The following is a 72,089-nucleotide window of genomic DNA, read 5'->3' as shown; positions in this document are numbered from 1 at the left end:
GATTGAACTCAATTGATGCTAGGACACCCTTAGGGATTGATAAAATAGACATAAGGTAGATGAGAATAGAAGCTAGCATTGATTTGATCATAAGAATATGACCTGCAAGTGAGAGCCAAGTATTCTTCCAGGAAGAGATTTTGGAGAAAATTGAAGTAATTGAGCCCCAATAGCTACTTTTGTTTCTACCTAAAAATATAGGAATCCCTATATATTTGCAAGGGAGGGAGTCCAATTTGAACCCAAGGAAGTTGGACAATTTCAAGGAAAGGAAAGGGGAGTAGTTCAGACATAATATCTTTAATTTGGAAGCGTTTACACTCTAACCCAAAGCAACACAATATACTTCAATGGATTTCTTTATAGTCTTTTCCTCTCACAAGGATGCGTCACTAAAGAGCAAGGTGTCATCCACAAAGAGTATATGAGTAACAAGAATTTTCATGTTGTGCAATTTTATTGCTTGGCATAGACCTTTATTAGGGAGGGATGAAATGGATCAACTTAATGCTTCAACCATAATGATAAAAAAGAAGGGAGACAGGGGATCTCCCTAGAAAGAGAAGAGGGGAAAAAGATGCAAGGAATAACATTCACAGGTATAGAGAATTTGGTCTAGTGGAGATACAAGAAATGATCAATTTCGCCCAAAGTTTGGAAAGCCAAATTTCAATAAGGCTTGAACCAAAAATTCCAATCTTACTCTATCATATGCCTTCATCATGTTGTTATATAGAGCCTAATCAAACTTAGACGTTATATTTTCCCCTTTTATCATTGCAATTTCCCCCCAAATTATTTAATGGGGGTTTGGGGGCAGTGCCCCCAAGATGGGGTCTAGAGAATTTTGTAACCAACATAAATCTTGATCAAAGGCTAAGGGTTAGGGTCTTTTGTAGTGAATTTTGTAGCATTTGTAGCGGTATTGAGTTGTAAGGGAATTGTTGTTTGTAATCAGTTTGATTTACTGGATAATAATATTGGTGGAGCATTGTAAATTGTACACCCTTAATTGGGTGGTAAATTCCACACTTAGGTTAGCACTCACATTAGTGTGTTTGCATCTTGCATTTCAATTTATCTTTAAGCATTTAATTCATTAATTTAACTAAACCTAATGTCTTCTTTTATCACTCTATACATCATAAAATTGGCCCCTTTACCCAAAGTGTGCCCCTTTTTATTTTATTATTTTAATTAATTAATTCATCAAAAGCCCTAATTATGTCCTATTTCGACATTCAAGGTCTGATTTTGCATATCTTAATACCTTGAATCATTGCATCCTTCTGGAATTGACTTTAGAATCATGATATCTTGCTTTCTCAAAAATTTGGGAAAAGTTTGGTCGGACCAAGAGGCGGCCACTTGGTCCCGAATTTTTCTCCCAAAATTTTGGGAGCATATTTTGGCGGTATTTTAATGTTTAAATTCAGATAATTGTGAAATTATATTGATTCTACATCGGCCTATTATCAAAAACAAAGTTAGGGTTTCATACATATAGCTTTTCTTTTCCTCATTTGAAGGATCCATCTACAAGCAATTGAAGGAGCCTTTTATGAAGTGAAAGTATAGGTTATATGGAGTCGACAATCAATAAATCAAACATTTATCAAGTCTTAATCAACCGTTGTCATCGTCAATTGAAGCTTTAGGGATATTGAAGAATAATAGGATATCACTGACTGTTGATTGGCTTGTACCTCTCACTTGGGGTTTGATATGGTTTCATGTTATTTTCATGTCTCTATGTGAGTTTCATAACAATGATTTTCATATCCACATTCATGCCTCAGATCCATTATTGCATTTGTGATTTGAAGCATTTACATTTACATTTACATTTACAATCATTTAGGTTTTATTCTCCAACTGTAGGGTAGAACTCTATATTTATTTCCTTATTCATTTAGGATCTTTCATACACACAAGGTTCTAGTGCAAACACTTTTTCAATACATTATTGGCAATTTGTGGAGGTGGAAATCACCAAAACAAGGGGTTTGACTAAGGCAAAACCCTATATAGCCACAACACAATTTCTCTTCTTTTGGTATGTAATTTGTAGATTCAGGGCTAGAAAGGACAAAGGAGACCAAGACAAGGTGAATTTCCTTTTGAAAATATTCTTAAGACACCTCAGGACCATGGCGCTACAGAGGGACCATGACACCCACTAAGGACCATGACATTGCATCTTGGTCCCAACATTTTTTCCTGAAATTTCTATACTCTAAACCTCTTTTACTTTTCAAAATATTTGTTTGTGGCTCTTTTTGGTTTCTGTAACACTTTGTTTTCATCATTTCATTTCAATACATTTAGTATTCATAATTTCCAAAACTAATTCAAGTTACACAATTTCAACTCAAACAAAAGGAGAAATAGGACCTCAATCAACATTCAACCCTCTTTCTAATAGAATTGAGGTTGTATCTATTTAAATTTCATCCTCATTTTAATGTATTGGCTAATTTTGTGAATTGGTGGTCTTAACCTACTTGGTGTAACCCTAGTTCCAAATTACATGATTACATTTTGGTGAACCCGACTCCTTACACCTTTAATTTTGATTTATGTTCTCAAATCTGAGTGTTTATGCAATTTAAACTTCAAGTTTTCATTTACAAATTTGATTTCCTTGCAAAATTTTAAAAATTTAGAGGCTAATTTCACTAAAACCCCAATTTTTAAATTCAAACTTGAACTTGTGAATTGCCTAATTTGGGTTAATTATTTCAGATTTGATTGGTGAAAGCATCATAAAAATTGAACATTGTTTTCAATTTTGCATTTGTTAACATTTGAAAATGGAAAAATGTTGTCATAATGCATTCATTTCATAGATGTGGCAATGGGTTAACCTCCTTTGTTTCAATTGACCCCTCTCCTAAAGATCCTCTTATCCATGAGGACATTTTAGTGCAAAAAAGAGTTGTTAACAATTCCTTCAAAACTCTCCCATATTCTAAGGATAAAGATTTGAATAATGATGTTAATATTTCTCCTAAAATGTGCCTCTCCCATGAAACTATCTTAGAAGAAGAGGATGATATCATAAACACCTTTCTTAATGTTACCTTACCTTCCATACATGATATTTCTCTTAGACAAAAATATTGATGGATATTGATTTATTTTCTACCAAATTTAGTCTTACCAATGGGGGCATATTAGTGCAACAAGAGGTTATGAACACTTCTTTTAAATATCTCCTTCCTAAGTATGAATCTTTCAAGAATGAGGCTCATTTTCCTCCTAAAAAGTACTTTCCCCATGAGTATTACTTTTTGCAAGAAGATGGTATTGTCACTACTTTTTAGTGATATAATTTCTACTAGAGATGAAGCATTAATGAGTTATATTTTTCCCTTTCCTAAATCTTATCTTAACCATAAAGATACTTTGGAAAAAGAATATGAAATTATAAGTAATTTCCTTAGTTCTCTCTCTCCTAAATATCCTCTTAAAGACATTTTGAGGTAAGAGGATGATTGAAACAACACATGTATTAATGCTCTCTCTTCTAAGGATGAAGCATTAATAAATAGTGTCTTTCCCTCTCCCAAAATTGGCCTTAACAATAGGCACATCATGGTGTAAAAAGACATTTTTGATACCTCTCTCAATGATCTCCCTTTTTGGGATAAACCTTTGGAGAATGATTTTGATTACACTTTTACTATGTACCTTCCTCATAAGAGTACCTTGGTCAAAGAAGATAACATTATGATAATAGAGGGTGATATGATTGAAAATTCCCTTAATAACAACTCACCTTCTATTAATTTCAATAAACTTTCCTCAAAGGATGAAGAATTAATACATAATGCTCTCCCCTCTACCAAATTTGGCTCTACTCATGAGGATACCCTAGTCTAAGAAAATATTGTTAATATCTATTTCAAAGATATCCCTCCCAAGGATGAAGATTTGAAGAATAATATTTATCCTTCTCCTAGAGAATCTCTACCCTATGTGGATCATTTCACGATAAAGGATAATATGATGGCTAAATTTCCTAGAGAGACTATACCCTCTTTCAATAACTTTACCTCTAGGGATGAAACATTAATGCCTACTTCTAGTTTATCTCCCAAAATTGATCCTATCCCATATAATATTTTGGTGCAAGGAGAGACTATCAACACTTCTTTCAATAATCTTTATCATACAAATGATGTTGATCCAAGTCTTCTAAAAATCATAAGTTTACCTTGGAGCAAGAGAATGATCTTGGGTCACAAAGGTTTGATATTGTTAATAACCTTAACTATGCGGACATCCCTTTCATTCAATCCAAATAAAGTCGTATTCACAAAGAAATGTTTAAGTTTGAACCACTTGATGATTTTAGCTCTATTAGACCTTCCTCGCATGTTCCCAAACCATCTTCAATCAATATGATACATGTGAATGGTATTGAAACATATAATAAACCCCTCTTCATGCCTCAAGGTGCTAGTCCTTTTTCAAATTCTCAACCTCTTAAGAAACCTCTCTTGGTGGTTCAAGGCAATTATAGTGATGATTCCTTTTGCACTCCTAAAAAAGAAGTTATTACTATGCAAGGAGGTTACCCTACTAAGAGCCCTTATGAGTATTCTAAACAAATCATGCAAGAGAGTGACAATTAAGTTTCTCACACATATAATATGCGAAACAATAGGCAACCTAATCATCCTCTGATTATTCCTTATTCACTTCCTACCTCTCAGCCTATTCTTTTACAAGCACATCGTATATCACAAACTATGGGTAAAGAGTATGACCTTATTGAACAACTTAAAGCTACTCTTGCCAAGATATATCTTTGGGATTTAATTTAAACTTCATCCACATATCATGGTGTGTATGGTGAAAATGGATACAATAATAACAATATTGAAAGGCTAAATGAATTCAACCACCAAACCCTAGCCTAACAACAACAAAGATCCACCATAACATATGAAGATTACCTAAGACAATGCAAATAACTCAAAATCACAAAGATTATACCATCACATGTCCAATAGGGTTTTGATCTCCATTCTTCCTATCTCCATTGATCTTGCTTGATATATTTGCTCTCAGATTTTTATATGCACAAGAGCTCAACAAAGAACGGAATGTGGTTGCAAGTAGGATCGTAGTGTAGCGAAGTCCTCCAAAATTGTTGATTAGGCTGAGTGATTAGGGTTTGATAATGAAGAAGGCATCTCCTTAAATAGAAGACACAATATGAAATGGAGGGATAAGATTGAGAGGTGTAAGAGGAGGTCGGCTATGATTAGAGGGTAGGTAAAAGAAATAATAAAATAATGAAAGGGGTAGGTAGTGTATGAATTAAGAGATGAATGACATGTGTCATAGGTGGAAAAGGTTAATGAATTAATTAAATAAATAAATATTTATTTAATTAATAGAAGAAGTAGGATAATTAAATAAATAAGATATTTATTTAATTTAGGAAAATGATAATTTAAATAAATAAATGTATTTATTTAAATGAGAAATAAGGCTAGAAGAAGATAAATGAATTAATTAAATAAATAAAGATTTATTTAATTAATAGAAGAATTAGGCTTAGATAATTAAATAAATAAAATATTTATTTAATTAGACATGACAATTTTAGGTGTCTACATTTTGCCCCTCTTTGAGACAATGCGGCTTGTCGCGTTGTTTCAAAGAAGATAAGATGAACTGATACAGAGTTGCCCCAGAATGGGAATGATATGCCCCCTCGAGAGATTGGATGAAAATGTCTGAAAAGATTGCAGACAATCTCTCGATAAGAAAGAGAGGCTAGAATGGACTGACCGGATAAAGTGACAAAGTCACAGGATAAAGAAGACTGACTCGGGAAACGAAGGCTAGGGGTAGTCTATAAGATAGACCACGGGGGAAAATACATCCTCATTGTCATCTACACATTCACAAGAGCATAGTGCAGAGCGAAAATAAAGCAGCAACAGTCAGCAGCGATGGCTTTTGTTCACAGATTCGACCGTGTTCACCGATTCTAGAGGCCACGGAGGCAGGAGAGCCGGTGAGTACCACAAAACCTCCTCGTACTTTGATGCATTTATTGTTGTCATTAATGCATACCAGGTAATGTAATAAATGCACGTTTATGTCATGTAAGCGCATTTGCATTTGAAAAGTATGAATTTGCATCTTCTAGGTCAAATCGGCAGTTCTGTGATGAACATACGCTGTCGATTGGATAAGCTGTTGAGAGGATACACTCAAGCAGGTCCTCTAGGAAGACTAGGATAGATCAAGGCACTTTGTGATGAATAGTGAGTACCAAGATAGAGTACTTTGTGATGAACAGGGAGTACTGAAATATGAGCAGCACTTTGTGATGAACAGGGAGTGCAAATGTGAGTAACACTTTGTGATGAACAGGGAATGTCACACACGTAGTACTTTGTGATGAACAGTGAGTGCCACTAGGATAAATAGCAACACTTTGTGATGAACAGTGAGTGTCACTAGGGTAGATAGCCATATGCATTTAGATAGCGAGTAGCATTTTGTAATAAACAGTGAATGCCACTATAACTGACATGATTGAGTTGCTTGACTGCAGGAGTATTTGCCGATGCTAGAGTCAGGGGAGAGATTCCCGTTGACCCAGAGGTTGCGACCTGAGTTGACACTTGAGGACCGAGCTGCCATCGAGGAGATGGGCTTGAGACATGTACTATATGTGCCTGAGTTTCGGGCAAACATGGGTTTGCTGACTGTGCTGGTTGAGAGATGGCACTCTGAGACGTGCACGTTTCATCTGTCGATGGGTGAGATGATAGTCACCCTGGAGGATGTATATAGGATTATGCGAATACCGATTGATGGGGAGTTGATTCCGTACGATCGAGATGGTGACAGAGAGGCCCTGAGATGAGTGTTCTAGGATCCAAGACTGGAGATGAGGGTGGGACACGTGGCATGGGGTACCATGACATGGATAGGATTAGCACTACCAATAGTGTTGGTAGGAGTGATCAGTGAGTTCCTCTGTATATGATGAGATGTTCTTATGTGATGCTTATGATATGGATGCAAATATGTATATGATGCAATGCAATATTTTGTTTTTTTTGTATTTTATATGTGTATGCATGATGCAAATGTGAATGTAAGTAATGCAGATGAATATGATAATGCAAATGTAAATTGTGCTAACAGGTGTTGTGTGCAGGATGTGATGCAGTTGTGATATCTATATGTATGTATGAGATGCTTATATGTGGTAATGTAGGTACAGCTACATGAAATGCAAATGTTTTTGGTATGTCATTATACTCAGTCATGTGATAGTAGGCTACGCGGACTCGAGAAGGATGATGGAAGTCAATCAAGAAAGGGGGGATGAAAGACAAAAGATATGAAAGTGAAAGAGCTTCTTGTGAATTATCATCATTGAGCTTTATTATGGCAAAATAGGTTATGACAATCGAGGCATATGTTTGACCCAGAAAGTCATTGTACCTGTTTGCATGGAGATAAGACAGTCACAAACAAGGAATGCCCCAGTTCATACTAGACTCACAGTGTCCTCATATCCTTGGACAAGTCATAGCATTACTAAGAGACAGTCCACAGACAGCAAATGCAAATAGGTGACGATACCCCATCCTCGCCTTTCTAGTCAAAGACATCCTGGAGATAGAATCTCTAGTCAAAGACATCCTGGAAAAGCTAAAAGACATGTCACCAAAAGATAAAATCAAAAGAAAACCAAGACTCGACACCAACATCCACTGTAGTCCTCAAGTTTAGTGTCTCTTGTCACTTGTATAAGTTTTATTTGATTGTGGTCACAATGTTCACTTTCACAAAAAGGATAGATAGCACTGAACCATATGTTGTCTGAGTCTGTTGAAAGATTTGATTTTGTTGAAGCCCATTGTTGCTGCTGTGTCTCATTTGAAACTGACTGAATCCATGAAACTAATACTTTATTGCGGAGAAGATGAAACTTTATTGCGGATCTGTGATGCAAATGTTGCTTTATTGTGGATTGTGTGCGGACAGACTGAAGGAAGCTGGAAGAAACTGTACTCCTTGAAACATGTGATGTTCTCATTTCCACACCCATCACTAGACGTAGGATTTGCCTTAACCACAGATAGGATCTGATTTATTATGGATGGAAAGGGATGTGAAAAGGGAGGTTTATTATGAATGGCTAACCAATCTTGGGTAGATCAATAACAAGCCATGATGGGACTGGGTAAGTTTATTATGAATGAATAGGATGTGAGTGTGTGCAAAGTGAAAGGATGAAAGTGAATCCTGAAGGAGGGAGGAGCAATGTCTCTACGCATGGCGCTGGTGACCCAGTTTTCACCATGGTACTTGCCCAGGGCGCCACCAAAGTGGTTTTCACCGTTGGACGAAATTATTTCTCTTTACTTTTTTCGATTTTTTCAATGTTTTTTGTGTCACAAGGCGCCTATTTGCCAGGTTTTCACCAAGTAACGATTTTTTTTTTTAATAATTTTTTTGTATTTTTGAATTTTTTGAGTTTTTTTTTTTTGTATTTTTTGAATTTTTTGATTTTTTTGTATTTTTGAATTAGGATATTCTAAAGAGCTATGTGTAAAACCTGCGAAGGTGCATGCTGTTAATAGGATCCTCCAAAGGTTCACCTTCTGTAGTTGAGAGCCGATATGCCCCAGATCCATATGCTACTGTAATGATGTAAGGACCAAGCCAATTTGTTTCGAACTTGCCCCTTTTCTCTCTGTCTTGCTGATTTTTAGGGTTTTCCTTGAGAACCAAGTCACCTACCTCAAATGTATGGGGCTTTACCTTGTGATTGTAGTTGCATTGTTCCTTGACTGAATGATGTGTAGCTTGATTGAATGTCTTCCTCGATGAAGGAATTGAGATAGAATTACTAGTGTGTGGACTACACAGGCCCGTATGCGTGTCACCTGAAGAAGTTTGGGCATCCCTGATAACAAAGTCCTTTGAGTAAGCTCCATTAAAGGTCCATGATGTATCGCTAGAAGGTAAAGGATGTGTGGAACATGTGGATGATTGATGAAGGCTTATGATTGTGAAAAGAAGTGAAAGTAGGATAGCATGATGGAGACTTAGGATCAACAAGTGTGCTTTTTGACTTGAAATTTTAGAACTTTTGCCCCCAGTTATTTTGATATTAGGGGAGATCAACTCTTGCTCTTTTTGCTTCATAGGATTTTTATCCTTGACCTTGTTTTTTGCAGAGTCCAATAGCTTTTGATTTTGATTTGGACTGAAGGACTTTTCTTTATTATTGACTTTTAGATTTTTCTTTTCAAAGCTTGATTTTTGATCCCCAATGAGTAAGGGCTTTTGTAATTCTTATTGATCCAAGTCTGGGAGAGGAGTGGAAATGGAATGAGTGGATGAAATGGTAAGGCTATGTGAGTTCTCAAGTGGGCTGGCGATACACTCAATAGATTCTTTGTTGGAACCACTCTTAGGACTATTGATATCAAGAGATGCTTGCACCACTAGAGGAGATTTGCATTCAGACTTAGTAGCCACAACACTAGGTGGTTCACACCCAATTCCTTGCAAATTGTTTGTAGATTCTTCATGTCGACTGCATGTCTTAGGAGATAGTGGGAGTTGATCAACATGAAAGATATACTCACCACATCCCAGATCTTTAATCTTGAATTTTTCTTTGAGCTCTGCTTGCTTTGATGTAGAAGGTTTCAAGGATTCTGGATCCACATATGCTGATGAAGGAATAGATTCTCTATTGACTGGGATTATTATTTCTGATCGAGGTTGCAGATTGTTGCAATATATGAATGGATTTGGATCTACTTTGACAGTCACTTCAACTCCATTGTGAGGAAACTTGATACATCGATGATATGTAGATGGGACTGCACTCATTTCATGAATCCATGGACGTCCTAGCAATATGTTGTATGTGAGATCCAGGTCTAGGACTTGACAAACCACATCCTTTGTAACTGGTCCAACTCTGAGAGGTAAGGTGACTGTGCCTTTGGATGAACGCTCTTCATCATCATATGCCTTGATGGTAATTTTGTTTGTAGAATTCACAGCTTTGTCGGAATATCCCAATTGTTTAATAGTGCTCAATGTACAAATGTTTAGACCTGCTCCTCCATCTATCAGGACTCGTTTTATTCGATGTTTGTGTATGAAGGCTTCAATGTGTAGTGGTGCATTATGTGGCTGACTTACATATGCGTCATCGGCTTCTGTGAAAGTAAGGGAGTGTGGAACGGAAAGGTATCCCACCATGGCTTGAAACTGGTCCACATTCAGATCAGTAGGAACAATAGTATCTCTCAAGATTTTATCAAGAATGGCTTTATGTGCGGGAGATATGCGTAATAGTTCAAGGATTGAAATGAGCGCGGGTGTCTTCCCTAACTGTTCTACAAGGTCATACTCAGGTTTGGTTGATGAAGGATTGGTATTCTTAGTGGAGGCACCTGGCAACGTGATCTTACCTCGACGGGTTGTAACATGACATTCAGGGGTATGTTCGGAAGAAGATCCAACACCTCTTAGGACAATCTTGGGTCTCTGAGGAGGATTCTCAGGATTTTTGTTCTTGATGGTAATAGTAGAGATATGATTGTCTGTCGAGATGTGATTGATAGTTGAGTCATAGTTGTAAGGTGCTCTAGTATAGTTGGCTTGATCATCTGTGACTTTGGCTTTTCCTTTGTCATGCTTTGGGAATGGTTCCTTAAACATCTCATGTTCTTGATTGGATGAGTGTCCCTCAATCTCAATGTCACCTCTATCAATGAGATCTTGCACAATGTTCTTCAGTCGATGGCAATTTCCTGTCTTATGACCCTTGCTCTTATGAAATTCGCAATACTCATCATCATTCCACCAATTTGGTTTGACCTTTGGTTCATATGGAGGAAAATCTGGAACTGTGATCACTTTGTTTACCACAAGCTTTTTGAATACTGATTCAAGTGGTTCTCCCAATGGAGTGTACTTCCTTCATGGTCTAGAAGTTGTTTGAGTGTTCACCTGATTGTTGGTAGAAATTGATCCAGAAAAGATGAACTTGGGTCTCACTATGTTGGCATCAACAACACCATCATTAACTATGTTCTTGTTCTTGTTCCAAAATTTTGGTTTGTCCTTTCCTTTAAAGTCCTCTTTGTTTTCTTTGAATATCTTAATGACTCCTTGTTCAATTAAGACTCTTTTTGTTGCTAGGCCCTTTTCAATAACATCCTTGAATGTAGACAAACAAGCTTTCCTGAGATCATAGCCAATAGCCTTATTAACGTTTTGAGTGAACATTTCTACCATTTGTTTCTGTGGGATTTCGCAAGAGCATCTGCTAGCTAAATTTCTCCATCTTTGTAAAAATGTTGCGAAAGACTCTCCTTCCTTTTGTTTCGTATTGCACAAGGTAGTAACTGAGACATCTATTTCTATATTGTAAGAGAAATGCTGAATGAATGCCTCTGCTAAGTCGCCCCATGACTTAATACCAGGAGGTAATTGAGAAAACCATTCCATAGCTTGATCGCCTAAGCTTTGTGGAAACAACCTCATCAAGTATGTTTCTTCTGCCGCTACCTCAATGCAAGCTGTGAAGAATTGTCTTATGTGTGCCTTGGGGTCTCCTTTCCCTCTATACTTGTCAAATTTTGGCGTCACAAAGTGTGCAGGAAATGGAGGCATTGGAATGCTCTTATTGAAGGGATAAGGACATATATCTCTCATAGTGTATGTTGGTTTTGATGTACTCATGTCCTCCATTTTCTTTTGTAAATCTCTTATTTGTTGCTCCAAATTATTTTTGGGAGGAGATTGATTTCTTGTAGCATACCCCATGTTTGAAACACCCATTTGAGGAGGAGCTTGTTGCATGTATGGATGATATTGATCGTAGACATGTCCATATGGAGGTCTATATTGATGCGGCATATAGGGAGCACTTGGCATAGCTTCATGTTGAGGAACCCCATATCTATTTTGTGCATATATACCATATTCAATAGGCATTTCATTTTCCATTGTGTTGCCCCCAATTTTGACATGAGGTCTCCTTGTGTCAAAATTTTGGGGATGCCTTTGAGTATCTACTTGTTTTGATTGATCCATACCTTGAGCATGCGATTGAGCATATCTGTCTGCATAAGGCTTCCATGATGGTCTTCGAAGGTAAGTATCATATGTTTGAGCTTGTGTATGTGGGATCTTTGGTTTTTGAAGCAAAACTGATGGTGACTCAGGCATCATATTCGGTCCTCTATTTCCTCCACTATTTGGTCTCCTTTGATCCATGTTGGATTGAGTTTGTTGTGAGGGTCAACTTTCCATAAGTTGAGACATGTCAAAGTCATGAGGTATTTTAACTCCACTTTGTGCCATCATGTGTAAAAAGTACTGTCGATCTCTCCTCATTATCTCTTCAACCAATCTATTGAAATGAGGATTCATTATGGAGTCTTCTATGTCTGCTGATAGTATTGAAGAGTTGTCCACATTGTCATTGTGTGTAGTATTGTTGTTTATAGTGTTTGCGCTTTCCCCATTTGGATTGTTTCTATAAACATCCATGTTTGGTAATGTAGTGTGCTCAGGATTGAAGAATAAATCATTGTCATACTCATAAGAACTCATGTTTGTGGATTCGTGAGCTTCTTTAGCTATTCTCCTAGATTTTTGAAGGCGTGTTTCAACCATGAACTAGGTATTTGACCAAGATGTGAGAGACTAGATGAAAAATGGAAAAAGTATGGAAGACCAAGAGTTGTATGGAGTGTAAATGAATCTGAGGTGTACTTGCAATGTCCAAAGTGTAAGACCAAGTATGTAAGTAGTAGAGTAGGTGTGACTTCCAAAGAGATGATCGTTTCTCTTGATGAGGTAAGCTGACCTTGACCCTAAGTAAGACCAAATGAGACCCAAAGGTAAAAAACCTTGATGAGGGACCACTTAGCAAAGTGTATTTGTATGTAGTGTGTTGACAAAGTATGATGAGGACAAGCAAGTGACCTTTTGACTCAAGTTTAGACAATTGTGAATGTAAAATGAGATGTGAAGCAATGATGGACTATGTGAGACCCAAGGACAGGTTGAATGCTAGATGAAACCTGAAGAAACAACCTAGGAAGCTCAAGTATTCTGAAACTGATTTCTTTTGTTTGCTGGACTGTGAAATTTTTCCAATTTGTGAAGTTTTTGGTTGTGACCAAATCTGAATGTTTGACTATTTTTCGTGACAAGAGGACACAATGTTGATGAGGACTCAATGTTTGCAAGTGTTTAGACTGACAATGACTCCAAGAAAAGTGTGTTGTTTGATGTAAAATTGTTTTGCATACACTTGAAGACACAAAAGACACAATGTTTTACTGTTTGGTCTTGATTGTTTGAATGTTTAACATAAGTCAAGCACAATTCTTATGGCTGGCCAAGACAATAGTTGTTGATCCCACATGGGGTTTTACCCCCGAGGCTACGCTATTCAGAACGGATACTTAGATGCTTGAGCTCACTGGCTCCACCCTCGGCACTCACTTCTCGGGTCAGCCAAGCATCAGTCTCCATGAAAACTCCCCATGGTGAACTTTGTATCTCTACTAAGAACCGTATGTGTGTGGGCCGCTACCAGAGGTCCGACCTCCTGCCCCAACAACTAGAAGGATTTGGGCTTCTAAAACAAAAAGGTGCTAGTAAGGGCATCCGCTCGTGTGGCCATACATGCAGCACTTTCAGCTCTGTAAATACAGAAGGCTCCCAGCCGGTAGGGGTTACGCCCTACAAATGATCAAATAAATTTGATCAAACGGGTTTATGGGGAGACATAGTGTCGGTATGAACTAATCAACACACGTTATCCATAGTTTTCACCATGAATACATTTGATTATAGTGGTTCGGAAGAGGTGGGTTTTCCTCGCTACCACTTGGGTCGTTCTCTTCTCACTAGTAGTCCTAATGACCACACGGGAAGACAGGCCCTCTAAAGATTGAACAAAAAGAGCCTATTGCTCAAGACACAAAAGACAATGATTCAATTTTAGTGCACCAATTGAAGTGTTTGCTAGTCTATGAAAACAAGGCACACAATAAAAATCCAAAAACCCTTGCCAAGGATCTACAACAAATATTTATTAGTAGTTTGGATTGTTTGAAATAATCACCCCTTCCTGCAAGCACACAAGTTAGGTAAATTTTAGATCCAAAAGAGCTTGTGAAATAGGGGCCTTCAATAATGCATTTTGTTGACCAATTAAAAGATCTGATTCATCATAAAAAAGGATCACCTGTAAAATTTCAAGAGATTTCCAGAAATGTAAGAAAATCCAAAAAATTTGCTAATTTGCTCCAAAAATTAATTTTTTTATGAAAAATCATAAAAAATTCATATAAAATGCAAAATCGATCCAAAAAATCTGAAATTTTTACTGGAGAGTCTTGATGGTCTTCCAAACTTGCACAAAAAATTTTCTGCAACAAATCCAAGCAGTTTGTGAGATATGAGTAAAATAATGTAAAACCCTAATTTTCAAAGATTTGATTTTTGAAGAATAATTTTGCATCAAATTTAAAATAAAAAATAATAGATCCTGTGTATAATTCTGAGAGATTTCCAAAAATGTAAGAAAATCCAAAAAAATTGCTAATTTTCTCTCAAAATTAATTTTTTATGAAAAATCCTAAAAAATTAATATAAAATGCAAAATCGATCAAAAAAATCTGAAATTTTTACTGAATCTTTCTGATAATTTTCCTGACTTGCAAAAAAAAATTTATGTCAAAATTCGAGTCCTTTTGTGAGATCTGATCAAAATAAGGAAAAACCCTAATTTTTGAAGATCCGATTTTTAGGGAAATATTTTGCATCAAAATTAAAATCACAAAGAACAGATCCTATGTATAATTATGAGAAATTTCCAAAAATATAAGAAAATCCAAAAAATTCTCTCATTTGCTCTCAAGATTAATTTTTTATGAAAAATCATAAAACATTCATAGAAAATGAAAATGTGCTCCAAAAATTCTGAATTTTGGCTTGAGAGCTCCTGATACTTTCCTAGCCGTTTGTGAGATATGATCGAATCTCTCCAAGATCTTGATTTTGTGTCCAAAACCCTAGCTGCACAAGGTTATTCTCCAAATTGTTTTACAAAATAGCAATATAGGGTTAGAAAAATCTGCAAAAAAAACATAGATCTAAGAAAAATCCATGTCCCACCGGGCGTGCCAAAATGTGTATGGTGAAAATGGATACAATAATAAAAATATTGAAAGGCTAAATGAATTCAACCACCAAACCCTAGCCTAACAACAACAAAGATCCACCATAACATATGAAGATTACCTAAGACAATGCAAATAACTCAAAATCACAAAGATTATACCATCACATGTCCAATAGGGTTTTGATCTCCATTCTTCCTATCTCCATTGATCTTGCTTGATATATTTGCTCTCAGATTTTTATATGCACAAGAGCTCAACAAAGAACGGAATGTGGTTGCAAGTAGGATCGTAGTGTAGCGAAGTCCTCCAAAATTGTTGATTAGGCTGAGTGATTAGGGTTTGATAATGAAGAAGGCATCTCCTTAAATAGAAGACACAATATGAAATGGAGGGATAAGATTGAGAGGTGTAAGAGGAGGTCGGCTATGATTAGAGGGTAGGTAAAAGAAATAATAAAATAATGAAAGGGGTAGGTAGTGTATGAATTAAGAGATGAATGACATGTGTCATAGGTGGAAAAGGTTAATGAATTAATTAAATAAATAAATATTTATTTAATTAATAGAAGAAGTAGGATAATTAAATAAATAAGATATTTATTTAATTTAGGAAAATGATAATTTAAATAAATAAATGTATTTATTTAAATGAGAAATAAGGCTAGAAGAAGATAAATGAATTAATTAAATAAATAAAGATTTATTTAATTAATAGAAGAATTAGGCTTAGATAATTAAATAAATAAAATATTTATTTAATTAGACATGACAATTTTAGGTGTCTACACATGGAATGTTAAAAGTTTTTTTAAATAACTTAGATATCCCACTAACAATGACACCTAATAATATTTCTTGTTTGATTGATCCTATAAATGAATCTAAAGCTCAAATTTGCATTCAAACAAGATGGGTTGTCATCACATGAGATCCAACATCAATATTGTCCACTTATGATTGTTGATCTTATCAATGGTAATTCTATAAGAAGAACCCTTTTTGACAAAGGCTCTAGCCTTAATGTTTGTAGCATTAAATTATTGCATAAAATCAAGGTGGATACATCTGTTATTAAACCAAATCTTCCTATTTATGGCTTTGATAATGTTGCTAGATCTTCTTTAGGTACTATAACATTTCCTATTATGGTGAGATCTGTTATTTTACCTACACCTATTCATGTCATGTGTGATGATCTTAATTATAATATTCTATTGGGATGACCTTGGCTTCAATACATGCACGTTGTCCCTTCTACTTTCATAGGAAACTTAAGCTCATCTACAACAATAAGATGTATACTTTGTTTGTTGATACCAATTTACAAGATCTATTGTAAAACTCGTCTTCTTGTTAAAATACTTCCAATTCTTCTAAAAATACTCCTACATCTTCAAGTAGGCTTATTTCCTTGAGTACTCCTGATTCTTCTTCCACTCATACTGAATCACCATCTTCTCCTGAAGATACTTTCTGACCATAAAAATTGCTCTTGGAAGAAGATTGGGGATCCTTGGTCTTTAAACCTACCTTTGTAGGGGAATACAAAGTCCCTCAAAGAGAACCTAAGACTAAAAATGAAGGTAATATGGTGGAAGCTAAAAAGCAACCCACTTTGTCTAAAGAAGTTAGTAACAATTTTGTGGCTACTTCTAATTCAAACAATTCTTTGGGATCTTCTTCTTATTCTTCTAATTATGGCATTGAGATCTATGAGGCCCCACCATATCTTTTTGATATGGCATCCATTTATGGTCCAATTTTTCATATTTTAGCTAAGAGTGGATATAATAGAAATGGTTGTGGCACAAATGAAGAAGGGAGCAATGTTCCTTTAGAAAATAACATATGTGGAGCTTCCTTTGGACTTTGATATAATCCTTCAAAGCCCATCAAAGCATCAAAAAACCATCTCTCATTGTGAATGCTATATTTAGTCTACGGATGATTACTTCATCTCAATTGGATCATCATCTACATCTCTCAATACTCATCCCACTCATAAGGAAATTTTGGTGATGGACAAGTCTCTTTATGGATCTCCCCAAGAGATTTCCAATCTCACATATGAGGCTTCATCTTCTATGAATTTTAATATCCTCTCTTCTAGAAATAAGGCCCTAATTAATTATACATGTCCCTCTCCTAAGGTTTCATGTGTGCAAGAGGAGCATGACTTAGTGACCTATTCTCCTACTATAGACTGCTTTCTTGATCAAGACATTTCAATACTAATTATCTTATACTTTTTTTTTCTTGCATTGAGTGTAGATAATTTCACATTTCATATTCAAATTTTTCATCCAATATGTCATATATTCAAATAACAGTATTGGCTATAATGTTGCTCATCATTATGTGACATTGGTAGCTCACTTATTGGGGGATCATTGTCATTAATGATAGTACAATTTCATGTGCAATCATACTTTGGAAGCAACATAATAGCCATTTTTTGTCTCATCTCTTGTCTCTATGTAACCTCTATGTATGGGGGCAAGAATCATTTCAAACATCTCTCCTTATTAAGATTAAACTTTCCATTTTGTGAAGTAATGTCTTATATAAGGATTGGTTATTGATTGTAGAGGTGTATATTCATATTGGGAATTCCCTCTCTCATATTGGAACAAGTATCCCTAATGAGGATCTTATGTACACATCCTTAAATAGGACCTCTTCCTTGGTCGTGGAAGTCTTTAATCATTTATCAAATTCATTTCTTCATTGAGTGGTGTCTATTATAAGGAGCCCTTATATGTTGTGAACGTGATATCCCTGATGAGGATCTCTTTCCTTCTTTTATAACAATTTTTATTTTATAAATTATCCCTCTTTGATGTCCTTGCCTCTATGCTTGGAGGGAAAGGGTGATATTTAATCCTATATTATTTTCTCCAATGATTCACCTTTCCTTTGCGGAGTTACATTTTTTGATTGATTTCATCTCTTGCATAGAATATGTGTATACCTTATTTAGGACCTATTCTCTATTTTTAATGATACATCTTTCATGAACAATGTCTCCTTAGTGAAAGTGTGTAATATTTTGCTAAGAATCCTCTTTTCCTAAATATTCGAGAATGTGTGTATTATTTTCTTCCCTCTATTCCTTTTAAAGATCTTATCTTTATCAAAGATCCCCTCTATTCTTGAAGGTGGATGTCTTTGGATAATGATATTTTCCTCCCATTCACAATTTAAAAGGTGATTATACATTTTTCCACTTAATCTTTCATCTTGTGTTAGAGAGCTACAATCCTCACACTCTTGGTTGTGCTGGAATTGTGGTTTAGTTCTATTTCTTACCAAATATTCCATGATGCACTTCGATCTTGTATCAAGATTTGTTGTGAGCATTTGTCATCAATTTTCCTTCACAATTCGATGTGGTAAACATGATACCCTATTTCAAATCACTAATTAGCAAGTCAAAACAAGGGGGCCATATAGCTACCCTCAAAACTCATCATTTCCTTGGTAAGAATTTAGGTGATTTTGTGATTTTATCTAACAATGTGGCTTTCTAGGATGCGGTTCCTAACAATCTACTATAGATACCACTTGGCGCTTTGTTAAACACCTTATGGATATATCTTTTTTAATGAATGTTTAATTTTTTGTATCTAAGCTTGTATATGCACATGTGTCATATGACCACTAAAGTGGGGGCTAAATGTAGCATCGTAAATCGTACACCCTTAATTAGGTGGTATAATTCCATGCTTAGTTAGCACCTGCCTTAGTATGTTTTCATCTTACATTTTAATTTTTCTTTAAGAATTTAATTTATTAATTTAATTAATCTAAAGTCTTCTTTTATCACTCCACACATCATAAAATTTTACCCTTTACCCTAAGTGTGCCCCTTTTTAATTTATTCTTTCAATTAATTAATTCATCAAAAGACCTAATTATGTCCTATTTTGACCTTTAATGCTTGATTTCGCATATCTAAACACCTTGAATCATCACATCCTTCTAGAATTGACTTTAGAGGTGACCTCTTGGTCCCGAATTTCCAGAGAATTTTTTGGCAGTATTTTAATATTTAAATCCAAATAATTATAAAATTATATTAATTCTAGGTTAGCCTATGATCAAAAACAAAGTTATGGTTTCATACATATAGCCTTTCCTTTCCTCATTTGAAGGATCCATCTACAATAACTTGAAAAATCCTTTTATGAAGTGAAATTATGTGTTATATGGAGTCTAAAAAATCAAGCATTCATCAAGAATTTATCAAGTCTTCATCAACCATTTTATCATCAATTGAAGCTTTGGAGATATTAAAGAATAATAGGAGATCACTGACTATTGATTGGCTTGTACCTCTCCCTTAGGGTTTTCTATGGTTTCATGTTATTTTCATGTCTCTATGTGAGTTTCATTACAATCATTTTTAGACTTGCATTCATGATTTAGATCCATTATTGCATTTATGATTTGAAGCATTTACATTTACATTTACACTCATTTGGGGTTTACTCTCCAAGCATAGGGTAGAACTCTAGATTTACTTCCTTATTCATTTAGGATCTTGAATACACACAAGTTTCTATCACACACACTTTTTCAAGACATTATTAGCTATTTGTGGAGGTGGAAATCACCAAAACAAGGGATTTGACTAAGGCAAAACCCCATATAGCCACAACACAATTTCTCTTCTTTTGGTATGTAAGTTGTAAATTTGGGGTTGGAAAGGATAGCTCAAAGACCGAGACAAGGTGAACTATCTTTTTTAGAGATTTTGAAACCACCTCGGGACCATGACGCTATAGAGGAACCATCGCACCTACTGAGGACCATGGTGATGCATCCTGGTCTTGACAATTTTTCCCAAACTTTAAGGTGCAAACTCTAATCCTCTTTTACTGCTCAAAATATTTTCTTGTGGCTCTGTTTGGTTTCTACAACACTTTGTTTTCATTATTTCATTCCAATAGATTTACTATTCACAATTTGCAAACCTAATTCAAGTTACACAATTTCAACTCAAACAAAAGGGGAAATAGGACCTCAATAAGCGTTCAACCCTCTTCCTAATAGAATTGAGGTTGGATATATTGAATTTTCATCCTCCTTTTAATGTACTGGTTAATTTGGCTAATTGGTGGTCTTAACCTATTTGGTGTGACCCTATTTCCAAATTACACCATTACTCTTTGTTTGGTAGATGTAGCCCAAGTTTGGGTGAACCATGTTAACAATTGTCTCATCTCTATTATTATTTATGTGTTCTTCATTCTTCTATTTAACCTTTATTTGCATTTAATTAATATTTTTTGCATTCAATTCCTAACACATCATATCAATTTTGAGGAGCTTCACTTGTGACTTCTCTTGATTAATTGAATGGAGGATTTCATGACCACTAAGAGAACCTTCATAAGTTTATTTCCTTGTAACAAAGCCTTCTTGTTCTTCTAAAATAAAGTTTGGAAATAAATTTACTAATCTTAATGGGATGGGCTTAGTGAATATCTTATATACTATGTTGCAGAGAGAAATGGGCCTGAATTTAGAAAAGGAGGTTGGGGAAGAAGATTTTAGAATAAGGAGAACGAGTGTGGTATTGAACTTTTTGAGAATATTACTATTGCATCTTGGTTCGTCTAACGCAAGCCATAGATCTCTTCCAACAAAGTGCTAATATTTCTGCAAAATCATAGTTGTGACCCTGTCAGGCCCTGGAGCTTTATCCACTTATATTGAGAACAACACCTTCTTCACTTGTTCTAAGGAGAAACTTTTGAGCAGGTCAAGATTGTCTTGTTGAGAGATAATGTTGAGAATGAAAGAAATAATTTCCTATGAATCTAATGGGAGATTAGGAGATGAGGTCAAAAAAAGGTTAGAGAAGAACTTAATAGCCTCTTGCTAAATCTTGTCAGATTCAAGCAAAACCTAGCCTAAGGAATCCTTAATCTAAAAATAGAATTATAATATTTCCTTATGGTTGCGGAGGAGTAGAAGAATTTGGTATTCCTATCACCTTCCCTGAGCAAAACCTCTCTCAAATTTTGCCTCCAATAAATCTCTTCTCACTTGAGCACTTTTTCTAATTGAGATGAAGGTCCTTTTGCTTCTTGTACAACACTTCATCTATGCCATTGGAAATAATTAAATTATTAATATCATTGAGTTGATCTTAAATCTCTAATTTAGAAGCAAATGTATTTTTAAAACCCCAAGAAATATACAATTTGATTTCCCTCTTTGTATGTTGGCGTTTATTGAATAGCTGAAACATTCTAGATCCTCAAACAAAAGGAGCATTTCGCTACCACTCCCACATGAGGGAGATAAAAGACAAGTCCCTGAACCACATATGTTGAAATCTAAAAGAAGATCTAGACCTAAGAGGGGCCTCGAGACAAATGAAGATTCCAAAAGCACTACAAAATGATTCGACCTGAAAAGTGCAAGCATGGAAGTTGAACAAGGGCCAAGCTTTGACACCCAATTCAAATTAGAGAAAAATTTGTCTAATCTCTCTGTAATATGAAAAAAGTTTCTTCTTCTATTTATTTTCATTGACTCTTATATTTGATTTATAATTTTATTATGTTTTCCATATATTGATATGTTTCTATATAACCTATATCCTTGAAAGCATCAGGTGCCATCAAATCTTAGGTTATTGTTGGACTATGTCATAACACACAATAAAGTTTTGTGCATGTGTCAAACTATATGTGGTACATATGACATGAGATTTAACAAATATTTTTTGTGTTTCACTATAAAGAAGATAATAAAAAGAAAGGTTAATAAGATAAGATAAGGAAAAATTTAAAGAGGACAATGTGAATGACACATTAGTATATAACATACTGTAAAAAGTGATAATAGGCAACATAAAATGAATAGAGATATACCAAAAATGCATGAGTCCATTAAAGACTGCACAAAGGCTTAAATGAACAACTATAATTAAATATTTCAATGATAATGATACACGAATTCATGAAGAACATAAAATAGATACTTCAATTTTAGATGATGAGTTGACAATTAAAATGGATAAGTTTCTTATGGCATTAATGGGAGCGGGGAGTAAGAATTTTTTTTATATTCTTTATTAACAAAGAAAGTTGAGTCCTAAAGATGTACTATATTGGATTGATTATCTAGAGAAATAATTTAAATGAAATACATGTTTTCTATAACATGTATGTGTTATAAATTCAAAAAGAGCAAATTTCGTGTTTTCAAGACATATATAATAAAAACTTATTATAATATTTTTATATCATGTTTAGGATTTTAATATAAACCAAGCTATAACACTTGTGCATTATGCTATTTTTTGTTTTAAAATGGGGTTTGACTACTTTTAGCCCCTCATCTTAGTAAGTTTAGATAATATAACATTTAATTATTGTTGACCCAGTTTGTTGTTGTGTCAAAAGACCGATCTATCAACACCCGATACAAACTGTAGAGATATGGATCCCATGGGAGGCAGTTAGTCCCTTGTCATGAATCCTGAGGGGAGTGCTAACAATTTTGCCAACAATCTCCCCCTCAGCATTACCCGAGGGGATTTTAACCCATGACCCAATGCTCTATTACCATTTGTTGGCCCAGTTTGTTGTCATGTCAAAAGAACAATCTATCAACGCCTGATACAAACTATAGAGATATGGATCCCACGTGAGGCAATTAGTCCCTTGTCACAAATCTTGAGGGGAGCACTGACGATTTTTCCAACAATTATATCTATTTCTTGATAGATTAGAAATAAAATATAGAATATTTTTAATAAAAGCATATCTATAATAAAATATAAGATACAAGTTATAGTGGTTAAAATTGCATAATTACAGATATTTCATTTCTTTTTTGTGTCTATTTTGGTAAATTTGTCCCTAATGTAATGGATAGTATAAAGGTAACATGTTTTAGTGTAAAATTTGCTAAATAACATAAATTTAATTTGGTTTCATTTACAAATCCTTTATATTGGTTGTAATTTTTAGTTAATTCACTTCTTTGCATGTGTCAAATTAGTGAGATGTGGAAATAATCTAAGTCAATTCCACAAAATACAAAAATAACCCTTAAACTTTTAAAATTTAAATTTAAATTTGGACACTCAATGATTCCCTCTAAGTAGAAAATACATGTTAAATTAATTTTATAAAGTGTTAACCAATATGTTAGGATGTTGTATTTAAGGAAAAATAATAATTTACTCAATTTCCTTTGAACATCCAAATAAGAGCTTGCATCCACATTCTATCATCACAAAGAGGGCCTACCATAGATCATTGACATTACACCATTATCTTGCATTAGCATTTGAGGTATTACTATATACTTGCCTATTGTATATGATGTTTTTTATGTAGGTTTGGACTAAATGAAAACATTATTTATGTCAAAAATTCCTCAATAATTTCTACAAAAATTACGAAGATTTCAAACATAGTAGTAGACATCAAGACAAGTAAATTTCCATTGAGTTTTGTCTAGATCACTCAACACACAATTCAAATTTGCGGTTAGAGATTAAATGCAAAGGTTGGAATTTGATTTAAAGTATCAAAAGAAATATTTGTTAATTATGGTCTCAATTTTCTTACAAATAAAAAGGTCAATCTAAAATATTTGGCATACAAATCTACATAAAATATGAATGTTTTTATATTTTTTAGATATTACTGTAACAACCTCTAATTACTTTCGCAAGTAGTTGATATCAAGAACATGAAATGAAAGCTAATATGTTTTTTCAAGTAAAAGCTAAAGAAAGAGTATTTGTTTCATCAAAGTCACCTTGGAGACAATGTTAGTCTTATGGCTTAGCCACATTTCTTTTTATGAGATATCTAAAAGATTTGAACCTTACTGAAATGTGAATTCATGAAAGATACAATTATATTCGTCATTTATCTTTAAATAATTGAAATACAACCCTTTCATTTTATTTAATTTTCAAATATATAATAATACATTTATGAATCTTAATTTTTATTAAAAAGTATTCATCTTTCATTTTAAACTAATTAAATTATCAAAAAATAATAATATGATATATTATTTTCTTATAAATAACTTAATAATATAACTCAACATCTCTAAAATCATCCATGAACATGAAAAATCAAATTAAACATTGAAATTCATGCATCCCTTTCGTACATTCATTCTTTTATCAATGGATGCATTTTTCAATAAAATAAATAAATCATGAAATCCAATGAACATTAATGATATCACTATTATTGTTTTTAAATTTCTTTTTTTATTTTTTATTTTTTATAATTAAAAAAAAAAAGGTGGAAGTGTCACTTAGTAAGAAAAACTTTGATCCTTGCTCTACAATACATAGAAAGGTTGTGAGACTTAAATCTCTAATATGTCAAAAAATACAATATATGTTATAATGTCCAAAATACGAGTGTCACAAATCAAGGTGAGTCCGAACCAAAACATCAAGAGACCTACACTTATAATACCACACATACCAATTTATATCATTATGAAAAAGACCACTGCATAGCTATATGTAATATTATCCTGTATTCATATCTCCAAATTTTTTCCCTTGAGAATTAGATAAGAATCGAAATCACATTTTGAACCCATCATATTAAGTTCCACCTTGAAACTTCCCATATTTACCAAATGAATAAAGTTTGTAAATGTATCAATAAATGTCCATGCTTGTTCATGTAAATATCTTATCTGTATAACCTTTTTATGTATATCATGTTCGACAATAATACAGAATCACATACAACTACTATTCATGGAGTCCACAGCACGCAAGCATTTTCATGCTGAAATGATTGATAGCTCAGTGGTAAGGCAACAGTTTTGTTCACAAAATAATTTAAAATCTTTTATTGAAAAATAGAGGCTATATTTTCGTTTTCAAACTTTCATCTGTTGTTTTCAAGTCTATATTTTTAGTCAATAATATAGTTTTTAAACATTAATCATCAGAGATCAACATATGTTTTAATTGCGAATTTTTAGCAATCTAAATGTACGTTAAAAATTTAGAAACATGTGCCAGGCATTACTTATTGCTTTGAAATCAGCTGCAATTGTTTATTCGACTAATCATTCCATGCAAGCTTCGTAGAAACTGGACTTTTCCATCATTTCCACAAGTTTTCTAGCTTTTATTGACTTCACGGATGACAATTGGTTCCTTCTAGAAAGTCTTTGAAATGCTGTAAAACCCAAGCAAGTGACATTGACATGGCGGAAACCCTAGAAAGACTCTGCAATACTGAAAACCTAGTCAAGTGAACTTTAAATCGTTTTTTATTTCTAAAGAGCATGTTAATTTCAGAATTTCAGGATAAATAGGTTATACGCTTAAACATGAAGGTACTTTCCAATTTTTTTCCATTGATTTTAGGGCATTTTTAGAACTTTTGAAAGAGATTCTATGTTTCATTCAATTTAACCATCCACAAATGGTGATTGAATTTCTTCTTCAGTACTGTCTGCCTGAAGGCTATTGCAATTATCTAGTCTTGGAATCCCCAATGCCACAATAATGGTAATTTTTTTATTTAAAAGCATCCACCTATGTACTAGATAATTTAACATTATTTTCATGTATTATTGAAGGTTCATGCTGACCATATTGAATAGAAATTATGTTAGATAATAAAAATATCAAAATATTAATTTTATAAATTTAATTCAAATTATATAGAAAGATACTATTCACTTCCCAAAATCTTAATTGCGTATCTATCATAAAAATGTTTCTCTTTTACAAATAATTGTAGATTGTACTTTTAACATTTATAAATCAACCAATCAATCTATTGACTTCAATTACAATTGAGAGTATGTCTCAACAACTCATTTGTTTTTCAAATCTTCCCCTGGACCAAATTGGTATGTTCATATACTGTAGGCCAAATTAATGGTGGCTTGTGGCCCTCTATTTTGCTTGTTACAAATCAAATTGTAATCTTTAGCCCTAGCAATTATAATTCTTATTGGTCCAATAAATTCATTTCTTGATATGATTATTTGATTCTTTAATTGTGTAATGTTTGAATAAAATATTTAAATGATTTATACATCATAGTTGATTATTTATTTTTATCATTATTCATTAGATTGTGAAGTTTTACAAAGCATAATTTTTTTTCAAGATAAATATGCCAATTATTATTTTTTTGATAAGGATGAGTTATAGAATTATGAGTAATTATTTAACTTTTATAAGTTTAATATTTACTAAGAACATTGAACAATAAATCTATTGAATCATTTACTATTTGTTTTATAAGTATGTCTTTTATTGGAAAAGTGCATTATATAAATATAATAAATTGAAGACAATAATAAAGTCTTTTGTTAATTGGCATCAATTTTCCACAATCTAATTGAAAAGATTGTTTTTAACATTTTTTTTTTTAAAAAAAGGAAGAAGAAAATTACTACTCAATGTCTGACTGTCATAAATATAATGTGGGACAAGAATAAAATAATTATTTACTATTTTTTAGTGTCAATGACATGTTAAATGTTTGACTGATAAAATAAAATATTTCAATAAAATGATTATAGATTACTTTCCAGCATGGTCGTCCACAAGTTGCCGCGCTCCATTTCCACGAATCTTCTGCCCGTTCCTGCCTTTCACTGACTTTAATTCACCTCTTGCAAATGGGATTTTCCTATAAAGACTTTGCAATACTGAAAACCCAGTAAAATTAGCTTTCAATCGGTATTTTTTCTAACCAGCGTGTTTGTTTCAGAGTTTCAGGTTCCAGAGGCTATATACTCAAACATGAAGGTACTCTCCATTTTTTCCCTTTGATTTAAGTGCATTTTGAGGACTTTTGAACGACATTCTATGTTCCATTCAGTTAATTGAACAGCCCATAATTTGGATGAACAGAAAATGGTGCTGAAATTACGTATGGAGGATGAGAAAAGAAAGAAAAAGGCAATAAAGGCCATTGCACGAATAGAAGGTACAAAGTTTTAGTACATAACGGACTGCCAAATAAAAGAGGAGGACATACATGCACTGTGCTTTTCATGTATTAGTGTGTTGTGTTAGTGTGTAGTGTTTTTGGATTTAATTGTATATTATTTATTTGTATCAACTTTTTAAATCAGATTTTGTGATTAATGAAATGTGATTCAAAACATTGATACAAATAAATTTTTAATAGACAATAAATAAATATGCATGTATTTTGCAGGCGTAGATTCAGTTGCAGTGGACATGACGGAGGACAAGATAACTGTAGAGGGGGATGCAGATCCGGTGTGTGTCACAGACAAACTAAGAAAAATTGGATATACAGAATTATTGAGCTTTGGTCCTGCCAAAGAAAAGGAAAATAAGCCGCCTGAAGAAACTAAGCCGCCAGAAGACACCAAGCCCCCTGAAGAAAACCCATCAGCAAACATAGATATTCCTGCCCCACACATTTATTACTGCTATTCCGATTATATCCCGGAAGAAGATACCAACGTCTGCACTATTCTTTGAAGAATCCGAAAGCCAAACATTAGATTAGTTTGGGGATTTGCAGTTTGTCACGAACGTTTTCAAGTACAGCACTTAATGGTTTTAGTTATGTTTTCGAAATTGAAAGTCTGTAAAGATTTCCAGTTCCTCATCATGTGGTTGTAAGCATACTACCGGAAATTAATTGACAACGTAAGAGGCACGGGAAATATTTTCTCAATGCTTTTTGGTTTTCTCATTCATAGTACAGTGTATGGTATTTCCAATTAAATCTCATAAATTTTGATGGATGCGTCTTTTAAATATAAGATCAACTGGTTATTTGTTTCCTAATAGAAAAATTTAATGTAAATGAAATTGTCTTATATATTGTATATCTTTATTTAATATATATTTTAGTTTGTTTTCATATTTTATTTGTGTAAATGATAGTACCTATTGTATATCTTTATTAATAGTTTTAATCTTACTTTTTATATAAATGCATAATATTTAATTTTTGATGAATAAATTATATTTAATTTTCTATTGGATTTAAAAGATAATTATACATAATGAAAAGGAATGGTTCGTATGAAAACATATCCTCAAAGTCTCGATGGGTAAGAGCTTGAAACAAGGATGGGAAAAAAACTCCAAGCAACTAAAGCTATTTGAAGAAGGTAGAATAAATAACCTCAAGCTTTCTCCATACATGTCAACGGAAAAGCCATCAATAGGGTCCCCATTAGTGAGAGTTCCCTCCTCTTAAGGGATGTCCTCCAAGGTAGTTTGATCACAATTAAGGAGATGGTTAGATCTAGGTATAAAATTGTGTCTTAATGCTGCCACTTAGTAGTGTCAAGTCCATGAAAGGAAGCAAAGGGTGATTGAGAGGATTGGGACCATATGAATAAGAGCCTTATCAAATCTAGAAGATTTTCTATGACCTTTTATACTCCCTCGAGGGGAAGAAGGGTTTAGAGGTACCCTAGCTACAATCCAAAGTGCATTACCCTAGTGGTTCAAAAGAGTTTAGAAATGGTGAACTGCATGTGCAACTTTATGAGCTTGACCTAGAATCTACATAAGAATATTGGACTAGATCGTAGCTTTAATATACATAAAAACTATTTGAGTATAGAATACACTAAAAAGGAATTGTTTCTTGGGTGGGTGGCTTCATTCGATTGGCTACTGAATCATAAAGAGGTTAAGAGGTCCAATCTCCCCCATCTCCATTCTACTGAAGGGCATGTCATGCTAGCATTACCAATCAAATGAAAAGGTTTAGTAGATACATTGCAGTTTATAAGGGAGCTACCCAATTCCTATAGTCTAAAATACAAAATTGTATCTTTCTAAGAATTAAAGAGAATTTCTACCCAACAAGAATGTCAATATAGCTATAGTTGAAAGGGAGACAAGTCAATCTCCTAATAATATAATATGCCTTGAGAAAATGGAAGGGTATAAAAGGCCTAAAAAAATTATGGATCCAATTCCAAGCTTCTTGAGCTTTAAGGAAAAACTAGAAGAGGTGTTTAAGATTGTCAATTTTCTTACAAAAATGACAATATTTTTTAGAACCCCAAAAGGGGTTAAATGAGTACTAATAGGAAGACATTGACATAGAATTTACACTAGGAAAAATGATCCAAATTGAGTTGAAAAATAGATTACCAAAAATACTAAATATGTAAACACCACGAGCCAATAGAGAGTTGAAGATAACAAATATAGTTTAGGTGACCAACAATAGGAAGATGAAGAAAAACCCACATATAACATTTATGACACTTGAAGTTGTGAAAGGATGTATTTGGATATCATTTATATTCCTTCCATTATGGCTTAAAAATATCTCACTCAGTCTTTAATAATTAATTTGTTGAGGGATAGTATTAATAACATCTTATAAAATTTCCTTGTCTTGATTAGCAAGCTTAAATTTAATTTTAAATTCTAACAAAGAAATAAATTCTTGGTATCTTAATGAACAAAATTTGGTAGCAATCAATGCCTCTTGTAAAAATTATCAAGGCATGACATGAAGAACTAGAGACCACCATATGGAGTGTTCATTAATATACAAGACAATGTAGAAGTAACCTATTTCCCATAAAAGCTAAGGATTAACAACTTTCCAATATACTTTAGTAACAGTAGTTCTATGGATTTGGATAGACTATATTAGGGTGAAAAGAGTATCAAATTCAAGCCCTTTCCATGCAATGCCTTTGATGATTTTGTAGGCTTGATTTTCTTTTAAGGATTTGATCATCCACTTGGCACATAAAATTACTCTTTGCCCATGAATAAAAATAATTCTTAACCTCTTTGAATCTTGATGGAGAAAAAAATCTACTAAAAATATTAATGAAAATTATAATGCCCATCATCAGAAGCCTAGAGAAAAAAATTTAAGCTACAATCATTTTATTACTAAGAAGATTTTGAGGACACTTAATAGGAAGAATAATAAATATGAAGGGATACCATGATTTTTAAGTAAATTTGAAACTTACAAAGAAAATAAAGAAGCATGGTAATGAAATAATTGATATTTCTCTCAATACAACAATAGCCTGCAAAAGAGTAGAAGGAGAAGCTCAAAAAGAAAAGGGTACACACAAAAGAGAAAATAATATTTATATTCTCTAAAATCTATTTCCAACCATAATTACCTAACCAACCCAACATAAGAATTAAAATATTTCCTAGATCATCAAGTAAATATTTAAAAAAATTATAATAGACATGTTTTGAATTATTTTGAAGACTAGGTAAATCGAGAGATGGCTTGAACCCTTACATAATATTCTACTAGGATAAAACAGGGAGGATCTCATAAGAAGTGAGAAACCAAAACCAAAATGATAAAACTATTTTTTGAAAGAGAGGCTTTTGACTAGAGCATCGAACCACAGGAACATGGTTCCCAACCCTATTAGGTTAACATTTTCAGATCAGAGGGGTTTAGGTAAGAACCCTGAACTAAATTCTAGAATAAACCCCTTAATTTGAGATATGTATAATGTACACTAGTACATCAATAGTTAGTGCTCAACACTATCATTCAAGACCCCTCTAGACTTTGCCATCTAAGGTATGTATATCTAGGATATGCTTGTTTCACTCTTTTTTCCAAGAAGGGTATGGTTACTGTAAACACTTAAAATTGTCCTGTCTAATTAAATAAATATTTTTATTTATTTAATTATTTTAAGCCTAAGTCTTCTATTAATTAAATAAATATTTTATTTATTTAATTGATCCCACTTCCTCTATTAATTAAATAAATCTTTATTTATATAATTAGTTCATTAGCCTTTTCTACCCATGGCACATGTCATTCATCTCTTAATTCCTACACTACCTACCCCCTTTATAATTTTAATCATTTCCTCTACCTACCCTTTAATCCTAGCTGACCATTTGTCTTTACACCTCTTAATCTTATCCCTCCATTTCCTAAAGTTTTTTCTATATAAGAGGATATTCTCTTTCATTATCAACCCTAACTCCCTAATGAATGAGAATTTTAATCAATATTATGCAATCAAGCCTTCTTGCAATCAAGCTATCGACCAAATTTCCATTCTTTATTGAGCTCTTGTGCACACATAAAATCTAAGAGAAAATATGTCAAGAAAGATCAATGGAGATAGGAAGAGATGGAGATTGAAACCCTACTAGACATGTGAATGGTATATTTGATTTGTTTTTGTTGATTAGCATGGTCTGAGCTATCTCCATTGTGTATGGTGGATTTCTTTCATTGTTAGGCTAGTATTTTGTGGTTGATCCATTTTAGTCTTTCAATATTGTTGTTTTCCATTATCCACTTTTCACCATATACAGTGACAGATTTTCTATCAATTGTAGCGCCTAGTAGTATATGTGAATTCAATATTTTAGGCAAGAAAAATATCTAGAACTTTCAATTGGACAACTCTATAAGGGCAAGAGAAAAATTGGAGTTGGCGCACACTAATTTTTATCGCCCTAAAAAAAAAATTTATTAGAAAGAGTTAATATTTAATTGCATTATAAGATATTTATACCATAAGACATGGGTCTAATTTTTGTAGAATAATTATAAAACATTTGAAAAGTTTAAAGTGTTTAAGGTCTAAGTTGAGAAAGAGACTGGACACTTCATTAAAGTACTAAGATCAAATAGAGGGGGAGAGTACACTAACTAGTTTGTGAATTTTTGTAAGCATCATGGTATCAAGAAGGAGTTGACATCAAGCTATACTCCATAAAAAAATGGAAAGAGTAAGAGGAATAATAGGATCATTGTAGCGATAACAAAGAATATGTTTAAATCCAAGGGACTCACAAATAAATATTAGGTTGATGATGTAGCAACAGTAGTTTATTTAAAAATAAAAGTCCCAAAAAGGTTGTACATAAAAAAATTCCACGAGAGGCATTGATAAAATGCAATTAGATGGTTGAGCACATGAGAGTGTTTAGATGTGTACCATATGCACTATGCCAAAGGAGAAGAGGCAAAAAAATTATGATAAGTGTAAGAAGTACATTTTCATGGGCTATAATGTAGAGTCCAAATCATATAGGATGTATAACTTCATCACCAAGAAAATAGTGACTACTAGAGATGTTGAGTTCGTTGAAAATGAGTCATGGGATGGCTTGGTGGACACTTCTTCGAGTATCTTAGTTAGACAACCTCTTGATCATGAAGAAGAAGAGTATGAATATAGGGAAGATAATGCTACAATAGGTATGGAGCCCAATAATCATCTCTAGTGAGCTCTAGATTCACATAGGTAGCCAGACAAATGACTCCAAATATCTTTGTACATAGACAAGTAATTAAATAGATAGTTACAGCTTCATTTGGTTTCAAAGAGCTCTAGGAAACTCCAAACCACTACACAGGCAATGAATACAATGAACAAACAACTCTAAAAATGGTCTGCACAACAAATAAATAGTGATATTTTTTACCCCACTCTCGCCCCCATCATCATCATCTTCAACATCTTCTCCTTCTCTCACCTTTGCAACATTGCTCCCTCTCGAACCCCTTTCTCTACCCCTCCTGCTCCCACACATTTTTTAGTGATTAAATGAGTGTTCAAACCATTGACTACTATGTAGTTATTACAAATACATATTCAATAACATTTATATAATAATCAATCATTTACCTTGTCAACATTGTTCTTTCATTTTGAAGAAATCCTATTTTTTATTTTTTGAATATTATTCAAAAACATGGCTACAATAAAGGTAAAAATACTAAAAGGGTTTTGACTGAGGCCATCCCTTGCAATAACCTACCAAAAATATCTTTTTCTATTGTGTGTAGGTTTCATCTTTAAAAAGAGAAAGTTAACCTAGTTATATCTTTCCTCAAACTTCCTTCCTCTCCTTAAGTTTTTCATTTGAAATAGTTAATTGTGATATCATTTTATCACCCTAAATGTATTAATTCATTTTGATCTCATTATTTATTTTCTGTGTATAAGAACATATTCTAGAATGTACAAAAAATTCTATATTGTTTCTTGGTGAAAGAATAGAATGATGTGAGGATGTCTACATGACACATGACACACTAGTGTCCATAGGAAAGATCTCAATCAAATTATCATAGGCTATTAAGAGCTAGTAATTTATAGTTCTATTACTATCATATTATAATTGATATCCAATGGTTATACATTTTTAATAGTTTATAGTAGAAAATTATGTCCTACTAAAAAATTGTGTTATTATTCAAGTGCTTATTTCATTTGCACTAGAAAAGGATAAATGAATTATTTAAGAATGTATGATTAATTCAAGTTTAGGATATAAGATTTACTATTGAGGAAACATTTTATTCCTCTGTAAACTTTTAATTGTATACAATACACCTAGATCTCATATAAGTTCTAGGATTAGTTGTCATAGATGATTTTCCATAGTTTGTTGAAGAGTCCATTTTTTTGGCTCGATTGATTTTATATATAAGCACTCATATTATCTTATATTCTCTAGATTCCCAATAAATTTTATGTCAAGTGACATATGTCCTCATAAATCTTGTTGGTTTCTTCCCTCATTTTTTCTACATGACTAATCTCTTCACATCCCATATCATCACTTCCTAAATATTTTCATGTGTGATAATATTACTTTTTCCCCTTGTTGTAGGTCTCAACATTGTAGCAAAATATATATATATATTACAATAAATCCTACAAAATAATTCAAAATTATATAAAAACTGTTTGTGACTTACTAGGGGGGTTGATCTCACTTCCCCAAAAAGATATCAAAGATATTAGATGTTGTATATCCTTGTGAGTGAATTTTGTAGAAAACCTAAATTTAGAATAAATTAAAAAATATTACTCCATATTCCTTCAAATTAGGAGGTTGCATATAACCACTTGCTTATCTCTTTAAAAATTAGGAAAAATTTAGTAAATTACATCTATGGGAGAGAAAAATGTGAAAACCCTGATTTTGTAATCTTTTAATTTTCATTTAGTTACTCTAAAATATAGATTGTATTAGCTTTTATATCTCCTCAAAAAATACATTAAAAATATTTAAAATATTTTCCAAAAAGGAGATATATATGCTCACCAAAATGATCTCCAATATTGTTTAAAAACTTGCATTGCTTCTAATCTTCACAATGCAAAGATCATGCTATTATATCACTTGTAATGGATCAAATTGTATAAAGAGAATATAATATGAAATATTTTTCAATTACTTGACAATAATAGAGAACAACAAACCACTTTGTGGGGTGAAATCTTCAAATATCTAAAATGAGAATAATTCACTATATTTTATGATATTAAACTTACTACTAAATCCGACCAAATTATACCATAGCTACCATCTAATTCATCTTACATACTCGATTATAACCCTTATGATGATATAACTACATATATCACTATAATGATTACTATATAACTTAAGTAGGAATCAAGGTAGCCACAAGCCAACTACTCATAACCCCAATCACATATAGGATTAAGGACATAGCATAGACTATTACGCTTCAACACCACAAATAAGGGTGAATCTAAACCTTAAGTAAGTATGAAAATATGATAAAATAATAATAAAATTGTATATGAAAACTAAATAATGGACAATTATTCTAACTAGACTCTTTCGTGCATTTGGAACCTTATGCTGCCTCATATTTCATGGAGATTATGGAAGGAATGAAATAATCTAATTTTTAAGGATAAAGCTTGCTATGCTAATATTGTTGTCAATAAAATTTATTTGGCTATTACAGAAAATTTCCAAGCTATTTGTGATGGGTCTAATGTTGTCGGCTATCTCTCCCCCATTAAGGAGGACCTAGAAATTGCTTAAAGGTGGAAAATTAATTGGGATAATTCCAAACCTTTACACAAGTTGAAGAGTCTTAGAGATGGGATCAAGTGGCATCCACCCCCTTGGGGATGGGTCAAAATCAATACAGATAGGGCAATGAATGGGAATCTCGGACCTTCTAGTTGTGGGGAAGTGGTTCATGATCACAATGGAAAGCTCATCTCAACAATGGCCCTCCCTTTGGGTACCCAGAAAAACCACTATGTTGAGGCTTATGCAACCTATGTTGTGGTCAAGTTGGCTAAGGAGAAAGGCATGAGAAGGGTTTGGCTCGAATGTGACTCTCTTAACTTTATTAATTATCTTAAGGGTTCTTATTCCCCTAGTTGGGCCATTAAGAATATCATTGAGGACTACCTTTCCCTTCTGGGTGAATTTGAAGACTTTCAAATTTCACACATGTATTGGAAAGATAACAAGGTTGTCGATAATCTGGAAATATCGGAGTTGGCTTAGCTAACAGCAGAGTGTGGGATTTTAATGATAGAATCATAGTGGATCTCCTCATCCTCATTCATAATGATTGTATTGTGTAAGATGCGTAGGGGGTTCTTAGAAATGATGAAGGAAAGCGGGCATTTTGTCCTAGCTAGGATAGGTTGTAATAAGAAAGAGTCAAATGTTCTAGAGGATATCCTTTTCTTCATTCTCTAGTCGAGCTTATTTACTTTTACTCTATAGATTATGGTGTTTGGGGATTTCTTCCTTGATGGGAGGGGACAAAAAACCACTTAAATCCCACAAAGGTGTATGAGGAATGGTGTAACAATGAAGAGATCTAGAGTGAGCTATCTATGTGAGGCCTAACTACATATATGGAGACGCTGCATGGGTCAAATACCCTAGTCACTAATTCCTTTGTCCAGGGTTGGAAGGATGGAGTCCTCGGCCTTAATTTATAAATTAATGAGGAACTCATGGGCAAGATTTCTAATACCTTAATTCAAGGGTCTAAATTTTACAGGGAGAAGAAATGTACCACTTAAGAATTTAAGACCTTCCTCACACTGAAGGAGATGGAAAAAATGAAGAAAAATGCAAATGGGGGTTGGGATACAATTATGTTTCCTAATCCCTCATGCGATACCTCACTTTGGATGGTAAATATTGCAATATTTTCAATTACCATTTTATTATTTTGAACCACTTCCACCATGACAAATGTATTTTCCTACCCTTTTATCTGGTGGCTTCCCTAAATCATAGTATGTGGGCTCATGTGAAGAGAGTTTACTCCCCTATTATCCATGAGGGCTTGAGACTTTTGATCATGGAACATGTCAAAGCCCTGTATGTGGAGACGAACCCTAGGACTAAGATAGGCATTGACTTTTAGAAGAATGTCTGGGTGCATTATGGGGATATGCCCTTAGATGAGGAGGAAGATTCGGATGAGGACGATGTGTACCATATCTATGAAAACTAGGTACCAATGCCATCCTCTTCCAAAAACTCCAATCTCAGGGGTAGGAAATTTGTGATTTTGGACGAAGATAATGACCTTGACTTTACTATTGATTTGGTGGACCCTAATAGTGATGTGAAGGGGAATACGATGGTTAGGGCCTCTGATGCCAACACAAAAGGGAAATAACATATTTATGAGTCCCCGATGGTTAATTCTTATTAAGTGTTGGTGAAAAAGAGAAAGGTGATCCGTATGGATTCTGGCAGGCAAGAGATAGAACAGTTTGACAATTTCAACATGCCTGCTAATGGGGGTAGGGCTACACCAAAGGAAGTGGATTCCTCTGTCCCCAATGTCACAGTCTCCAACATTTTCCTGTGTAACTTTCAAGAGCATCAAATCTCTCTATTTTCTTGGATTCTTTAGGATCTCAATTACCTCAGAGGGAGGATTGATAAGATGAAGGGTGATTCAAATCACCTTGAGAAGGACCATGAGAGTCGAATCAAAGCTTTAGAGGAGGACAGACACAAACTCAAACAGAGTTTGACTGCGGTGGTGATAGTTAGTAATGAAGCTATGGATAACGTAATGAAGGCATATGCAAGCAGAATGAGCAAGTCGAAGTGTTGTGTGTCACTTCCCAAGATATTTCCCCTTTGGGCAGTATGAAGATGGGTAATATTACTAAGGCTACTGATGCAGGGATAAGAAAGGTTCCAAGAAATCCTTCGGATAGCATGGCGGATATCAAGGTGCCCCACTCGGGTTCTACGACTAGAATTTGCAACAAATATAAGGGTATGACCCCTATTGATGGTGTTAGTAGGCAAGTTTTGTTGATAAATAAAGAGGTTGTTAGGAAGAATGATGAATTAACCAAGCTTTTGTAACTTTGTTAGGTTGTTGTTTTGTTTTTTGTTCGGGTTGTTGTGCCCTATTTTTTTGGGTTTTTTTACATCTTGTTGGTGTCTGGGTCCCTATTGTTTTTGTTTTCTTTATCTCTATATACTTTGGCTTTCCAGTCCCTATAAAACCAATTTTCCCCCTTAATCAAAACTAAATAATGGAGAATAAAACCCTAGGTTATGTAGGAATATTGGTTTCATCATTAAATGAGGTTAGGGGCACCTTGCACATGACTAATTTAAAGAATATATAAATAAACCACAAATTCACCTAGATAAACTTAAAGCTAAGATTTTATACTAAATTACTACTTTTAGAAATTAAATAAACAAAATAGCTTCACTTCGATTTGTGAACAATGGTTATATATTAAAGTTAATATGTTCTATAGAATTTTTTTGTCATAATATAAAAATTAATGATCTCATTCTTGAATATGTCTCAAGCTCTATGTGGCCTAATTAAACAAGTGGGTCAAATTTGAGTCTTTTAGATTATAAAGTTCAAGTAATACGATAATGATTTGATGCATGAGAATGAACAATTATTTATGGGAATGATCGATAAAAAATAATAATAAAGTTTTTCTTTACCTTTTTTACTTATGTATAAAGCTATCTGTAATGATGGAAATGTTTACAAATGCATTTGTGGAGACTATTGAATCAACAGATAGTTGTGTTCTCTTAGGTCAAAACCCTTGAAAATAGAAAGAAAGATTAATGGTAGCAAGAAAGATAAAAGAAAGAATTAAGTAGCATATATTCTTCAACCTTTAGAAAATCATAATGTAAACTCTCAAGCCAACATGTTCTTCATATAAATTAAATATGCATTGAATGTATTTAAATGCTAAAATATTTCATGTTATAGAAATCTGTATGTCAATCACAATTAAAATAGGAAATGATAGTAATTGAAAAATTCATATTTGAACATTCAAATTTTTGGGTAATTTTTAGGCTTAATCAAGATATGGATATGCTAATATTTAAATAGAAAATGATTGTACAAATTTATATGCGAACATAAATACAACAAATTATCCACCAATGATGAATATTTAGGAATATATGTAAATATGAATAAGATAAGGTTGAACATATAAATATTAATGTAAATGAACATGAAATGGATAAAAGTTAGCATCTATTCATTACGAATCACACTTTGTGATCTGAAACATTGATCAAAACAATTGCACCTAGTCCATTCCAAAAATTTCAGAGAGGAGGGGAAGTTTCAGGGGAGGATGAGGAAGGGAATGGGGATGGAGATGGGGAAGATGAGGGAGATGGTCAAGGTGGGTTTCTTCACCTGGTCGGCACTTCTGCCCTTTTTTGGGCACTCTTGGTCTTGGGGTCTTTTGTTTGGTCTCCACATTCAGGGTTCCCTACTCTGGATTTATGGGAGATTGTTTCCTATGCCCTAAGTGTGTGGTTGTCAGGTTCTAACCTTCAGATCTGCCACTTTTTTCACCTGGACCATCTTTTGGGTTCTATTTTCTGCTCCTACGATGGTTGTCACGATTTTGTCTTTTGCTTTGCCCCCTTTCACGTGAGGGCCTTCCCCTACCCTATTCGTCAGGGGTTACATGGCTTTATGGGTCGTGTGGCTTATGGTGGAGTGGCTGAGTGTTGTTGCTCTGTGTTCTACTTCCTTTTGACGTGGACAACTCTTTCTATGTCATTTTTTCTATTTAGTTGTTTTTTTGTGCTCAACATTGGGAGTTGGTCATGTTGTTGCACCATCTTTCTTCTCTAGGGGATTTTTTCTGTTCTACATGTCTCCCTTCCTATTCCTCACCTACTGGGGCTTGGGGACTTCTCATGCATGGTTTTTTTCTCTATGTTTGAGCATCTATTTTGAGTCTTTGTGTTGTGTGCCTTTGTCTTATGGCTATCTGTTTGGGGGGCTTTCGACGGCCCTGTTGTTTCTAAGAGGCTCCTTGGTGGGCCGTATTGGGTCTCATATGTTGTTTGGAGGAGGTTTGTCCTTTCCTCCTTATGGGATCTCTTCGATGATTGATTTTTCTACTTGTGGGTCATGTTTCTTGGCCTCTTTGAAGGGTTGTGTGCTCATAGTTTCTATGGATGTGGCTATTGTGTTTTTTATTGCTCCTACTCTTCCCATGTCTATTTAGATTGGCAACCCTTCTTGTGATCCTATCGAGGTGAATTGTTTGGGGTTGTTAGGGTTTCGAGATAGGGTGTGTTGTGAATGTGTTTTCTTCCTCTAAATATGTCTCCTACTCTTCTCATGCCTATTTAGACTGACAACCCCTCTTCTGATCCTATCGAGGTGGATTATTGGGGGTTGTTACGGTTTCAAGATGGGGTGTGTTGTGAATGTGTTTTCTTCCTCTAATGATGGCTTTTCCTTTGGTGTTAGTGGTCTTCTACTATTTGTGGATGGGCAGTGGTGGCACAATTTGGGCTAGTTACTTTGTGGGCACTTAACCAATGTGTGCTCCACTTCCATCGTACTCGCTATGGTGATGATAGATGACTTCATTTGGGAGATTCTTTCATCTTATATTTTGACACTTCTCCTCTCTGCCCTTTGCTCCTTTTTTTTCTACAAATTGTGGATCTATTGAGGTGATCTAGTGTGGATCTATTGTGGTGATCCATATAATGTTGTTTGTAATGGTTTTCTTTGGGTGGGGTTGACCATGTTGCATCTTTCCCTTTCTATGAACAGTGTTGTTCATAGGGGTTTTTCTTGTAAAAGGTTTCGAGAAGTTTCTCAAAACCCAATGTATTTCCTTCTCTCCCTTACTGTGTTGTCCTAGTGAAAGGGGTTACCATTGCAAGTTGATTTGGGGTTCTCCTAAACTCCTCTATTTTTTATTAGATAATTTTTTTTGTTCGAGATCCTTTCCCATTGGTTGATGCTTTATTCAAAAGTACCCTTTTTAAAATGGGCTCGCCCTTTTTGGTTTTTCTGTTTGGGGTGATCTCATTGCTTGTAAGGTCCCCCTTGTGCGCCTAGTTGGCAGTTATGTATCAATAATGGGCCTATCCCATCTTTATCTAATCAAAATAGAAATTATATAAAAATAGTCTCAAAACAAAATCAAATTTCAACATTAATCTACTAATTTCACCATTACAAATCAAACTTAGAATAATTAGACAATTTACAAGGTATAGACTAACTATAAAAATTAAGAATAGTTAAGTATAAAAATACCTTACTATTTCAATTATGAATGTGTAGTTTATATATATATATATATATATAAACAATAAGAATATTTAATTATTTTGATTATTAGAATGCATATTATACATATAGTATATATAAATGATGATTTTATATTAATTCAAATAGACTGAAATCTCTTCAGTTAAGAACCAAGGACTGAGAGAAGTCACTTGAAACATAATCCCAACCTAATGTCTTATGATATTTGAGTTTTACACTCAACAAGACTTGATCCGTAACGAATTTATTCTTAACTATTCAGCTTCGTGACCTCACTTAATTATATTCCATCAATATGAATCTCTTCAAAATAAATTACTTCACACAAATCAATCGACAAAATAAGAAAAATTTAAAATCCACCTTTTCAAATATGAATCGTGTTGGGAGAAAATGCATACGATCACGTATACCTACTCTTCAAGGGAAATTGAAGCACATTTTAAGTTACCTGTTGTCTCTTTTACAAACTGGAGAAAAATTGATTGATTGATAAAGCGAGCCTGTTCAATGAATGCCGCCGAACATGTGGACTAGTAGAATTCAAGTCGCCGACATAATGTGGGTTTCCCACGTAAATAACCAGCAAGTTTTTAAGTTCTTTACGTAACCAACAATATTACCACGTTATGATCGTGCCAATTTGCTGAGTAAGCAGTTAAGACTGGTTTCTATGATAGGTGCGTGGAAGCTTGGAACCATCCATTTCCACAAATCTTCTGCCTTTCACATAATTAATTCACCCCACGCAAATGGACTTTTCCTATAAAGACTTTGCATACTGATAATCCAATCAAATGAACTTTCAGTAGGTATTGATTTCTAACCAGCGTGTTTGTTTCAGAATTTCAGGTTCTAGAGGCTATATAATCAAACATGAAGGTACTCTCCATTTTATTCCTTTAATTTTAGTGTAGCTTAGAACATTTCAAGGACATTCTATGTTTCATTCAATTAATTGAACAGCCCATAGTTTGGATCATCAGAAAATGGTGCTGAAATTCAGTATGGAGGACGAGAAAAGAAAGAAAAAGGCAATAAAGGACATTGCACGAATACAAGGTACGACTTTTTAGTATACAACGGACTGCCATTGCTTTTATATGAAGGTAAAGAGAGGACGTAAATGAATAATATGTGTTTTGCAGGCGTGGAATCAGTTGCAGTGGACAAGACAGAGAATACGATAACACATGGAATCTGTGATCCCATGTGTTTTGCCAGTCTGTGTCAAAGGTAAACTAAGAAAAATCGGGTACACAGAATTATTGAGCTTGGGTTCTGCCAAAGAAGAGGAAAATGAACCAAATGAAGACAAACAGAATGAAGATAACCAGCCAAATGAAGAAAATCCGTCACCAAACGTAGAAGAAAATTCATTGCCAGAGATATCTATTCCTGCCCCATATATTTATTACTGCCATTGCGATTATGTGAGAGACGAAAATACCCACCTCTGCATTATCCAAAAGCCAAACATTGGATTAATTTGGGGAGTAACAGTTTGCCAGGAATTTGAATGTTATTAGTTGTGTTTTAGGAATTGAAATAATGTAAAGATTTCCATTTCTTCATGTATTAGCCACGAGAAATATTTTCTCCATGTTTTCTGTTTTCTCATTTATATTACAGTGTATGTCATTTCCAGCTATATCTCTCAAACAGTAACGAATCTGTTTTAGTGTTGTTTTAGTGTTTTTTTTTATTGTAGGGTTTTATATCAATGTCTGAAGTATTTTAGTTATTTAATATGAGAATACAAATTTTGCTTTGATAATTTCTGGCTAAGAGTTAAGGATTGAGGGTTATCAGATAAAATTCTGATGTTGAGATCTTACACTCAGTAATATTTGATCCCTAATGAACTCATTAACATTTTAATTTTATTTTAAAACACAATTGATATAATTTTTTTTAAATATTTTTTTTAAATTTAAATTTTCATCAAAGCACAAATGATTTGACTTTCACTATTGCACACCTAAAGAAAAAGATACGACAATGCTATGAAGAAATTAAATCTGATTATTTTCATTAAGCACATAAATGATTTATGTTGGCTTTCCATCTTGCACATTTAAAGACAAAGCTAAGAGTCTAAGACTATGTTATGAGGATTAAAACTTATTATTAAGGGTAAGTTTATTTGACTAAAGTATCACATTATTTATGATTTGACAATCGATAGGCTTCAATAAATTTTTATTATAATATTTATAATAATAATTTCTATTAAGTAATTGTTTATAAAGATGATTGAAAAGATATCTATGATTTTATTTTATTTTAGGTGTTGAAGTAATTTTTTGATTGTAATTATGTCTAGGTTGCTTGATTTTTTATTCATTATGATAAATTATATTTTTAATGGTGAAATATTACTGCATTGAATCTTGAATAGCTATATTAAACTTGTTATTTAGAGTACTGAAGCTATTATAAAATTTGAATAGTGAACCTATAAGAATTAAATATGCAATACAGTTCAAAAATAATTATAGATTTGATCATATATTTAATTATATAAATTTTTATTTAATTTCATCATGCTAATGGATAGTAAATTTCTAAATGAGTATAATGATAAAAGTTGCTAATTGATATATATAATATAAATATATATCTCAATGTTTAAACTTTAATCTTCTATTATGATAATTAATGTGTACATTGAATACAAAATGTACAAATCAAATAACCACGAAACTTTCTTGAGATCACTTAAATCATATCACTTCACACAATAGAGTAATGAGATTTGTTATCCATTCCATTACAAAAATCATCGTGGTCAATCATGAGTGGTTCAGATCTCTCACTATCATTTTATGACCTCAAGTTATGTCTATTGGTGTACATTCACATTTATTTAGTTATTTAGTTATTTATTTATAAAGGATAAGTAAAAAATTTTAAAATGAGTTTTAGTTGGTTTCTAGTGCATCTTAAAATTCAATCTTTTAGGAGATTTTTGAAAAGAGGTAGTATTGTTTTCAATGATTTTATTTGAAATGATTTTAAAGGAATTTAATTTATTTATTTTCAAAATAGAGACTTTCTATTATTTTTTATATGAAAAGAGAAAAATTACTTTTTACGATTATTTTACATAAACCGAATTTCCATGTTTTGGGGTGTTAGAGATGACATTTTTAGCTAGTTCTTTATCTTTTTAGATTTTTTTTCAAAGGAAAATTTAATATAAGATTAGGGTTCTAAATTAGCAACATTAGACCTTTTTAAACACCATTTATTTTTCTGATAAACCCATCTATTGAAGTGCCATTATTGGTGGTATTTTAGCTCTTCTCGACTAGAAATATTTATTTGGGTTTACTTCTTCCCTCTAAGTACCCAAATAGTTATAAAAATCACCCTTTTGGGGTGCTAAAATATTTAATAAATATCTCCTCTTTGGATGAAAATATTTAATGGTTTTTCACTTTTTAGAGTTTCCAAAACTATAGGATGATATATTATATTAAGCAGTACATTTGTTTGTTTTCACCTCTCTTAAATGTACTTACACATGTTGAAACTTTGAGCATAAAAAAACACCACCATGTAGAACAATGACGAATAATAATATACACAATATATAATATCATAGAGAAATGATGATTCAAGCCCATGAAAAAAATGGAGAAAGCACAAGTAATGTCACCATAGATAGCTACAATGGTAAACCGAATTGAGGCAAATTTTGAAAATTTAAAGAATTTTCAATGCCAAAATTTTGTTGGGTCTACGTACTGGCATGTTGGAGGGAGCAAGCAATGGATCTTTACCAAACACTCAATTCTTTATTATGGGAAGGAAATTATCTTGGACAAAGCTTTAATACCATGTTGGAAAGATTATGAGCCCATCATGAAGCTAGCCACACTTCAAGGGATTGACCAAGAAGCAAACCAACCACAATCAAACATGACAAAAAATAAAAAATGGAGATCAATATGATATGAGATAAAATTGTTATGATACAATGTACCAATGAGCCTTGCTTATATAGGCAAGAGATGATGTCATAGTAACTACTACCCTTATACGAAATTAAATAATAATGCATAATACTAACTACTTGAAGAAAATATTAAATAATTAGACATAGCCTCATATCTTCTAGAATTCCACCTAGGATAACTAACATGATCTTGTGAGCATTACTAAATGACAAGTTACATAAAGTAACTTTATGATAACTAACTTATGTCAATTAAGCCTAAGTACACTTAATGTGTAAATGACATTTAATGACAACTTATCACGTATGCCTAAGTAATCTTAATAAGCGAATAGGTTCTAACTTTTAACTAGTTAGTAAATAGCCTCATTCACACCAACATTTTTTGGGTTCCTTGATAATGTTCACTATCTTAAATGTCCCTGGGGTAGGTTTCTTCTAATGTATTTTTTTTTGGAGGGAGTTACTACTATCTATTTCCCCATTCTTTCTACTATAGGTCCTATGGAGGTGGACTTTGTGGTCTAGGCTCCTTTCATATAGATCCTATAGAGGTGGATTGTGTGGGGAGCTTTACTCGTAGTCCTTTCAAGGTGGACTCTACAGAAATCTTTTCTCTTGGTCCTATTGAGGTGGAATTTTTCAAGATTCATGCTACTACTAATCCTATATAGGTGACTAAGGTGGCTAAGTTTGTAGGGGATTGTACTCAGAGATGGTGGTGTTTGACTAGAAGCAAAATTCTAGTTAAAAGATAACATGATATAGTTTCTTGACTTAGGTTTTTGATTACCCTCCTCCCCCTCTTCATTTGGTTGGCTACTTCCCTCTTCCTCTACTATCCTAGTATCCAATTCCTTTCTCTTCTAGTCTAAGTTGAAAGCTATTTATCTACCCTATTAGTCTTGAATTCAATGTTTCTCCTTTCCTTGTTTGAGAATGTCTCAGTTCAAGGTGGTCCTACTAGTAAAAGGTTTTAGGGTGCCTTTCAAAACCTATTGTTTATGAAAATAAAAGCTTAAATTTTAGGGTTGGTACCCTTGTCTCCCATCGGTTTGCTACTTTAGTCATAAGTAACTTATTGTTTTAAAAAAAGCATCTAGTTTTTTTGGTCTTTTGGTAGTCTCATAGCTTGTGAGATCCCTCTTGTCCGCCTGATGGTTGATATGTAAAAAGGTTTGGAGCCTATATCTTGATTTACCTAATCAACATAGGGAAATTTAAATTAGAAAATTCAAATTTTGGGGTTTATTTGAATACTTTTGAGGCTGAATCAAGATATGGATATGGTAATATTGAGATGGTAAAGGATTGTAAGAATTTTTATATGAACACAAATACAACAAATTATCCACCAATGATGAATATTTAGAAATATATGTAAATATGAATAGGATAAGGTTAAATGTATAAAAAAATTAATATAAATGAACATGAAATAGATAAAAATAAGTATGGACCCATTAGGTAAAATTAAGATAAAATATACCACTTACTAACATAAATTATATAAAATTAGTATTAAAATAGCCTCAAAACAAAATCAAATTTAACATTAATATACTAATTTCACTATTACAAATTAAACTTACAATAATTAGACATCGTTACAAGTTATGAACTCGGTATAAAACTCAGCATAAAAATTATGAATTGGTTAAAGTATAAGAATACATAACTATTTCAATTATGGGTGTGTAGCTTATATATATATAAAGCATAAGAATACCTAATTATTTCCATTATAATGTGTATCTTATACATATAGTATATATAATTGATGATTTTTATATCAATCTAAATAGGTTGAAACATCTTTACTTAAGAATCAAAGACTTAGGAAAGTCACTTGAGACACAATCTCGATCTCATTTCTTATGATGTTAAGACCTTACACTCAACAAAAATTGATCCTGATAAATTCTTCTTAACCATTTAACTTCATGATATCACTTAATTATATTCCATTTTTAATTCTCTTTTCAAACCAAACTACTTCACGCACAATCAATCAACACAATAATTGGAATTTAAAATCGACCTTTTCATATATGAATCACGTTGGAAGAAAATGCATACGATCACGTATACCTACTCTTCAAGGGAAATTGAAACACCTTTTATGTTACCTGTTGTCTCTTTTACCAACAGAAGAAAAATTGATTGGTTGACAAAGCCAGCTGTTCAATGAATGCCAACGAACATATGGACTGCAAGAATTTAATTCACCGACACAATGTGTGCTCCCACGTAAATAAGCAGCAAGTTTTGAAGTTCTTTACGTGATAACACTTTAACCACGTTAAGTTCGTGCATCCAATATACTGAGTAAGCAGTTAAGACTGCTTTCTATGCATGGTGTATGGAAGCTGGAAACCATTCATTTCCACCAATCCTCTGCCTTTCACTGACTTTAATTCACCCCTTGCAGATCAACTTTTCCTATAAAGACTTTGCAATACGGAAAATCCAATCAAGTGAACTTTCAGTCGGTGTTGATTTCTAGCCAGCGTGTTTGTTTCAGAATTTCAGGTTCCAGAGGTTATATAATCAACCATGAAGGTACTCTCCATTTTTTCCCTTTGATATTAGTGTATTTTTAGGACTTTTTGAACGACATTCTATGCTTCATTTAATTAACTGAACGACCTGTAATCTGGATGAGCAGAAAATGGTGCTGAAATTATGTATGGAGGACGAGAAAAGAAAGAAAAGGGTAATAAAAGCCATTGCAGGAATACAAGGTACAACGTTTTAGTATATACGCGCTGCCATTGCTTTTATTTCAAGGTAAGGAGAGGACGTAAATGAATAATGTGTGTTTTGCAGGGGTGGATTCAGTTGCAGTGGACACGACAGAGAATATGATAACTGTAGAGGGGGACGCAGATCCAGTGTGTGTCACAGACAAACTCAGAAAAATTGGGTACACAGAATTATTGAGCTTTGGTCCTGCCAAAGAAGAAGAGGAAAATGAGCCAAATGAAGACAAGCCCAATGCAGATAACCAGCCAAATGAAGAAAATCCATCGGCAGAGATAGATATTCCTGCCCCACAAATTTATTACTGCTATTGCGATTATGTCCCAAACGAAAATACCAACCTCTGTTCTATACTTTGAAAAATCCAAAAGCCGGACATTGGATTAATTTGGAGAGTTACTGTTTGCCAGGATTGCTGTCAAGTACCCTATTGTAGCGTTTTTAGTAATGTTTTCGGAATTGAAATAATGTACATTTTGCCTGCAAAGGTTTCCAGTCTTGCATGATGGGGTTGTAAGCGTTATTCCCGAAATTAATTGACATTGTAGCAGCCACGGGAAATATTTTCTCCGTGCTTTTTGTTTTCTTATTCATATTACAGTGCATGGTATTTCCAATTTAATCTCTCAAACTTAACCAATCTATTTTATTTTGTTTTTTTGTTAGAGGGTTCTTTCTATGTCGAACCCTGAATTGTTTAGTTATCTCATTCAGCTGAAGTGTGTTATTCTAGCATCATTTCTTATGATGCCTATTTTTTATGGGTACTTTATCTAAAGAGAAAGATTCATTCATATTTAAATTTCAACCACTTGTTTTTTTGTCCAAACACATCAATAATTTCAATAATTTCAGTTGGCTTGCCCTATTACCATATTAAATTTGACTTCAAATTTATTATTTTCATTCAGACATAAATAATTTCAATTGACTTTCTATTATACATTTTAAGATTGTATTTTTGTCAAAACACATTAATAATTTCAATGGGCTTTCACTATTTCCATATTAAATTTGACTTCAAATTTACTATTTTTGTTGTGACACAAATTATTTCAATTGGATTTCTATTATACATTTGAAGACAATGTTAAGATGATATTAAATTTGACTTTAAATTTAATTTCAAGGGTAATTTTATTTGATCTAAATATAATATTATTTATGATTTAATGGATAGGTATTGATAAATTCTGGTTATTATGTTTATAATAATGATTTTATAAGTAATTATTTACAAAGATGATTGAGAAAAAACACTCTTGAACTTTATTTTATTTTATTTGTTTGGGAAATCTATTATATGTGGGATTATGTTAATGTAATCTTTGATTGTAGTGATGATTGTGTTTTTTGTTTTTTTTCATGAAAGCAAGTTTATTAAGAGATGTATGATGTAACAATGTCTAAGTCAATTGATGTTTTATTTATTACCATGAATTTTACTTTAGTTACTAAATATTATTACATTTAAACTTGAAAAGTTATATTAAACTTGTTATTTAGAATAGTGAACCTAGAGGAGATAAGTGTCTAATATAACTCATTAAATTTTGTAAGATACAATAATATATTTATTATATAAAATTTTATTTAATTTTAATCTTGTTAATGAAAAGCGAGTTTCTAAATGAACATATTGATTAAAGGTGCTAATGGATGCATAATATAAATATATAATATGATTTTTCAGCTATAGCCTCATTATAAAAGTTGATGTGCACATTGAATGCACAAAAATTACATGTTGGGTAACCAAGAAAGTAGAAGATTATTGAAGTCATTTAATCCATCTCACTTCACCTAATGGAATAATGAAGCTCGTTATACCATCTTGTTACATAGAGATCATCCCAAGGAACTTGGGCGATATCTCCTCCTCCCATCAGATTTGATCCATCCAAAAAGTCCTCATTAACTCTTTTGAGAATGATCAATTTGAGATATTTGTCTCCCAATCTATTACACCTAGATTCTTGTAGGCTAAACAAGAAGCATTCTACATATTCCTCCAATGGATCATCTTATTTTTGACTTATTTTTAAAATTCCATCTCCTCTCATATCTCCTCCTCTTCAATATTCCTTATATTTCTTGAGAAATTTTTCCTTCATGGCCACCCAATCAGCCACTACATCTCTCACTAGAACTATAAACCATCTCAAGGTAGAATCCTTAAGAGTAGCAGGGTATAATTTCAACCTATGGGTGTCTATGGTGTATTCATATCTACGACAAAAGACATAAAACTCAAAGAGAAAGGTGTAAGCATTTTAGTGATAAGCCCATAGAAGTTTGGAAGAGCTGAAGGTGGTATATTTTGTAGGATACAATTTTTCTCTTTGTTCACTATGGGGAAATGTGTTAGGTCCAACTAGGGAAGCTAATGTACTGAGAGGGGAGGGGTGAATTAGTACTTCAAAACTTTTCTTGAACAACAATTTTACTGTTAAACATAAATTGAATACTGATGATCTCATAATATATAATACTAAAACATAATCATAGAAATAACATTCATACAAATTTCACTCCATAACAAAAAGATTTTGGTTACGCAGAAACTCTTGGTTAGAGAGAAAAACTATGGTGGGGATGGCACCCACAACTTCACTACTGCAATAATCAAGATTGCCCAATTAGAGCTACATGTTTAGCTATTTCTGATAGCTTACCCTGTTAGGAGTACAAAGATCTTCAGATCTACCTTGCTAAAGGATTTCACAAACACTTTTACAAAAATGTTGTACATGGTTAAAGGCTTTACAATTTATAGACTTTGTTAGAGTCTTTTACCCTGTTAGAGGTTTCTAACTCAACTCAAAATAATTCAATCAAAATCTTTACAAAATATCTAAAACTTTACATCTGAAATGTTATAGCAGACTCTATGTGCTTAATATGAAATTACCTTGCTCATAGCATACCTCGGTAATTGATAAGTCAACTCAGTGACCACTTCTGTATACTCTATCACTTAAACTGTTCTTTGAAAAACCTTCTTAGTGACCTCTAAATATCTCTGTTAATCTTCACATCTTATCTTTTCTCAAGATTTTCATATTCAACTCATCATTTTTTCTCTTGTTTAGATACTCAAATCATTCTCTATAAATAGATCTCTTAGACGGTGATCTATTCATGCATCGATCATACAAACATGTTTTATCGAATGAATAAACATAGAAATTATTTCATTGGATAAACTCCCTCAAAATCATACAAGATCTTTAAATGCAATTTCCTATGTAATAATGGTTCCAAGTTCTTGAATCTTGTAACACGTTTCACATGTGTGTCCAAGTTCATTGAATCTGGTAACACGTTTTCACTCGGTTTAGATTGACTTGGTATACCTTCTTTGCTGCTCGGTAGACATAGAACTTTACTCAGCAGACAGCTCGGTGTGTCTCATCTTGGTGACTAGTCTTTCTTCTGTAACCGACACCTTAGTAATTACCGACTGGACATTTCGGTGGTATTAACCGACTAGAGTATATAGAATGACTTTGGGCACAAAACTAATGACAACGTAGTAAATAGCAACAATCTCCCCTTTTGACATTAGTTTGGTATGTTTGACAAAACTCCTTTCAAAGTCATAATACAAAATTTATATACTTACGAAATAAACTGAAATGATAGTATATACATTTGTTCAAATACATACTCAATTACATACTCCCCTTATCAATATGCTGAACAACTTGATGATCGATACTCTATATTTCATGCTCCTGATGTTCTATGCTCCCCCTGTCAATTTCAATTGTACACTCGGTATATATTTTATAAACTTTGTACACTCAGATACTCTGTATACTCGGTACACTCCCCCTATTTGACAAACATCAAAACTAGTTACCATTTGGTGGGGGCAACTGGTCAAAAATAGATTTATACTTTGTACGAGCGTCTTTGAGAGCAGTAGTAAGTGTATCCTTAACACTTTCCATTAGTGAATTCTCAGCTATAATATCAGCTAAGAGTCAGATCAAACCATCTAAAGTGCTTCCCTCGGCTTGAGTGGACAATTGGGTAGCTCGGTTGATTTGCTCTTGGAATGATGATAAATGAGGAATAAATAATGTCTGAAGAGTCATGATATCCATCCTTATTGTGTGCTCTTCATTCCGAAGTTCTAACTATTGATCCATAAGAGTTTGTAGCTTTGTATAAAAATTTTGAATAGAATTTGGGTCGGTAGTCAATTTATTTGAGAGATCGCTAATCTCTTTTTCAATGACTTCGATCTTATTCTTGATATCTTTGATAAACAATGAAAATGTACATAAATTCTGGAATAAATAAATAATATGCTTGAGTTGAGGGGACAACTCAGCAATGAATTCAATAAGCTTTGTTTTACCTATAGCAATTGCTTTCTACACTTCTTCAATCATCTTGGTAGTTAGCTCTTTTTCTTTCAATTTGCTAAGGTATTATGATGCTTCTACTCCTAATGATTCCAATTGAGTGAGTAGTTCATCTAGTTACATATGGATGGTAGCATCTTTATTTACAGTAGCTTTAGGTAGCATGTCTGTCAATAATGCTTTAACCTTCTGAAGTACTTGGTTCTTCTTCTAAATAGCTATATGTTTTTCCTACTTTGCTTTGGCTTTACAAAGCTCACCGAATTCTATCAGTGCTTGCCCTTTTAATTTTGCAATGTCAACATTCGGGAACACAATAGGTTTTGACAGATCTATCTTGAAACTATGCTTCTTTTCTTTCTTCTCTTTTGATGATGATGCCTTCACCGGTTGAATGAGGACAATGGCTTTGGAGGCTTGTCCTTCCTCGGTATGTTGCTCGGTGGAGGCAACACTTTTGACAGTTCCTATAGCCTCTATTGCATCCTTCAGTGTTTCTTTGATTGGGGTCTCAGTGGCAACAATTTCAGTGTTTGCAGGTGCTTGAGAAGTTTGCTCCCTGGTGGCCTAAGAGGTAGATTCACCTTGTATAGACTTTTGATCCTCTTTACCTTGATCTATGTCCTAAGGTTTTTCAGTTGAAACTTGTTGGGTTACTGGAGGATAGGACTTAACTTGTTCCAAAACTGATTCACTTGATACCAGTTTGGCATAGGCATTCCCTTCTATCATTTCTTCTTCCTATGCCTCAGTATCCATGACATCCTCATCTAACTGAATAGTTGAAGCAATATCTTGCTCGGTGATGTCAACTATCTCCACTTCACCTTGAGGCTCTTCAGTTTGAATTCTAAATATTTCTTGCCATTTTTCTTTAGTTTCATTTTCTACTTCAAGATAAAGGCCATTCTTCATTTTAAAGGCCCTTTGCTTAACTTGAAAATTTGTCTAGTAGTTTTTCAAATGATCTTTTATATCATCTACCAACATATCTAGAAAGAGATGTACCAAAACTCTTTCTCTAATCTGCTTCTCCGAGTCCATAGCATATTTCCATCTATTGTCAATATGAGAGTACAATTCTTTTGGAAGAAAATCAGTTACTTCCAATGGAACTACTCAGAACTTGAGAAGTGTACAAACTACTGACTCTTCTATTTGCCTCTTTTCTTCTTCTATTTTGGAGTCATACTTTACATATCTAAATGACCCAAATCCACCATATTGTTTTAAATTTACACAAAAATTATCAACACTGTGTACATCTTCCTTAATGCTTTTTACAATCTGAAATTTATTTGCATCTTCAGACTATGTGTCACTTTCCAAAATTAGTTTTATGTTCTTCTTTCTATAAGTTTTTGTAACCTTAGGCATTTCAACATTTTTTTGCCTCTTGCCGGGTAACACAGCAGACGATCTAGTGATCGGTCGCTTTACTGGCGGGGTCGGTGATATTTTGGTTGTATCATGTTTCTTTCTTTTCAAAATTTTGCCTTTTGGCAACTCGATGCTTAGTGTAATTGCTGCTTCTTGAGCTTAAGATTCTTCCTCAATTGAAATTTGATCACTCTTGGTAGGAGTGGAGGTAGAACCTTATCCAAACTTTTCAGTTAAATCCTTTATCATTTTGGTGGATTTTCTAGTAGCCTTAGGTACTACAATGCTCATTTTTACTTTTTCTTTTACCTCTTCATAGGTGCCATACCTAATCTCGGTAGGATGCCTTGAAAGCGCTAAGAAGGCATCTATCTGTTGTTGAGCAATGTCAAAATCAATCTCATAATACATAGGCGGTAAAGATTGAGTCCTCAGCTCTACTGCGTTAACATAACAGTAGTCGGTATCCAACTCAAAACAGATGGTATCCTTATACTTTTCCACTAGCTATGGTGGGATCCTGTACCTGCTATGCATCTTTTTCTGAAAATTGTTAAAGTAATCATCCATTATCACATTGAAATTATCACCTAGCTGATTGATGAAATCACTTATCTGATGGGTGATTGGTTGGTGTAATTCCCAATCAATGTTACCAACTGAAGGAAATAATTTCTGAAAATAGAAGAACATACACACTAAGAGTTACCCAAACTTTAGTGTGTTAGCAGTATTATTCTTCTTTGGTTTCCTTATTGTGTTGATATTTTCAAAAAGATTCTTCAACAACACTTCACATAAGTCAATTTTCATACCCTTTTTCATAATTTTATAGGCCAAATCTACAGCTACACACAGTACACTGTTTTCTCTTGCCGACTGGAAGAAACAATAACCAATAACTCTAATAGAAAAGTTAAGTTTTGCATCAGTTACATTGTTCAACTTAAGACCTCTGCAATCAGACTCAACTTCGATTAATGTTATCAATTCCTTTTGTGAAATCATCTTTTGTGCTCGGGCATGGTCAAATATAGGGTATCTGGTTATTATGTGAATAATCTCCTTGGTGATCTTGAAAGGTTGATCCTCTAACCACATAAAATCGTCATGCACTCTGCTCAAGATAAATTTGACCCATTGGGGTTTGAAGACTCGGGGATAGGTTAGGGCTTTGATCAATCCCTTAACTTTGATGTGCTCAAACTTGCTATCCAAGATTCCATCGGTGCACAATTCATCATACATATTCTTATTTTCAGTATGACCTAGCTCTTCAACACGACACTTAGTATAAAATCTGATATCTTCTATCAACAGAACCCTATCTGGAATAAGAGAGAATGCAATTTTCTCATCAGGTTCGGATGCCACTTTGGAAGGTAAGGTGTATTTTACTAACGGCTTCTCAATGGTCTCAACTACAATGGGTTTTTGTACCTTGGGAGCCATTTCAAACTTGGAATTCTACTTACAGAATAGCTTAGGGTTTCAAATAACCAGAAAACGCTTCCAACTTAGTAAATACAATGCAAATATTCACAACTAATTTTGATCGGTTAACTTGCTTGAAAATGCATTTTATATTGTGTGAAATACCTTGAATTCGCTTCTGGGAATGTTTGATCACCTTTAATTTGCTTAGCTCTCCTCTTTGAAAATTTGTAAGTGAAAAATGACCGCACAGAGTACTTTAATTACATCCTTTTGACCTTATCGGGTTTCATGCAGTTAAGTATACTGAGCATTAAATGCACTCAGTTCCACTAAACCAACTATCTCCCTTATACGCTTTTACTGACTAGACAAGCTTAATGTATTTACCGACTTCTCTGGTAAATCAAAAAGACTAGATAATATTTCAAATTTGCTATTGCATCTTGGCTATGCAGATCTTGGAATTAAGTATATGATTATATAGGAACTGTTAAAATCTAACCTTGTGAGAATGCAGTCCCTTTATACCTTTATTGATTAATTGAAATTAGATGCACCTAACTCGGTAGGTAAGGTGATTTCTTCATTGGTTGACACATTTTTCTTCTTTTTCCTGAATTTCTGTAGTTTACTTGTTATCTCCTCAATATCTCTTCTGGGTTGATCTCTGCATTCTTTAGCCAAATGTCCAACTTTGTGACAATGAAAGCATGCCATTCCAGGATTTCTCCATGATCTCCGATTGTTCATTCCAAACCTTATCATACAATTAGCACTTATATGTCTGTATCTTCCATAGTATTCACACCATATCCTTGTATTGTAATCCCAAGGTACTGCAATATATTGACGATTAAGATCTGTGTGAGTTCGGTAGCTTCTAGCATTTGCTCGGTTTGGAGACCATATATAGTTTTTTTGCTTAAACCAACACTTCTTGGTATTGTGTCCATATCTATTGCAATTTTTGCAAAACTCCTTGAATTTTGCCTTTTGATAATTGTTAACAGACTTTGGCCTACATTGTTTAGATGTGTGACCATACTTATTGCAATTGTAACAATAGCCATCAGACCTAGTAACATTCGGTTGCTTACCTTTTCTGATCCGGCAAACGTTGGCAGTATGACCTTGTTTTCCACAGTAGTTGCAAATAGGCTTCGTGTCCTTCATCTTATCTTTGTTTCCAGCCTTTTTTGATGATTCTCCTTTCTCAGTGGTGTTGATCCCTTTCTCGGTAGAGTTATTTCTTTTACAACCGAGTCCGACAGATTTGTTAGGTGATTTTAAGTTTAGTTTCTCATCCAACATTCTTGATACTTCATAACTTTTCTTCAGTGTTTCTTTGGACTTCTTTTGTTCTTCTAGTTCATCGGTCAATCTTGATAATTCAAGTTTCAATGCTCGGTTCTCATTTTCTTTTAGAGTTGCTTCATGACGTGCATAACCCAATTGATCAGACAGATTATGTTGAACTCCAGTCATCCTTGATATTTCATCATTCTTTTCAGACACCATTGCTTCTAGCTATTGTTTTTCTCTTTCTACATTTTGAATATTATCTTCAGCTATTCTCAATGCATCAAGATTTTTCAGTCATTTGTGTGTTGAAATACTCATGTTCCCTTCTCATTTCTTTTATCTGTTCATTCAGTGCTTTGTTCTTTTCTTTCAGTTCTACAATCATTTCTTCAGACTCTTCTGATATGCTATTCTCAGATGATGTCTCAATTTGTTGCACCAATTCTTGTGAGTCATGTAAATCATCAAACAACCTTCTTCTGACTTTCAGTGATCTTTGCATTTTTCTCTACATATCTACAATTACCTGGTTAGCATGATCCAATTCTTCTTGAAGATTCACAATTTTGTGAGATTGTTTGTAGCCTTCCATTGATAGTGATGCCCTCCTAAATGGACAAGGTTAGTCAATGATAAATAACACAAGAAAACCAGAAAATCATTAGTGTTAGTCAATCAAAAACTAATCTAAAAAGGCATACCAAGAGAGAAACTAAAAACATGCTAATATATCTAACTAAAGAAACAAAAATAATGAGACATCTCCAAATGCCTCTTAGCATGGCCTTAGCTCCTTCTACCTTGTTCCTCTCCTCTCCAAGTTCCAAAATAGTGTAGCTCTCAACAGCTTTTTGCACTATGGATGCTTATGGAGGATTGAGATTTAGTATTGTGCTTTAAATATGAAATGAAAAGCTAATACTATGCTATTGATACTAAAAATGATTTATTTTATCCAAAATAACAAGATATTAGTTGATTATGCTAAAATGCTCTCTTAAAATGCCTATAGGTTAAATGCATACAAGTTTTCAGGATCTGGATTATGAGGAAATGGGCTCTATTTATAGGAAAAATGGAGCAATGGATGGTTGAGATTGAGTAATCTCAACAAGGGTCGGGATTGAATGATTTCAAATCCATGTGAGGGCTTTCAACCCAATCCCAGGATGATAAGTGTCAATGTGAGATAGGTTGAGAGGAGAGGGAATAAGCATTAAATGCTTGACATGACCTTGGGAGTTAAAGTCAAGGTTGGTTGAATGAATAAACTCTTTATTTAAAGAATAAAGCTTTTATCCAATGGATAAACTCTTGTGCAAATGTGAAATGGATGAATATGGTCAAAACAATAAATGTTTAGGGAGACAAGTTTGAAATAACCATAAATGGTTATGTAAGAGCCATAAATGGTCATGTAAGAGCCATTAGTGGTCTTGGAAGACTTTGGAGGTTAATTTGTTGAACACACAAAGCATTAAATGCTTTTCAAAGACTTTGGAGTCTTTGAGAAGTGACTCCATTTTGCTTAGGAATGTGACAATATTTAGGGGATGGATTAGGTTAATTAGGAAAGGGTTAGAAGAATCTAGAAGGGGATTAGATTTGCAAGTGGATTTGGTGGGTGAGGGAAAATAGGATTTTATTAAAATAAAAATTCATTTATTTCAATAAATGTGTGCAAGTTGCATTTGTAGGAAAATGCAAGTGGGGGGGATAATGATTTAAATAAATGTTTTATTTAATTTATTTAAAAGAGGAAAAGGGGATTTAATTAAATAAATTGATTTTATTTATTTAATTGAATGGAATTTGATTTAATAAATTAATTAAAATAAATTGAATAATTTATTTAATTAATAGAAGAATGTTTGGAGATGAATTAATTAAATATTAATTTAATTAACTAATGGCTAGTGGATTTTTAATCAAATAAATAGCAAATATTCATTTAATTAAAATGGACAAATTTGTGTGACTACATTTGCCCCTCTTTGAGATGGTGTCGTTTATCGCGTCGTTTCAAAGAAAGAAAAATTGGTGTGAAGAAATGCCCCATAAAATGTAAATTTAATAGGTGGTATGCCCCCTCGAGAGATGGGCCAAAAAATTTTGAAAATTCGGGCGATCTCTCGAAAAAGAATGAAAATTGGCAGGGTGGTAGAAGAGAAGAAGTTAGCCATACGGGTGAAAGATAGAAGAAAACAGGGGAAAAATGGAGAAATGGGGGCTCGGGAAGTTCACAGGGACCACGGCGGTGAGCGGGGGAAGTTACGGTGACAACAAAGGGTATAAATGGGGTGAAAGGGGTGAAAACAGGATCATTTGTGACCGCGACCATTTGGAAATCAAAGCTCTGATAAGGACATTTTGGAGGAGTGAGTAACAGTCAGGATGCCGATTCCGATCACCGAGGACAGATTTGAGCGAGTTCGACGGTTCCAGCATCCAGACGACTACGGACTAGCGGTACGCAAATTCAAAATTTTAATTTTTATACATTTTTGATAGCTTTTTAGCTAAGTCCAAGTCAAGTCAGAGCAAGAGCGCTGGAACTACGGTTTTCGCGCTTTTTCTCCATGAACTAGTGCTACTGCGCCACAATGGCACTATTGCCCCATTGTTTGAGTGCTTTTGCTTTGTTGTAGCGCTATTGTAGGCAAGTTTGGGTGCTTTTGAATAAGAAGCACTATTGAGGGCTTAATTGAGCGCTATTGATTTAAAGTAGCACTACTGTGTAGTTGTTTTAGTACTTTTGCAGTTTGAGTGCATTTGTATAGCTTATTGAGTGCTTGTGTTAGGGTTGTAGCGCTATTGTTGGGAAACTAGTGCTTTTGATGGTAAAATAGCACTTTTGCCTTAGGATAAAAGAGATGCCCCAGTTTGGATGAAGAAAATCTCCCGATGCCAATGATGGGTGGATGGTGAAGTGAAGTGGGAGTTGTTTTGAACCATAGCAGCCTGATGAGACTTAGGTCATTTGTTAGGATAAATGTCCGTTGAAGCCTAGGTGGCCATGATTGCTTACCTATTGAGACCCGAAGATACTTGATCAAAGTATCTGATGATAGTCTAGGTTTAAACTTAAGAAAGTTTGAAAACAAAACAACTGATGGTGATTGATGAATGTCCATGTGCAGGAGGAGTTACGCGTGTTGCAGTTACGCGAGCGCCATCCCGCGACACAGGAGTTGCGGGACCGATTGACACAGGCAGAGATAGACTGCATTGCCGTGACTGGTCTATATGAGGTGATGCACATGCCCGTGATTCGTATGAATCACGGATTGACCACAGCACTGGCAGAGCGGTGGCACAGCGAGACGTGCACCTTCCATTTAGCACAGGGGGAGATGACAGTGACCCTGGAGGATGTGTGGCGCATCCTACGGATTTCGATTCGAGGGGAGCTGGTTACATACGAGAGATCCTGGGGGACTCTTGCAGTTCAGAGGATTTTTGATGAGGACGTGTTTATTGACGATGGCTCCATTGCTTGGGAGGATATAGCAGCATTATATGAGCCTCTGCCAGCAGTGTTAGCAGGGATCATAGGCGGACTACTTTGTCCGGACAGGCGATCACATGGGTTGGCCGTCGGATGGGGACAGGTTATCGAGATGATGATGACTAAGGGGACCCAATTTGCGTGGGGTCCGTGCGTGCTGGCGCACATGTACCAAGAGCTCCATGAGGTTGTTTATCGGGGGAGGGGTTCCTTAGTAGTGGGCATGACACTGCTACATATTTGGGTTTGGGAGCACCTACCAGTGACTCGACCGGTGAGTCTGAGATTCCGAGCGATAGACCAGCCGTACATGTTTATGTATAGTGGTATGATGAGTTAGCCCCACCTGGGGAAGTTAGAGTGGTGGCGATAGGCACTGGACGATCTAGATGCAGTGATATGGCGGCCATACTTGGAGTGTGAGCCATGGGATGATGACGCAGAGGCATTGCCTTACGTGTTTATGACCTGATTCCTCATTGGGAGGACCGCATACCATGTGGAGAGATAGGTGCCTGGGAGAGTGATGAGGTAGTTTGGGCGACAGCAGGGACTGCCCAATGAATCAGGAGAGTATGTTCGAGTGATTAGGGAGAGGTATGCATGGGGTCCAGTGCTACCATATGATCAGGCACTGGCAGAGTTTCAGACACTGCAGGGGAGACCATGGGACATACGACCGATGGTCGTGGATGCAGGTGTTACAGATGAGTACACGCAGTACTGGGCAGCACACCCGATCCTATGGATATCAGATCTAGCTGAGCCGATCCTAGAGTTTGAGGATGAGAGGGGACGGAAACGGAGGAGAGGAGGAGGTCGAGGACCCAGGGCAGGTGGAGGAGATGGAGGAGGGGGTGGAGGAGGAGGAGGAGGTGGAGGAGGTGGAGGAGGAGGTGGTAGTGGAGGTGGAGGAGGTGGAGGAGGAGGTGGGTTGGGGCTGCAGAGGTAGTGGAGAGGGAGAGGTGGACTGCCTCTACAGATATCACAGGGACCATTGATATGGGGAGGAGTTCAGCTGAGTGGGAGGGGGATGGAGAGAGAGATCCCGATGGATAGAGGGGAGGGGCCTACTGGAGAGGGTGATATAGGTAAGGCGGCAATGGACAGAGGGGAGGGGCCTACCGGAGAGGGTGATACCAGTGAAGCGGCGATGGACACCGAGGAGGGGCCTACTGGAGAGGGTGATACAGGTGAGGCGGCGATGGACACCGGGGAGAGGGCTACTGGAGATTTGTGAGATCATATGATAGCTCATTTGCAGACCCGGATAGAGGATTTAGAAGAGGAGGTAGCAGCTAGGGATGTGCAGCTATTTGCATGAGAGGCAGAGCTAGTGGTGGTGCTGCAGGAGAGGGATAGTGCGGTGGAGAGATTAGCCGAGCTGCAGGAGAGAGTCCGGGTGGGACTAGGAGCACAGGGACCTACAGGGGAGGTGATGAGGGAGATGCGGTGAGCATAGGCGGAGATAGAGTACTGGCGAGGTTTATATGAGCAGGTGGTGCCAGTTAGCTAGCGAGCTCTTAGCTATTCTCAGATGCGGTAGGCCAGATCAGAGCGATCGCAGAGGGCATAGAGTAGTGGGGGTGTGATGGGTCCTCTACGGTAGGAGAGATCAGGGGATGTAGGAGGGAGTGGGGGTTCGATGAGGCCTCCACGGAGAGATGGATTAGGTGGTGCAGGCACCAGTGGGAGACCAAGTGGCACTGGTGGTGATGGTACAGCATCTGGCCAGAGTGGCATTTGAGAGAGCATTTTTGCATATATGTATTGTATCATTTTTATTTTTTGGACTGTATCTTGGATGGCTCTTGGTAGCTGATATTTGTAGACTTCATTGTACTCTGATATATGAGATGATATATATGAGGAGCTCCCATATTGTGATGATATGCATTTGATATGTTTATGGATGTTTATGCAGGATCATGAGTTATTTCTTAGATGGATATGTGTATATGTATGCATTTGATGAGATGTTTCTTTGATGCATATTTTTATGATGATGTATGATGTTGGATACTGACATATGAATGTAGGTTTTATATATGTATGATTTATTTCGATATTTGATGGAATGCTTTATGTATGTAATGCCATGATGATGATGTATGCTTATGATGATTCATGAACAAGATTTTGGTGTTTCCTTTTGCGATGTAATGATGAGATGATTTATGCGATGATGTTTATGTAATGGTTGAATGAATGACATTATGTATGGGTATGCATCTAGATGTGTGTTTAGATGAATGTAATATGGATAAACAAAATGTAAAGTACAAATGTTCATATGATAATGCCTAAATAAATGCATATGTATAATGGAGATATATAATGGTATGAACCAATGTTTGGAAACAAATGGATTTATGATTCTAAATGTTTAAATATGATTTAAGTACAAATGATAATGTGATGATACTATAACTTATGGCTTTTAATTACTGCACCTTAATGCAATTTTTTAAAAATGGATAAGGAATGCAATGTAAAATGAATCCAAAAATGAGCCTAATAAGATACTTTAATAAATGGATGAATGAATGCACTTTTTAATTATAAATGAATGTATGCAATGATAAATGATAAATGATAATGAAATGATGATGGATAATTTGGACACTAAATGAATGCATAGTAAATGATTTAAAACAATCAAAGACAATTTTGATCCTATGAATGAATCCCATTATTTATGATTGATGCAATGATGCAAATGGTTAATGAAAACTAATGTCAAACATGAACTATATGCAATATTAAGTTAAAAAAATGACATGAATGGACTACTGCAAGACGCACCTAAATGCGATGATGATATGATCATGAGGAATGCAAGGTTTTTAAGACTTTGCATGATGCATTGATGATGTATCAGAGTACTCGGTCGTGATTGTATCCAAGACCAGTTTTATTGGTCACTATTATATGTAAATCCTGCATATGAATGAATGAATGGATGGGTGATATGCAACGGAAAGCAATATATAAACAAATGAGATGAAATGACGATCCATAGTGCTCTATTTTCATCATTGGGATTTTAAAATGTTGGAAGAGAATACAAGCGTCTTGACATAATGATTCAAGATGACCTGAGTATTCCTTACATGGATTTTATATAGCAAGTTAATACAAACAACTTGATATAAGGGTCAAGTCGACCAGAGTATTGCTTGCAGAACAGATAAGGATTATCTCCTTTCATGCATGACTTGAAACATCCTCCTTGATCTTAGACTGATCATATCCTGAGACAAGTGCATACCATACTAAGAAATAAAACCTTTATCCAATTTGGATGAGGAGGAACCAAAGAATGAGCATTTGTACCTGCAAACAAACAGTATATACATAAAGAATAAAGAATAAGGATCCTTGGTAATGGTTCATGCTCATATGGTCGAGGTATACGCTGTAGTCAGCAAGCCGTAGTGATCTATGACTGTATTTGGCATAAGATCATGTAGCTTAGTGAACTTCCCACGTAGACACCATTAGTACATGCCCCAAAACTTCATCAGAAAAAAATGCACAAATGATACAAAACAATGCTGAAAGATCCTGATACAGATAAACAAACGATTTTACTCACAAATCAACCAAGTATTTGATAGCTGATCATAATTTTCTTGTCAAAGAAAATGTCACTTTTGTCTTTGTTTTGGTAAGGAAGGATGCATCCTTGTTTAAAGACAGTTTTGAGTGTTGATGTTGATTTTGTGGGTTGATTGATAAATGGTCATCACGTGAGTATTGTGTCAATGTTTGTTTTGTATCTACGCGGATGAATATGTACAAGGTGTTGCCATGTTTTTGTTTGATTTTCAATGGTTTTTTGATGTTTTTGGATTTTGTGGAACAGTTTTTGAATGTTTTTGCCAATGAATCATAAGTAATGTAGAATCAACTTCCATCATCTAGATTTTAAGGGTATTGCCCCCAAGTGTAGACATGACTATGAAAAAGTGGGATGCAAGACGCATGAAGTACTTTCATTGATTACAGATCAAATTTAACAAGCCATGGTTAGATGGATGGATGGATGTGTGAATGTATGAATGTGATCACAACGAGCTTGAAAGATACTGGAGCCATTGTCTTTACGAGTGGTGCTTGTTTGCCAGGTTTTTACCATCGCACTTACCCAAGGTGCCACCAGAGTGGTTGTTCACCATTTGGATGCATGATTTTTCTTTACTTTTTTGAATGTTTTTGTATTTCTTCAGGACATTTTTCTGAATGTTTTTGGTATTTTCTGGTATGTAGGGGAGCCAGATGCTCTATGTAGCTTAGGTATAAAACCTTTTGAGGTGCATGTTGTTGATTGGATTTGCAAGCGGTTCTCCTTCTGATGTAGCCAACTGATATGCCCCGGACCCGAATACAGCAGTGACAACATATGGGCCCAGCCAGTTTGACTCAAACTTGCCCTAATGTTCTTTGTTTGGTTGGTTGCGAGGATTCTCTCGTAGAACAAGATCACCTACCTCAAATGTACGAGATCTAACTCGGTTATTGTAGCTTCTACTCATGCGCTATTGATAGGCTTTGAGATGGTTGTATGCAGCTTGTCGCTTCTCATCTAGTAACTCTAAGTCCTGCAAATGGGATACTCTGTATGCTTCATCATCGATGAGATTGTGCAAGGAAACCCGTAAGGATGGTATCTCAACCTTAATAGGTAAGATAGCTTCAGCACCATAGACCAATGAATAAGGAGTTGCACCTGTAGGGGTTCGAATGCTAGTTTGATATGCCCATAGTGCTAGATTCAATTGAACATGCCAATCACGGTCGACATCATTGACTATCTTCTTTAGGATCCTTAATATGTTTTTATTGGATGCTTCGGCCTGACCATTGCCTTGTGGGTAGTAGGGAGTGGAAAAGCGGTGTTGGATATGAAATTTCTCACAAAGTTCGGGGACATCCTGATTTTTGAAAGGAAGACCGTTATCTGTGATGATGGACATGGGTACACCATACCGGCAGATGATGTAATTGAGGATGAATGAGGCGATCTGCTTGCCAGTGACTTGGGTAAGTGGAACAGCTTCGATCCACTTTTTGAAATATTCGGTGGCAGTAATAATGAATTTATGGCCATTTGATGAAGATGGGTGAATCTTACCCACAAGGTCAAGGCCCCATTGACAGAAAGGCCATGGTGTTGTGATTGGTTGTAGTTCCTAGGCTGGTGCATGTATCAGGTCACCATGAACTTGACATTTCTTGCATTTTCTGACAAAGTAGTAGGAATCTTTTTCCATAGATAGCCAATAGTATCCATTGCGCAGGAGTTTCTTGGCTAGTGAAGGACCACTTGCATGAGTTCCACATATTCCTTGATGTACCTCTTCCAAGGCCTTTGTTATCTCATCCTGTTCCAAACATCAAAGGAGAGTACCATCAAGACTACGTCAGTATAGGTTTTCAGCAATAATGGTATATCGAGCAGTTTGGCGAATGAAGGTTTTACGTTGGTTATTCGATTGGTTGGGAGGAAGGGTGTGATCGCGGAGAGAGGTGTAGAACTCACCGTACCATGGGGATTCAGAACTGACAAGGTGACATATCATCTCGGATTCGGGGATATCATAAGCGAGAATCCAAAGCTGTTCTACCAAGAACTCGTAGCGTGTTGAATTCTGTGGAAAATCTAGGAGAGATGTGATGGTGGCCATAGCATCAGCAGCTCGATTCTGATCTCTTAGTATCTACTCAAAAGTGATAATAGTAAATGATGTCTTTAGAGTGTCCACCATTTGCTTATATGGCATGAGTTTATCATCCTTAGTTTGATATTCATCTATTGCTTGTCGAATGACCAGTTGGGAGTCGCCATATACTTGTAGTTCTTGTAATTTCTATTGTACGGCTAGCCTGAGTCCTATGATCAAGGCCTCATACTCTGCCATGTTGTTTATACATGGAAATGTGAGCCTGTAAGACTTCAGGATGCTGTCACCTTGAGGTGTGATAAATAGGATGCCTGCCCCCGAGCCATGTCTAGTGTATGAACCATCAAAGTATAATTTCCATGGTTGTGTTGTTGTGATCATGAATAGCTCTTCATCTGGAAAATTGGAAATGAGAGGATGATTGCCTATGAGTGGTGTATCGGCCAACTGATCTGCAATAACTTGACCTTTGATAGCTTTACGGTCCACATACTCGATGTCAAATTCACTTAGAATCATCACCCATTTGGCCAAGCGACCTGTCAATGCTACTTTGCTGAGTAAATACTTGAGTGGATCAATCTTTGCAATGAGTTGTACCTTATGTGTTAACAAATAGTGCCTTAGTTTAGTGGCTGCTAAGATTACTGCTAAGCAAGCTAGCTCAATAGGTGTGTAATTGAGTTCATAGCCCACCAGTGTGCGAGAGATGTAGTAAACAGCACACTCTTTTCCTTCTGCATTATGTTGTGCCAGTAGTACACCCAATGTTGTACTTGTTGCTGAGATATAGAGTAACAACGGTCTACTTGGATCTGGTGGCATCAACAATGGTGGATTCATGAGATAGTCTTTAAGTGTCTGAAATGCTTGTTGGCATCTGGCATCCTACTGAAAGTGGATGTTCTTGTGTAGCAAGTGTGTGAATGGGTGACACTTATCAGCCAATTGTGCAATGAATCTTCGAATGGATTGAAGTCGTCCTTGTAATGTCCTTAGCTAATTGATATTCTTTGGAGGTGGCATGTCCATGATTGCTTTTACCTTTGTTGGGTCGACCTCAATACCTTTGCTTGAGACAATGTATCCTAGAAGCTTCCCGGAGGTCACTCCAAAGACACATTTTTTTGGGTTGAGTCGAACATGGTATTGTTCCAGTCTATCAAAGATTTTATCTAAGATGTGGAGATGCCCTTCTCTGGTGAGTGATTTTGCTAGTAAGTCATCCACATAATCTTCCATCATAGTATGCATCATGTCATGGAAGATGGTGGTCATTGCTCTTTGATAAGTCGCTCTTGCATTCTTTAGACCAAAAGGCATTACATTCCAACAGTATGTGCCCCATGGACATGTGAAGGTTGTCTTATGTTGATCTTCTGGTGCGATCTTTATTTGATTGTATCCTGAAAAGCCATCCATGAGTGAAAGCATGGCATGTCCTGCTATCAGATCCACTATGATGTCGACATTTGGAAGGGGGAAGTCATCCTTGGGACATGCCTTGTTTAGATCTCTGAAGTCGGTACAAATGCGGATGCCCCCTTTTTGGTTTGCCAACAGGCACAATGTTGGAGATCCATTCTGCATAATCAATTGGCCTAATGAAACCAACATCTAAGAGTTTCTTGAGTTCTGTTTTGACTAGCACTGCAATCTGAGGATGCATCTTACAAAGCTTCTGCTTGACAAGTTTGGCTCCTTCTGCTACTGTGAGGTGATGCATGACTAAATCAGGATCAAGCCCAGGCATGTCTGCATATGACCATGCAAAGTTGATCTGACGCTTCTGGAAGAACTCTATAAATTTAGGTTGTTCCTCCGGAGTGAAGAGATGTTAGATGTATGAGATGAGGATTTTCAAGAGTACCCACATTATATTCTTTAGTTTCCTCGATGAGAATCGTTGATCGTTCCTATTGTGTACTAGCAGGTAGGATGTCAAACCCTTCATCCTCAGGCGCCTCAAAGAGGTTTTCACCATTGGATACACTCTTTCTTTTTACTTTTGTCAGATCAAACAGTGCCACAGTGTGGTTTTCACTGGAAGATCTATGTTTTATCATTATATTTTTGCAGCTGAAAGGTTTAGCATCTGCCCCGAAGTATGCTGCACTATTAAGTTCAATGGCGAATCCAGCTTTGTGATCCCCACTTGGTAGATTATCCCTTAGTTCCAAAAAGTCAATGATAGCCTCATCGTTTTGGAAGAAGTCAAGACATGGAGGATTTGGTTGGTTCCATTCGATGAGTTCAGGGTGAATAATAGGCATTTATTCATCGATTAGGTTAAGTGCATTAGATGTATTAGTGAGGGTTAGGATGTTGTGGTAAAGGTCATTGATGGTACTCTCCCTGTCAGAATCAGGTGTAGGATGAGATGTAGGGTCTGTGGAAGATGTTTCCAATTCAAGAACCCAAGTGATTGTTATCTGTGCTTCTCCATAAACAAAGATATCTTTGTGTGGCAGAGGTGTTGATGTGTCTTCCTCATCTGAAGTGTTAAGCTATACCAAATCAAATTCCCATTCATGTGAGTCGATCTATGAGTCACTTTCCAGCATCCGATTACTATACCACATTGGGATGTCCTTGGAGTTAAATACTGCAGGTGTGATTGGTTTATGTATCTTTGTAGTGATTGGTGCTGCAGGAAGTTTGATGGGGATCAAGGAATCTGATATGGGGAGTATCGGTAGTATTGACTCAGTGGTTTCTGCTAGAACTGCAGGTGCCATAGATACTGCTGCGAGTTCTGATACAGTTGCTCCTGCTACTGGTGTTATTGATGGGATTACTGGTTCACTTGGTGGGATGAATGGCATTGGTGATGGTTGCATTGGGGTTGTGAGCCTCGATGGGGCAGTTGGGATGGTGCTTGAGGCTACTTTAATGATAAAAGGTGTCCTTTTTGTAGTAGGCTTACATGATGGTTTGCTGGGTTTTCCTTTGAATCTGAGTTTAGGAAAGATTTCTTTCTCAAAGCATAGGCCTGTATTACCTTTGGGTTTGAATTCTGGCAGTAGAGTTTCATGGCATCCTTGTTTGCAATATCCCAAAGCACTCTGACCATCATATCCCATTCTTTGCATAATGAGGAGACCTTTTCCATACTGATCCATAGGAAGCTTAACTTGCGGTATATCAGTAGTGATGGGATCTTTATAGATCCAGTCCGCTAAGTCCTCATCTTGGGTTTCTTCTTCTTGACTCTTTCCAAGGATGAAAGGCATCAAAGCACACGCTAGTGTGATTAGTGGTTGCTGGAGTAACTGCTGTGGTTTACTATGCATTCTAGGGGAAGTGGCCATCTGTCCCACACAAAAGAGTTGACTCAAATTGTATTCCCCGGGACCTTCCTCTGTTCTTTTCATCTTAAGCTTTTCTTGCTTTGGTATAGGGGTGTTTGAATTGGCAAGAGAGGCGGGACTTATATATGATGTGGAGGAAATGGCTTCTCTATTATTAGGAACAGTAATCTCTGGTTGATGGCTAATATTATGGCAAAATGCAAAGGGATTTGCATCGCCCAGGATTGTGATCTCTACACCATTATGTGGGAACTTGATACATTGATGGTAGGTAGATGGAACAGCTTGCATGGCATGTATCCAAGGTCTCCCTAACAATAGGTTATATGGCAGAGGAAGGTCCAGAACCTAACAGATGATGTGCTTTACCACAGGGCCTACCCGGATTGGTAGTACCACAGCTCCTTTGGATGAACGCTCCGCATCGTCATAGGCTTTGATTGTGATCTTCTTACGAGGATCCACTAATTCTACCGCATAGCCCAATGCTATGACCAACTGTAGTGTACAAATGTTCAAGCTTGCTCCATTATCGATCAAGACTCGCTTGATCCTATGCTGATTAATAAATCCTTCGATGTGGAGTGAGGCGTTATGAGGTTGCTGGAAGGAAGAGTTGTCACTTTCAGAGAAAGTGAGAGAAGGTGATGACTTTAGACTTCCAACCATGGCTTGAAATTGGTCTGTATTCAGGTTTGCAGGGACTGACGCCTCTTGGAGTGCCTGATCCAAGATAGTTTTATGAGATGGCGATAGGCGCAATAGCTCTAAAATGGATATAAGCACAAGGGTTTTGTCTAATTGTTCCACAAGATTGTACTGCTTTGGGATGGAGGTGGTGCCTTGTGGAGCTGCTTTTATGGTAACTTTGTCGTGACGCATAACAACATTGCAATTTGAGTTGGGATTTTTGAAGGTTATAGTTGCAACTTGTTCATTGGCATCATACAGATGATTTATAGTGTAATTATACGTAGCCTGTGTATAATCAGTGGTATCAGTGCCTTGCCTGGAAGTGGAAGGACCCCTTTGATCTTGTGATGGAAGTGGATTTTTGAACATCAAATGATCATTATTGGTTGTTTTTGGGTCATGTCCTTCAATTTCAATTTCTCCTCAATCAATAAGATCCTGAATGAGATCTTTCAATCGGTGACAATTACTTGTCTTGTGTCCTCTCCCTTGATGGAATTCACAGTGTTCAGTATCTCTCCACCATGCCGGTTTGACCTGAGGTTCATAGTTTGATAGTTTAGGTAGAGTGACCAAATTTTGAGAAATGAGTTGTCGCAATACTGTTTCAATGGGTTCCCCTAAGGGAGTGTATGTGCGTTTCTATTTTTGCTGACGAGGTCTTGGTTCATCGTGAGATGTGATGCGACCTTGATTGGAAGAAACATTTGTGTTATTCTGAGGTGGAGGATTCTGTCCTGCAAACCAAACCACAGGTTGTGCGTTTTGGATAGTCCGAGCATCCACAACCCCATCGTTGACGCTATTCTTGTTTTTATTCTAGAAGCTTGGTTTATCACTGTTGAAGCGTGGGCGAGGAGCATCCTTTGGTTCATTGAAGATTTTGATGAGGCCTTTCTTGATGAGTGCCCGTTCACATTTTAAACCCTTGGTGATCATATCGTTAAAAGAGTATGTGTCTTTGACATCTAGGTGAAATTCCATTTCTTCGTTTAAGTTGGAAATGAATATTTCCACTAGTTCTCATTCAGGTAACTGAAGAGAACATCTGCTAGACATTTGGTGCCATCGTTGCAGGAATACTAAGAATAGTTCACCTGGTTTTTGTTTGGTGTTGCACAGATCAGCCATGGTGATGTCGCGTTCAATGTTATGAGAGTAATGTGCGAGGAATTTTTGGATGAGTTCCTCAAATGTTCTGATGCCACCTGGTAGTCGGGAAAACCATGATGTGGTTGTTCCTCCCAAGCTTTGGGGAAAAAGGCGCATTAGGTAGGTGTCTTCATATGCTACTTCAAGACAAGCGGAATGAAATTATCTGACATGATCGCAGGAATCTCCCTTTCCTCTATATTTTTCAAATTTGGGTGTTTCGAACCCACGTGGAAAGGGTGGCATGTAAAGATTCCTATCAAAACAGATGTCATTAAGTGAGAATTGGTTAGTCTTGACACCACTATGAAGTTGTTTGGCGAGACTCTCGACTTGTTACCGCAACATCTCCATTTCATTTGGAGGAGGAGGTGGTGGGTTACCTCACGGAATGTTATATCTGATGGGATCTCTACCTCTTTCCTCTTCATGGTGACTTTCTCTTTCTGATGCTTGTCTTAATTGGGCAAGATCAAAGTCAGAGGGGAGTTTTGCTCCCTCTTGAGCGAGTCTTAAGAAGTGAGCGTCTGCATTACTCCTGAGTATTTCGTCAAATAATCTGTTAAAGAGAGGGTTATGCTAAGCCCTTTCTATTGTTGCAGGAGTAGGAGTACTTGGGTTTTCATCATTCGCATTTCCTCCAAGTGCTTCTTGAAATTCGTTGAGATTTTCCTCTTCTTCTTCTTCCATTTCTATTTCTTGTTGCCTTGATTGTGAATGGGTTTGAGCCATTTTGCTTTACAAGCTTTTGTTGAAGTTGATTGAAGATGATGATGAGTTGTTTGATGAAATGAAAGGTTGATGGTTGGTGAATTGTGTTGTATGTGGATCTCTAGCACTTTTAAGGTAGATGTAACCGAAATTCCTTTTTTGAATTGCTTGCTTGTTTTGATAAATTTTGATGTGATAAGGTGTAGAGAAATCTGAGATGTGTTACAGATTTAACTACCTAGTAATGAGAGGATTCACTCATGAACTAGTTTTAACCTGCGTAGATGTGTTTCTTAGGATGAGCTTATCCTAGATGTAGAAACAATCTAAAAAGTGATGTGATGTGTTTGATTCAAGTAATATCTAAAAAGGAATCTTGAGACAAGAACCTCTTAATGTTTTGAGAGTTGGGACGGATTGATGATGAAGTGATGATGGATGAGCAAGATGATGGATGTTTTGTTTTCAACTTTCAATAAAAACTTTGTGTTACAAATGGGACAAACTCTACCTCTTCCCTTTCGGGTGTTGGTGGTATTTCTCGAGCTGTGTCGTATGTGATACAGACGTTTGGGAAGAAGTTGGGATTAATCTTTCCTCCTTGGTTTTTGTGATAACTCAGAGCTCTATATTGCATAACAACTCTAAGGTTCAATGATTCAGAATCAAATTTGTTTGTTTTTCCTTGAAGGTAAAGACGCATGCGATGCAGAAAGACTCTATGTGAGAAAAAGATTTGTCGATTTATATAGAAGAACTTCCTTCTTTTGATCAAAGCCTTTGAGCTTACTGGTCTTCTTTTCAAGTTGATATTCTGATGACGCTTCTTCTTTCGCAAGATGTGAAGAATGGTCATAAAATTTGACTCTTTGTTGTTTGTACTTTGTTTTTGGTATTTTTGGTTGTTTTTGAGAAATGTTGGATGAATACTTTTTTTGGGGGATTGATTTTTTGATTTTTCTTTGACAAGAAAACAAAGCAAGCACACAAACACAAGAATGTTGCCTAAAAGGCACAAATAAGTATGGGTCTAGATCAACCCAATCCTTGGACTTGTATATGACCCTTCCTTTAGATGTATTTTAAGGTGTATTTCCAAAGCCTAAAGTTGGCTCAATTTGCACTAGGTCTTTAAAATGAACACACTTCAAACACTTTTTATTCCTAAGGTCAAATGACCAGTTGTGATAAATTTAGCCCACATCTTGA

At 35.0% G+C, this 72,089-nt stretch overlaps 2 protein-coding genes and 1 long non-coding RNA gene across 3 annotated transcripts; all 3 read left to right on the top strand.

Moving 5' to 3' along the window:
• Positions 1-24,989: 24,989 nt before the first annotated feature.
• On the top strand, positions 24,990-27,836 carry LOC131859576 (heavy metal-associated isoprenylated plant protein 39-like). Its single transcript, XM_059213502.1, has 3 exons — positions 24,990-25,043; positions 27,117-27,192; positions 27,427-27,836. Exons 1-3 carry the CDS (start codon positions 24,990-24,992, stop codon positions 27,717-27,719), a joined length of 423 nt encoding a protein of 140 aa, XP_059069485.1. The 3' UTR covers positions 27,720-27,836.
• A 13,648-nt stretch (positions 27,837-41,484) lies between these two features.
• Positions 41,485-42,170, top strand: LOC131065911 (uncharacterized). The gene is made up of 2 exons (XR_009111519.2): positions 41,485-41,658; positions 41,745-42,170. It is a non-coding gene; the product is annotated as an uncharacterized LOC131065911 (long non-coding RNA).
• Positions 42,171-47,116: 4,946 nt separating this feature from the next.
• On the top strand, positions 47,117-47,682 carry LOC131065921 (heavy metal-associated isoprenylated plant protein 39-like). The gene is made up of 3 exons (XM_058000522.1): positions 47,117-47,122; positions 47,229-47,304; positions 47,390-47,682. Exons 1-3 carry the CDS (start codon positions 47,117-47,119, stop codon positions 47,680-47,682), a joined length of 375 nt encoding a protein of 124 aa, XP_057856505.1.
• Positions 47,683-72,089: the final 24,407 nt, after the last annotated feature.

The sequence above is a fragment of the Cryptomeria japonica genome, chromosome 2 (genome assembly GCF_030272615.1).
Source record: "Cryptomeria japonica chromosome 2, Sugi_1.0, whole genome shotgun sequence".
NCBI lineage: Eukaryota > Viridiplantae > Streptophyta > Pinopsida > Cupressales > Cupressaceae > Cryptomeria > Cryptomeria japonica.
Note: the sequence above shows the minus strand (reverse complement) of the source record. Positions and strands in the feature narration are given on the sequence as shown.

Excerpts from the sequence above, each read along its gene's own strand:
- LOC131065921 (XM_058000522.1), top strand. Across the intron at positions 47,305-47,389 it reads AGCCATTGCAGGAATACAAG|GGGTGGATTCAGTTGCAGTG; the intron begins GTACAACGTTTT and ends TGTGTTTTGCAG.
- LOC131859576 (XM_059213502.1), top strand. The coding sequence starts at position 24,990 with ATGGAGTCCACAGCACGCAAGCATTTTCATGCTGAAATGATTGATAGC. Across the intron at positions 25,044-27,116 it reads AAATGATTGATAGCTCAGTG|AAAATGGTGCTGAAATTACG; the intron begins GTAAGGCAACAG and ends TTGGATGAACAG. Across the intron at positions 27,193-27,426 it reads GGCCATTGCACGAATAGAAG|GCGTAGATTCAGTTGCAGTG; the intron begins GTACAAAGTTTT and ends TGTATTTTGCAG.